The sequence below is a fragment of the Schistocerca serialis genome, chromosome 10 (assembly GCF_023864345.2).
Source record: "Schistocerca serialis cubense isolate TAMUIC-IGC-003099 chromosome 10, iqSchSeri2.2, whole genome shotgun sequence".
NCBI classification, from domain to species: domain Eukaryota; kingdom Metazoa; phylum Arthropoda; class Insecta; order Orthoptera; family Acrididae; genus Schistocerca; species Schistocerca serialis.
Genome location: NC_064647.1, coordinates 173,359,864 through 173,431,952, shown reverse-complemented (window position 1 = coordinate 173,431,952; position 72,089 = coordinate 173,359,864). Strand labels below are relative to the sequence as shown.

The following is a 72,089-nucleotide window of genomic DNA, read 5'->3' as shown; positions in this document are numbered from 1 at the left end:
ATTCTCGTCTGTGGAGAGCAATGTCTCACGATATTGACTCTTATCCGCTTACACCTAGGCTTTGCTGCTGGGAAAAAGATCGATTTCGATTCCTTTATAAATGTTCTGCAAGAACAAAAATTTTCAAAATGGACGCTACTAACGTTGCGGTACCTAAAATAAAATTTCATCAAATTACAAAATTAAAAATATAGAAGAAATTTTTCCCGAGGGCATGCAGCTTTACTGTATGATTACATGATGATGGCGTCCTCTTGGGTAAAATATTCCGGAGGTAAAATAGTCCCCCATTCGGATCTCCGGGCGGGGACTACTCAAGAGGATGTCGTTATCAGGAAAAAGAAAACTGGCGTTCTACGGATCGGAGCGTGGAATGTCAGATCCCTTAATCGGGCAGGTAGGTTAGAAAATTTAAAAAGGGAAATGGATAGGTTGAAGTTAGATATAGTGGGAATTAGTGAAGTTCGGTGGCAGGAGGAACAAGACTTCTGGTCAGGTGACTACAGGGTTATAAACACAAAATCAAATAGGGGTAATGCAGGAGTAGGTTTAATAATGAATAGGAAAATAGGCATGCGGGTAAGCTACTACAAACAGCATAGTGAACGCATTATTGTGGCCAAGATAGATACGAAGCCCACACCTACTACAGTAGTACAAGTTTATATGCCAACTAGCTCTGCAGATGACGAAGAAATTGAAGAAATGTATGATGAAATAAAAGAAATTATTCAGATTGTGAAGGGAGACGAAAATTTAATAGTCATGGGTGACTGGAATTCGAGTGTAGGAAATGGGAGAGAAGGAAACATAGTAGGTGAATATGGATTGGGGGACAGAAATGAAAGAGGAAGCCGCCTGGTCGAATTTTGCACAGAGCACAACATAATCATAACTAACACTTGGTTTAAGAATCATGAAAGAAGGTTGTATACATGGAAGAACCCTGGAGATACTAAAAGGTATCAGATAGATTATATAATGGTAAGACAGAGATTTAGGAACCAGGTTTTAAATTGTAAGACATTTCCAGGGGCAGATGTGGACTCTGACCACAATCTATTGGTTATGACCTGTAGATTAAAACTGAAGAAACTGCAAAAAGGTGGGAATTTAAGGAGATGGGACCTGGATAAACTAAAAGAACCAGAGGTTGTACAGAGATTCAGGGAGAGCATAAGGGAGCAATTGACAGGGATGGGGGAAATAAATTCAGTAGAAGAAGAATGGGTAGCTTTGAGGGATGAAGTAGTGAAGGCAGCAGAGGATCAAGTAGGTAAAAAGACGCGGGCTAGTAGAAATCCTTGGGTAACAGAAGAAATATTGAATTTACTTGATGAAAGGAGAAAATATAAAAATGCAGTAAGTGAAACAGGTAAAAAGGAATACAAACGTCTCAAAAATGAGATCGACAGGAAGTGCAAAATGGCTAAGCAGGGATGGCTAGAGGACAAATGTAAGGATGTAGAGGCCTATCTCACTAGGGGCAAGATAGATACCGCCTATAGGAAAATTAAAGAGACCTTTGGAGATAAGAGAACGACTTGTATGAATATCAAGAGCTCAGATGGAAACCCAGTTCTAAGCAAAGAAGGGAAAGCAGAAAGGTGGAAGGAGTATATAGAGGGTTTATACAAGGGCGATGTACTTGAGGACAATATTATGGAAATGGAAGAGGATGTAGATGAAGACGAAATGGGAGATAAGATACTGCGTGAAGAGTTTGACAGAGCACTGAAAGACCTGAGTCAAAACAAGGCCCCGGGAGTAGACAATATTCCATTGGAACTACTGACGGCCGTGGGAGAGCCAGTCCTGACAAAACTCTACCATCTGGTGAGCAAGATGTATGAAACAGGCGAAATACCCTCAGACTTCAAGAAGAATATAATAATTCCAATCCCAAAGAAAGCAGGTGTTGACAGATGTGAAAATTACCGAACTATCAGTTTAATAAGTCACAGCTGCAAAATACTAACACGAATTCTTTACAGACGAATGGAAAAACGAGTAGAAGCCAACCTCGGGGAAGATCAGTTTGGATTCCGTAGAAACACTGGAACACGTGAGGCAATACTGACCTTACGACTTATCTTAGAAGAAAGATTAAGGAAAGGCAAACCTACGTTTCTAGCATTTGTAGACTTAGAGAAAGCTTTTGACAATGTTGACTGGAATACTCTCTTTCAAATTCTAAAGGTGGCAGGGGTAAAATACAGGGAGCGAAAGGCTATTTACAATTTGTACAGAAACCAGATGGCAGTTATAAGAGTCGAGGGACATGAAAGGGAAGCAGTGGTTGGGAAGGGAGTACGACAGGGTTGTAGCCTCTCCCCGATGTTGTTCAATCTGTATATTGAGCAAGCAGTAAAGGAAACAAAAGAAAAATTCGGAGTAGGTATTAAAATTCATGGAGAAGAAATAAAAACTTTGAGGTTCGCCGATGACATTGTAATTCTGTCAGAGACAGCAAAGGACTTGGAAGAGCAGTTGAATGGAATGGACAGTGTCTTGAAAGGAGGATATAAGATGAACATCAACAAAAGCAAAACAAGGATAATGGAATGTAGTCTAATTAAGTCGGGTGATGCTGAGGGAATTAGATTAGGAAATGAGGCACTTAAAGTAGTAAAGGAGTTTTGCTATTTGGGGAGCAAAATAACTGATGATGGTCGAAGTAGAGAGGATATAAAATGTAGGCTGGCAATGGCAAGGAAAGCGTTTCTGAAGAAGAGAAATTTGTTAACATCCAGTATTGATTTAAGTGTCAGGAAGTCATTTCTGAAAGTATTCGTATGGAGTGTAGCCATGTATGGAAGTGAAACATGGACGATAAATAGTTTGGACAAGAAGAGAATAGAAGCTTTCGAAATGTGGTGCTACAGAAGAATGCTGAAGATTAGATGGGTAGATCACATAACTAATGAGGAAGTATTGAATAGGATTGGGGAGAAGAGAAGTTTGTGGCACAACTTGACCAGAAGAAGGGATCGGTTGGTAGGACATGTTCTGAGGCATCAAGGGATCACCAATTTAGTATTGGAGGGCAGCGTGGAGGGTAAAAATCGTAGAGGGAGACCAAGAGATGAATACACTAAGCAGATTCAGAAGGATGTAGGTTGCAGTAGGTACTGGGAGATGAAAAAGCTTGCACAGGATAGAGTAGCATGGAGAGCTGCATCAAACCAGTCTCAGGACTGAAGATCACAACAACAGAAGAAGTTGTTATATAGTTAAAATCCGCCATTTCGCTGATCTCTTTCTTAACGCACGCCGTTTCAACGCTACTTTTCTTTTTGTGATGTTATGTGCAAAAGGAAAAAAAAAATCATCTCATATGCCTTTGTTCAGGTGTAGTTATTGGTTTCATGTTCCGTGGATTATTTCCACGATAACTGGTAATGATGAGGAGCGAGACATTTTATATTCAAGTTACAAATTAATTTATAAATATGGCTACAAGATGAACATATATAAATTTTTACAATATAAGGACTTGAGCTAGTAATTCCCATCCACTACATTTTACACATCAGAGTAACAGAAATTCATCTAAGGAAAACAAGCAGTTGTCAAAGGCAAACTTATTCACTTTGTTTTCAAATTACATTTTGCTGTCTGTCAGACACTTTCTATCACAGGCTAAGCGATCAAGAATTTTAGTTGTAATACTGTGCACATTTTTTCATGCTAAAGACAACCTTAATGTTTAGCATGAATGTCATTTTTCCTTCTCGTGTTGTAATTATGTACAGCATTGTTCCTTTTGAGCTGCAATGGATCTTTTACAACAGTCTTCATGAGGGAATAAATATAATGCGAAGCAGTAATCAAAATGTCCAACTCGTTAAGCACACACCTGCAAAATGATCGTGGGTGAGCAACATATATTACTCTTACAGTTCGTTCCTGTGGAATGAAGACTTTCTTTGTTAAAGATGTTAGCCCAAAACATTATTCCATAGATTACTGAGTGAAATTATGTCAACTTACTGATATGCCTCTCCCCAAGATTTGCAATGATTCTAAGTACACACGTAGCTCAACCAAGTTGTTTTAGGAGTTCCAAAATGTAGTTTCTGCAGTTTCAGTTCACATCAGTATGGACACCAAAAAGTTTGAAGATTCCGCCATATTTGGTATTTCCTCTACATGTGTTACTCTTATCAATGGTTTAGCACCTCTAAACTGAATTTGTCGTGTCTTTTTAAAATTCAGAGTGAGACTGTTTCGGCGTAAAGTCAAACTCCGGCATCCGTGTCGGGAACGACAGCAAGAGAAGGCTGTGAAAAGAAGTCAGCCAATCGCACGCTGACTGGACCTCCCCCCAGGACGACAAAGCCACAGCAGAGGAGAGGACATAAGCGACGTGGAGAGGACATAAGCGCCGCGATCGACTGGTGACAGCCCAGTTCGAAAGCAGCTTCAAGATTAGCGACTTGGATAGCAGCGTCGGCTCTACATCACTTCGTTTGTACTCCCTATTCAGCACGGACTTGGGATTGTATATACTGAAGAAGATTGATTATTTCGTATGTGGCCCTTTGCTTACGACACATCTCTGTAACTGCAAAAGTTAAGCAATGTAAGCCGATATTTCTTCCGGGTTATATGGCCGTGGTCAATGGAACTCTTCTATCCCTGACGTTTCGTCCAAAGCTACGTTGGACATCTTTTGAGGTGCTCCTGGTTGTGCTGAGTCGAAGAACGGCCGGATTACCGTGGAAAGTGGGCGTGGTCTGGACTTCAAGTGATAGCAGAGAGAAACCTTGTCAAGGATAAAATATAAATATCGATCATCGTACGTCAAAGATAAAAACTTCTCATCGATTCTGTAGTGTCACTGTCCATATATTGCTGAGTTTAATAGCTTCTTCTTTTCTGTTAAAATTCTCTCCATGTTTATGTATTTCGATAGCTTCTCTATATAGCCGTGGATAATAGTTCGTCATAGTATATAAAGCTTCAGTTTCCGAAAATTTCATTACGTGATCACCCGACTGCAGAGCAAGTTCCGACACGGCTGACTTGTCTGTTTTCTCTAGTCGGCATAAGACTTTTGTGTTCCTTCAACTGTGTATTCACACTTCTCTTTGCAGTTCCAATGTAGACCCTACGACATAAACACGGAAACTTGTATACACCACTTGCAGACAGAGGGGGACGTTTATGCTTAATGGAACGAAGTGGTTGGCCTATTTTCTTAGTTGGTCTGAATACTGGTCGAACGTTACGTTTCCTTAAATTCTTTCCGATTTGATCCGTTACTTTTTTGATGGAGGGTAGAGAAACCGTGTTGTTCCGTAGGTGTATCATATCGTTGTCCTTAGCCCTCCTGTTATTCGGTCGCAAAACAATATTTATTTCCTTACTAGAGTACCCATTCTTCACAAAAGCCTACATTAGATGTTTTAGCTCGGCGTCCAGGTATTCATTGTATGATAAGTACTATAACTTTTTCCTATTGTAATAAAACTCTTTCTCTAGCAATCCGAGTATGCAGGATTCCTAGACACTACACAGACCTCTTCTTTGTCTTCTTTTGCTACCACCTTTATCCCGCATTCTGCACAGGGTCGACAGGGTTAAGTACGGATTTGGCATGGTTAATTTTAAGGGATGGCCAGATGCCCTTCAACACCGCCACCCCATACCCCCTGGGACGGAATCACTGTACCCCAGCTGTCTGCATCTAGTGTAAATCGTGAAACAGTGTGAATCTGTGGCAAATGTCTGCGAGTCGTGTAACTGAGGTGGTACGTGGGGACGAGCCCGGCATTCACCTAGTAGGATGTGGAAAACCGCCTAAAAACCACATCCAGGCTGGCTGGCACACCAGCTGTCGTCGTTAATCCGCCGGGCGGATTCGATCTAGGGTCGGCGCGCCTACCGAGTGCAGGAAGCAGCGCGTTAGCGCGCTCGGCTAACCTGGCTGGTCCTAGACACTACACAGACCATTGGTAGAAAACTAGTCAGTGACACTTTTAAGAAAACTGTGTACCATCTCTACTGTTGGTGAGTATATGTTTGGACTGATTAGAATACTAGTGTTATCCGATAAAAGAACTAATTCTGTTTGTTGTGTTGGAAGATCGTTTGCATACGCACATCAAAAAAGTTTTGCATCACCCCAGTTCCGAGAACGTGTATAGAAAATTGGAATAGAGATCTACATAAATATCATTTCCGCCCTTTTTATTGCTCATTAAAACCACACATTGCATGTTGTACCACCATTCAGCAAGACCCTCAAAGGTGGTGGTCCAGACTGCTGTATACACCAGTACCTCTAATATCCAGTAGCACGTCCTCTTGGATTGCTGCATGCCTGTATTCGTCGTGGCATTCTATCCACAAGTTCATCAAGGCATTGTTGGTCCAGATTGTGCCACTCCTCAACAGCGATTCGACATAGATCCCTCAGAGTGGTTGGTGGGTCACGTCGTCCATAAACAGGTTTTTGAAATCTATCCCAGTCATATTCGATCGGGTTCATGTCTGGAGAACATGCTGGCCACTCTAGCCGAGCGATGTCGTTCCCCTGAAGGAAGTCATTCACGAGGTGTGCACGATGGGGCCGCGAATTGTCGTCCATCAAGAATGCCTCGCCTTTATGCTGCCGATATGGCTTTCACGTATTGTTCAGCCGTTACGGCGCCTTCCATGACCACCAGCGGCGTACATCGGTCCCACATAATGCCACCCCAAAACAGCAGGGAACCTCCACCTTGCTGCACTCGCTGGACAGTGTGTATAAGGCGTTCAGCCTGACCGAGTTGCCTCTAAACACGTCTCTGACGATTGTCTGGTTGAAGGTATATGTGACACTCAGTGGTGAAGAGACCATGATGCTGATCCTGAGCAGTCCATTCGGAATGTTGTTGGGTCCATCTGTACCGCGCTGCACGGTGTCGTGGTGCAAAGATGGACCTCGCCATTTACGTCGGGTGTGACGTTGCGCATCATGCTGCCTACTGCACACTGTTTGGGTCGTAACACGACGTCCTGTGGCTGTACGAAACACGGTGGCGTTGCTGTCCAGGTTCCTGCGAGCCAGAATCCTTAAGTAGCGGTCATTCACTGCAGCAATAGTTCTTGGGCGGCCTGAGCGAGACATGTCATCGACAGTTCCTGTCTCTCTGTGTCTCCTCCATGACCAAATAACATCGCTTTGGTTCACTCCGGGTCGCCTGGACACTTTCCTTGTTGAGACCCCTTCCTTGCACAAAGTAACAAAATCGGAGGTGATCGAACCACGGCATGACCGCCTAGGCATGGTTGAACTACAGGCAACACGAGCCGTGTACCTCCTTCCTGGTGGAAAGACTGGAAGTGATCGGCTGTCGGACGCCCTCCGTCTAATAGGCGCTGCTCATGCATGGTTGTTTACATCTTTGGGCCGGTTTAGTGATATCTCTGAACAGTCAAACGGACTGCGTCTGTGATACAATATCCACAGTTAACGTCTGTCTTCAGGAGTTGTGGGAAGCGGGGTAATGCAAAACTTTTTTTGATGTGTTTATACGAGAAATAACGGTGGACATATGAGAAACAATGGCGAACCCTAAATTGAGACTTGGGGAGTCTTACGTATGACTTCTCCCCTGTCACAAGAATCTTTCCTGATTACATTGGTTGAATTACTAAGTACAACTTTCTGCGTTCTTTGATTAGATATAACGTTACATCATCAATTCAAATTTATATAGGAGAATACTGTGAGTAGCACAGTCAAATACCTTAGACAGGTCACAGAAAATACCAACAGTTACGTTTGAAACAGCAAAGGAATCTTATGTCTATGTTTGGGAACACGACAATCTCCAGGAAATGAACTCCCATTTGAGAGCATGAGGGTTCAAATCCCTGTCAGGCAACCAACGTATACGTTTCCCGTGCTTTCGCTAGTCTGGCTAACGTGAATGCCGCCATGGTTCATATGAAAATTACACGGTTGATTTGCGTCCCTAAAGCTAGCTTGTGCTACGACCTGATCATCGACGGGACGCTAAACTGCGTCATTCCGTTTTGGAACGTATACTGTTCATGCCGATTAAGTGAGTGATTACACTTTTTATGTGTGTTCTGACCAGACGAAATTACTTTCGTCCGACCATAACTGTGCGTTCTTTGATTGTTCCATTAGAACTACTGACGGCCTTGGGAGAGCCAGTCCTGACGAAACTCTACCATCTAGTGAGCAAGATGTATGAGACAGGTGAAATACCCTCAGACTTCAAGAAGTATATGATAATTCCAGCCCGCATCTCGTGGTCGTGCGGTAGCGTTCTCGCTTCCCACGCCCGGGTTCCCGGGTTCGATTCCCGGCGGGGTCAGGGATTTTCTCTGCTTCGTGATGGCTGGGTGTTGTGTGCTGTCCTTAGGTTAGTTAGGTTTAAGTAGTTCTAAGTTCTAGGGGACTGATGACCATAGATGTTAAGTCCCATAGTGCTCAGAGCCATTTGAACCCATTTTGATAATTCCAATCCCAAAGAAAGCAGGTGTTGACAGATGTGAAATTTACTGAACAATCAGTTTAGTAAGCCACAGTTGCAAAATACTAACGCGAATTCTTTACAGAAGAATGGAAAAACTACTAGAAGCCGACCTCGGGAAAGATCAGTTTGGATTCCGTAGAAATATTGGAACACGTGAGGCAATACTGATCCTACGACTTACCTTAGAAGAAAGATTAAGGAAAGGCAAACCTAAGTTTCTAGCATTTGTAGACTTAGAGAAAGCTTTTGACAATGGTGAGTGGCAAACTCTCTTTCAAATTCTGACGGTGGCAGGGGTAAAATACAGGGAGCGAAAGGCTATTTACAATTTGTACAGAAACCAGATGGCGGGTATAAGAGTCGAGGGACATGAAAGGGAAGCAGTGGTTGGGAAGGGAGTGAGACAGGGTTGTAGCCTATATCCCCGATGTTATTCAATCCTTATATTGAGCAAGCAGTGAAAGAAACAAAAGACAAATTCGGAGTAGGTATTAAAGTCCACGGAAAAGAAATAAAAACGTTGAGGTTCGCCGATGACATTGTAACTCTGTCAGAGACAGCAAAGGACTTGGAACAGCAGTTGAACGGAATGGCTAGTGTCTTGAAAGGAGGATATAAGATGAACATCAACAGAAGCAAAACGAGGATAATGGAATGTAGTCGAATTAAGTCGGGTGATGCTGAGGGAATTAGATTAGGAATTGAGACACTTAAAGTAGTAAAGGAGTTTTGCTATTTGGGGAGCAAAATAACTGATGATGGTCGAAGTAGAGAGGATATAAAATGTAGACTGGAAATGGCAAGAAAGCGTTTCTGAAGAAGAGAAATTTGTTAACATCGAATATAGATTTAAGTGTCAGGAAGTCATTTCTGAAAGTATTTGTATGGAGTGTGGCCATGTATGGAAGTGAAACTTGGACGATAAATAGTTTGGACAAGAAGAGAATAGAAGCTTTCGAAATGTGGTGCTACAGAAGAATGCTGAAGATTAGATGGGTAGGTAACATAGCTAATGATGAGATATTGAATGGGATTGGGGAGAAGAGAAGTTTGTGGCACAACTTGACTAGAAGAAGGGATCGGTTGGTAGGATATGTTCTGAGGCATCAAGGGATCACCAGTTTAGTATTGGAGGGCAGCGTGGAGGGTAAAAATCGTAGAGGGAGACCAAGAGATGAATACACTAAGCAGATTCAAAAGGATATAGGTTGCAGTAGGTACTGGGAGATGAAGAAGCTTGCAGAGGATAGAGTAGCATGGAGAGCTGCATCAAACCAGTCTCAGGACTGAAGACCACAACAACAACAACAACTGTTCATGCCGATTAGTTAGTGATTACACTTTTTATGTGTGTTGTGACCAGACGAAATTACTTTCGTCTGGCCATAACTGTGGGTTCTTTGTTTGTTCTCGGAATAGGATCATCAAACTAGAACGCATGAAATAATAGTTCACTTTAATACACAAACGAATAAGAGATTTACTTAATTTTGCCACATTTCTTTGCCACAGGATTCCTTATTAAATTACAACCGTCACTGACTATGGAAACATCACTTGAAGCACAGAGTAACAAAGTGTTCTGCTGAGGAGCAATATGCAACTTTTTACAAATTTACATTTCGACAGTAACTGTAACTACTGACACTTTCCTACACGGTGGTGTCCACTGCTGTAGCTCAGGCGACGAACTGTGTTGAACTTCTGCTAGGTCGGCACCATGTTGACCTCAGTGTGAGGGTGCTGCCCAGCGGCCACAAGTCTTTGAGTACCCTAATTGGTGGACGATTGTGTCACCACTTCCAAAAGAGTCGTCCACTTGTGTAGCTAGGTGTTTGATTGGAGATCCTTTGATAGCTCGAAAGAGACTGTTCGCAAGTTCCAACTTTGCAGGAATTGAATTAAATAATGCGTAAATTTAAGTTACACTATGTTACCAAAAGTATACAGACACCCCCAAAAACATACGTTTTTCATATTAGGTGTTCTGTGGTGCCACAGACTGTCAGGTACTACATATCAGCGACGTCAGCAGTCATTCGACATGGTGACAGAGCAGAATGCGGCGCTCCATGGAACTGACGGACTTCGAACGTGGTGAGGTGATTGGGTGTCACTTGTGTTGAACGTCTGTACACCAGATTTCCACACTCCTAAACATCCCTCGGTCCACTGTTTCCGATGTGGTAGTGCAGTGGAAACGTGAAGGGATACGTACAGTACAAAAGCGTACAGGCCGATCTCGTCTGTTGACTGACAGAGACCGCTGACAGTTGAAGAGGGTCGTAATGTGTAATAGGCAGACATCTATTCAGACCATAACCCAGGGATTCCAAACTGCATGAGGGTCCACTGCAGGTACTGTGACAGTTAGGCGAGAGGTGAGAAAACTTGGATTTCGTGGCTGCTCATAAGCCGCACATAATGCCGGTAAATGCCAAACGACGCCTCGCTTGGTGTAAGGACCGTAAACATTGCACGATTGAATAGTGAAAAAACGTTGTGTGGAGTGACGAATCACGGTACACAATGTGGCGCTCCGATGCCAGGACGTGGGTAAGGCGAATATCCCGTTAACGTCGTCTGCCAGCGTGTGTAGTGCCAACAGTAAAATTAGGGGGCGGTGGTGTTATGGTGTGGTCCTGTTTTTCATGTAAGGGGCTTGCGCACCTTGTTGTTTTCCGTGGCACTATCACAGCACAGGCCTACATTGATGTTTTAAGCAGCTTCTTGCTTCCCACTCTTGATGAACAATGGCGATTGCTTCTTTCAACACGATCGAGCACCTGTTCAAAATGCACGGCCTGTGCCGGAGTGGTTACACGACTGTAAGATTCCTGTAATGGACTGGCCTCCACAGAGTCCTGACCTGAATCCTATGGAACACCTTTGGGATGTCTTATAACGCCGACTTCGTGCCAGGCCTCACCGACCGACATCGATACCTCTCCTCAGTGCAGCACTACATGAAGAATGGGCTGGCATTGCCCAAGAAACCTTCCAGCACCGGATTGAACCTGTGCCTGCGAGAGTGGAATCTGTCATCAAGACTAAGAGTAGGCCAACACCATCTTGAATTGCAGCATTACCGATGGAGAGCGCCGCGAACTTGTAAGTCATTCTCAGCCACGCGTCTGGATACTTTAGATCACATAGTGTATCATTGCAGGAGTATTAGATTACAAATTCAGACCAAATGAAACACACATGTTGCAGTAAATGGTGTCCAAACAGTCGCGTTAATACACAGTGTTATCCCCTGGTGACGTGTGTTCTCACATGCAAACGATCATAAAGGTGCCGAATAGCATCTTGCAACAGATTGTCCCAAGCGCCATGGAGATTGTGGTGTAATTCGGCAGTGCTTCTTGCAGGGCCTGGAGAACGAGTAAAGTTCCCGCTTCATCATGTACCGCATGTGTTTGGGAGAAATCTGGTGGTCTTCCTGGCCAGGACAGTTGCTGTACACCATGTGTGAATGTGCACTGTCCTGCTGAAAAAGCACATCACCTTCCTGTCAAAGAAACGATCGTAGCAGAGGGATGGTAGCCTGTGCAAAGTTGCGGACCCTGGCTACATTACCCTGCAGAAATATCAGATGCAACTGCTGGTCCCCCGACTCCATGAAGCTGGGGACGAGTCTGTGTAAGGTGGATGGATGCATTCCAGAACAGCCCGCTCACCAGGCCTATGCCGTACAGGCGTATGTCCATCACTTGCATACAGACAAAACCTATTCCCAACCGAGCGAGGTGGCAAAGTGGTTTACACAGTGGAGTCGCATTTGGGAGGACGACGGTTCAAACCCAAGTCTAGCCATCCTGACTTTGGTTTTCCGTGATTTCCCTAAATCGCTACAGGAAAATGCCGGGATGGTTTCTTTGAAAGGGCACAGCCGACGTCTTTCACCATCCTTCCCTCATCCGATTGGACCGATGACCTCGCTGTTTGGTCCCCTCCCCCAAATCAACCAACCACCCAACCTATTCTCATCACCAAACAGAGCGCCATTCCACCCTCCAGTCAACTCTATCACGACACTAGAATAGTCGTGCTTGGCGGTGTCATTACGTCAGTGGTAGACTAGCCAGAAGCACAAGTGTTCTTAATTCTGCTGCAAGCAGACAGTACACAATGGTGCAACTTCAGGCCGGGTTTATTCCTTGGGTAATGTTCGATTGGCTACTACTGCTGTCACAGTGGGTCGATCTTGACAAGCGTCTGTCCTACGTGTGCATCCAGAAGCTGGTGTGACCAGGTGTGACAATGTTCCAGAGACTACTGCTGGAAGGAGCGACACCCCCGTCATGTGCAGCAGTCTGTCGATACGTCCACCAAGCTTTTCTCAAGTCTGCGTTCAAAAAACAGAATTTCTATCATCATTATTTGCTGGGACCTTTGTCCCACTGCCTTGTTACTATGGATCTGACGATGTTAGTGTCGGTGGGTGGCCGGATACCCTTCCTGTCGCCACCCTGTACCCCCTGGGATGAAATTAGTGTAACCCAACTGTCTGCTTCTAGTGTAAGCCATGAAATAGTGCAAACATTTCCAAATTTCTGCCAGTCGTGTAACTGAGGCGAGACATGGGGACCAGCCCAGTATTCACCTAGTGGGATGTGGAAAACCGCCTAAAAACCACTATCAGGCTGGGCGGCACACCGGCGCTCATCATTAATCCGCCAGGTAGATTCGATCCGGGGCTGGTGCGCCTACCGGAGCCCAGGAAGGAGTGCATTAGTGCTCTAGGTAACCTGGCTGGTCAAATAACCGAATTTTTATAGGAAGCATATGTACACATCGGTGGGGCATTATTGTAGCCTAGAATGAAACTCAGCTCAGCTACTGCCTGCAGAGCAAAACAGGGGGATCAGAAACACGCCTGTTAAGCGCCATCTGATCGCCGATGAGCGCAACAAATAAATCACTGACACAATACCTCAGTGTGCCCGTATTGTACTCTTGAGGTTACTAAATTTTTTTCTGGCAGTGTATTTTAAATACGGTGCATGTGAAAGTGGTACTTTCATGAACAAAGCTTGCTGAAACCCAGTGCGGATGACTGTGATCGAAGGATTGAAAAATGACTTCGCGAGGAAAAGAATTCGTAGAGTGGAATTTCCACTTAGTTCACTTGTTATTCAGGAGGCAGAGAGAAAAGCTCATGAATAATGAATCACGTGGCTGTACAGAACACCACACAGGTAAAGAACGATAGGGACATAGCTACATATTGATAATAATCCCCGTAATAATATTTAATGAGCGGGGAAGTAATGTGATAAACGAGAAGTAATTCTTGGATGGCCCTATGGAAAGTGGATATTGATCCTCGTGTATTCTAAGAAAGGCGCGAATCGAACAAAGGGATAGCATTGTTCGTATGGAACACAAGTGAAAAGCACGTCCCGTAAATAAACCAGAAAAATCACGTAACACATAATTACGCTAGCGCATCGCGAGCAAGTAACCGTCCCATCAATAATCCTGGGCGATGTAGTTTCATTATGCCCACCTCGGTATCACAAGACAGACGTCTGTACCTTATAAGTCGGCAGCTGGCAGAAGAACTCCACAACCCCAGGAAGGAATCAAAGAGTGAGTGTGACAGGCAGACCAAGCTGCCCTACCGAATTCAAGTCACCTCAATATGATTGGCTGGCAATACGACTGGCTGGCTGGAGTCGGCACTAAAAACCCTGAGCAGACATATACTTTGCTGTTCCCGGTCAACGACAAAGCTACTCTAGCAGACGGAAATACTGATTACCGACTCTTTGAGCCACACAAGTGCTTAACAACTCGCTTACGAATACGTGACATGAAAGTCGTTTCCAACAGACGGCTTTCAGATATACTAAAAAGACCGATTTTCCTGCTGTCCGTACCATCCGCAATTTGTAGCAACGATCCGTACCACTCCATATCAATTATTTCACCTCCTGGTGTATCCAGCTTTACTTTATAATGAAACCTGTCAAAACCCAGACTTTAATTGTAGGAGAAACCACCCAAGCTTTCCATTTCTCAGACCTCTACTTCAGAGCACGAAGACGGCCAACTAACTTAACAAAACACTAAACTACCTTGGACCAACACCGGATCGAAGTCTCCACCTACCAACCATCCAAGCTAAAGTCTCACCTTTTTTACTTGTCCACACGATCCATTTCCTTTCCCACGCTAATTTCAATCCTCTTCCCCTCCGAAAATTTGAAACCACATCCGAGATCCATTCATTCTATCAACAATATTACCTTTGATACCTCTTCCTATTCCAAATTAACGCTCCAAATCACCATTCCTATACATAACTGCAATACTGCCTACCTCATTCCATTTACACCATGTCCCTTGAACCTCCCCAATACTCTTCCCACATTCTTTCTCACAACACTTCCTCTTCAATCCCCTATTTGTTTCTCTACACATCATAAAAACCAATGACTGTATATTTTGAGTTCACATTCAAACTTCACTGGTACATGCTTACAGGCAATTACTTACAGGCAATTACACAAACTTAACTGCACCATTTCTAACTAGCCACTCACCCGATTGAACAATAAACAACTCATATTCCCCCAATTTCAGCGAACCTACAAGTATGTAACGAGAATCTGCCCTGTCGTAACTCCTTGATCTCCTATACACGGACTATGTTCCTGAAATATTCCATCCCGTATACCTACTTCCGTATGCTGACAGCACCACTTTCCTGAGCTCCATTCCTTCCAACGCTGCCACAACTTCACTTCAATAAATTCATCTCTTGTGTAACCGGTGATTGCTCTAACAACCCAGTCAATAATTATATGGAACCCATTCAAATTTTCTGCCTCGAGACCCTGCCACACAGCTCGCAACCACTTAGTTCACTTAACACTACAATACTTTGGACTAATAATGAAAAACTTTGAATCTCCACCTACTAAAGGTCTATAAGAAAGCCCATATTAGGCACATTTAGATTAATTTAATATGGGAAGTAGATTCCCTCCGATAACTTAAACCTTCACACCACCATCGTTCGTCCCACTTTCATTTGTGCAAATGCTTCAGCAGTCATCCTAACGAAATCTGTTTGCACCAACACATCGACCTTACATCGGTCTTCAGTATTGTCCCTGAATTCATCCTCTCCTTTCACATCCACAATCACCTTTATAACCCCTTCTTCTTACCACCTTCAAATTTTTTGAACTGATGATCAATTCCAACACCTACTCCGTCTCCTAAACCAATAACACAGCACATTCCGTCCTTCACTCATTCTATATCTAGATATTGAAAAACGACTACATATGAGATTCTGGCCTCCTGTTTAAACTCCTTTAATATGCATTGGTATCTGCCCAATGCCTGGTTTCTAACAGCCTGTCCTACGTGACAATAAACAGCATTCAAGCAATCTACTCCGCTTAAGGACCACTATTTCCTACACGTAGCAAACGTTCCTACACCATCCCCTTCTGAATACCTATCGCAGTATATTGACAAAACCAATTTTGTGGCTCAGATGGATAGAGCGTCTGCCATGTAAGCAGGAGATCCCGGGTTCGAGTCCCGGTCGGAGCACACATTTTCAACATGTCCCCAATGAAGTGTATCAAACGCCTGCTTGCAGCTAGGGTGTCTATTTAATTATCATTTCATTTCTAGCAAAGCTGCATGGTCATCCACGGTAACTGTTCTTTCGGGAACAGATACTACCGTCGTATATAGTTAAAACCAATTTCCATGTTGCCCATATCACCTTCCATTCGTTCCAATGATATCTTCAATTCAATCACAACAATTTCACTTCCTAGCGTACCCAGTACTGTAAAAACACGACAGCACAGCACCCTGTGGCGTCTTTTTACTTGTATTTATTTTTTCAGCTTTCTTCGTGTGTGTTTTTTTTTTTTTTGGTAAATGGTCTCGTTTTTGGAAATTATCCTCAGTTTCGCTAATATGTCTTATTGATGCAGACGTAATAGGTATTGTGAGAGATGGATCAACTAATGTTGCAGCGTATCCTAGAAGTAGTGTATTCACTGGTAAAAATGGAAATGAGCGTTTGGCGTCGTTGGCCGGGAGGCCCCTTACGGGGCAGGTCAGGTCGCCTCGGTGTAGGTCTTATTACATTCGACGCCACATTGGGCGACCTGCGCCCCGGATAGGGACGAAATTATGATGAAGACAACACCCAGTCCCTGAGGGGAGAAAATCCCCGACCCAGCCGGGGAATCGAACCGAGGCCCATACAATGGCAATCCGTCACGCTGACCACTCAGCTATCGGGGCGGACATTCACAGGCAAAACATGTATACATACTGAAAAGAACATTCAGACCAATCAAAATGTATTGAGGTGCTGAAATATTGGCAAAACTGATTGAGAATCGAATTTGCCGCGTTACGGCTCTGATTGTAGTCTCTCAGAGACTGGTACAGCCGATTTCGTACCCTGCATGTACATCCTCAGGTGTGTTTAAGGTCTAATGTACCATGTTAGCTAAACGCCCTAATGCTTGTTCCAAGGTGCAGTGACCAACACTAACTGACGCAACCACCAATGGTAGTAAAACTTAATAAAGTGAACTGTCATTGATTATTAATGTTCGGAGAGCGTCAGACGTCCATATGGTGACGTGAAATCGTTTAGAGCGTAGGACATCTGAATTTAGATGGCATCTGAGCCTACCGCTCCCATTTGAAAACAACCTGTGTATCATCAGTAATGACAGGTGTGACTCAGAAGGTGTTCTGCTGTTACCTGGTCTCCGCATATGCGTCACAGGGGCTAACTCGTCCTCCAATCCAGCCAATTCTGACGATCCTACTACTATGCGGAATGAATGTTCATTCCGCACACACATATGTAGCACCATTTCCTGGAACACATCTGCCCATTTCTGGTGATATATGGGTGTTGTCAAAATGAGAGGAGTAGACACAGGCGTATTGTACGCTGTCGTCTAAAAATTCAGACGTTTAACAGTCCAGACAGTTTCACGCCATCACGTGGACGTCTGACGCTCTCCGATCATAAATCGTTAATCACAGTTGGCTTTATTGAGTGCCGGCGGTGGTTGCGTCAGTTGCACATTGCACATTGAAACCTCCATTAAGGCATTTAGATAATATTGCACATTAGACATTAAATACACTTGAGCATGTATATGCAGGGTACGAAAGAGGTTGTACCAATCTCTGAGCGACTCTAATGAAACTGTCAGCCGGCCGGTGTGGCCGTGCGGTTAAAGGCTCTTCAGTCTGGAACCGCGTGACCGCTACGGTCGCAGGTTCGAATCCTGCCTCGGGCATAGATGTGTGTGATGTCCTTAGGTTAGTTAGGTTTAATTCGTTCTAAGTTGTAGGCGACTGATGACCTCAGAAGTTAAGTCGCATAGTGCTCAGAGCCATTTTTTTGAAACTGTCATTTCAGCAACCCAATGAAATGCCCTGCTTAACCCACAGGACAGAACAGTTAACAGACCAATGAGCAAGATCAGTTGCATTCCACACTTGCACCAAAAATCAAACGATGCTAACAGCGGGGACTGGAACAACAACCAGAACGGATCACAGACAACCCACCAGCGGTGGACAACCCAAATACACGTCGTCTGATCAGACGACCGACCAAACGGCCAAGCAAGGTCGTTTCCACTCAAACGTGTGTGTCTGCAATCGTCGGGCGACTGACAGCTATCCCGTCCTTCCTCGCTACTCCACGTCAACCGAACATCTCAGAGCCAGTACGCCGACAACATTTAAATTAACGACACACAGTTTCACGACCACTTGCACAAAGAACTAGATGACGCTAACGGGAGTGACTGTGCAATAACAAGGACGAACCACGAGTCGGCACACACAGCCAACCCATAAGCGATCGCCGGCCAAATACACGTCGTCCGACAAGACGAGCGACCGACGATCAACCAAAGTCGTCCCCACTCAAATCATGTGCGTCGGCAGTCATTGGGCGAGTGATGGCTATCCACGCCTCCCTGGCGCTGCATGCCCACCTGCTACACATCAGCACGGAGACAGCACTAAAATAACTGGGAAGTCGACATCACCAGCTACACACAATTTCACAATCACTTAGACGAAGAACGCGACCAACGCCAAAAGCAGTGACTGTGCAATCACAAGGACGAACCACGAGTTGAGGCACACATTGCCAACGCATAAGCGATCGGCGAGCAAAGACGACCAACCGATGATCAACCAACACCGTCCCCACTCCAATCATGTGCGTCGGCAACCCTCGGGCGAGTCATGACGGTCTGTACCTCACTGCTGCCACGCCCCGACTGAACTCGTGCCGTGTGCCAACTCAAACACTGACAGGTCCGAACTAACTGCTGGCAAGTTCCAACTGACTGGTCGACACACGACGACCGGGAAGTAATAGCAGTCCAGCAAAGACAACACGGTATGGCTTATATCGATAAGAGCGAAGGAACTTGCCCCCTTCTTGCAGCGGTGTACCGTGGGTCTCTAGAAGAGCGTAGCGTTCCAAAGGATTGGAAAAGGGCACAGGTCATCCCCGTTTTCAAGAAGGGACGTCGAACAGATGTGCAGAACTATAGACCTATATCTCTAACGTCGATCAGTTGTAGAATTTTGGAACACGTATTATGTTCGAGTACAATGACTTTTCTGGAGACCAGAAGTCTACTCTGCAGGAATCAGCATGGGTTTCGAAAAAGACGATCGTGTAAAACCCAGCTTGCGCTATTCGTCCACGAGACTCAGAGGACCATAGACACAGGTTCACAGGTAGATGCCGTGTTTCTTGACTTCCGCAAGGCGTTCGATACAGTTCCCCACAGTCGTTTAATGAACAAAGCAAGAGCATATGGATTATCAGACCAATTGTGTGATTGGATTGAAGAGTTCCTAGATAACAGAACGCAGCATGTCATTCTAAATGGAGAGAAGTCTTCCGAAGTAAGAGTGATTTCAGGTGTGCCGCAGGGGAGTGTCGTAGGACCGTTGCTATTCACAATATACATAAATGACCTGGTGGATGACATCGGAAGTTCACTGAGGCTTTTTGCAGATGATGCTGTGGTGTATCGAGAGGTTGTAACAATGGAAAATTGTACTGAAATGCAGGAGGATCTGCAACGAATTGACGCATGGTGCAGGGAATGGCAATTGAATCTCATTTTAGACAAGTGTAATGTGCTGCGAATACATAGAAAGAAAGATCCTTTATCACTTAGCTACAATATAGCAGGTCAACAACTGGAAGCAGTTAAGTCTGTAGGGAGTACGTATTAGGAGTGATTTAAAATGGAATAATCATATAAAGTTGATCGTCGGTAAAGCAGATGCCTGACTGAGATTCATTGGAAGAATCATAAGGAAATGCAGTCCGATAACAAAGGAAGTAGGTTACAGTACACTTGTTCCCCACTGCTTGAATATTGCTCACCAGTGTGGGATCCGTTCCAGATAGGGTTCACTGAAGAGATAGAGAAGAGCCAACGGAGAGCAGTGCGCTTCGTTACAGCATCATTTAGTAATCACGCAAGCGTTACGGAGATTATAGATAAACTCCAGTGGAAGACTCTGCAGGAGAGACGCTCAGTAGCTCGGTACTAGCTTTTGTTGAAGTTTCGAGAACATACCTCCACCGAGGAGTCAAGCAGTGTACTGCTCTCTCCTACGTATATCTCGCGAAGAGACCATGAGGATAAAATCAGAGAGATTAGAGTCAACACAGAGGCATACCGACAATCTTTCTTTCCACGAACAATACGAGACTGGAATAGAAGGGACAACCGAAAGAGGTACTCAAGGTACCCTCCGCCACACACCGTCAGGTGGCTTGCGGAGTATGGATGTAGATGTAGATGTAGATGCTGCCGCTCACGGGCAGGAAAAGCAGCAACTCAATGACACAAGTAATTGAAACTAACATAACGAGGTGGCAGTACGGTAAAAACAGGATGTTAAATAAGAGATGGCACGAACACGAGCTACGCACGGCTCACCCAGTATATTTTAATTTGCTTTAGTATTCCTTTCAGTACATAAAATGCTGCAAAGCCTGATAGGAGAACACTGTTCATCTTAATTTTAGCGTTTTAGAAACATCTTTTGAAGCCACTGGGGTTTCAATTGAAGCATGTCAGAATACTTCGGTTCTGATAACTAATTTGACTAAAAACAATGTTTAAATTGCTAATAATTAATAAAAACATTGATGAAGATATGTCGGTAATTGTTGTAGTGCTTTTCCTAGACAGATTTCAACTTCCACCCCTGTCATCCCGGTTCAATCCTCATATTATAAATATAGTTTGCACGTGGATAGAACTGGACATTTGTGAGGGACGCGCAGTGTCATTTGGATGCGTTGAGCTATAATCATACTTGCTCGAACAGTCCACGGGTGTACTGCCGGTCCATAGTGTCCAGCGGGCACAATGTTTCGGTGATTAGATATGTCGCCATCGTTAGGTGCGCTGTCGAACTGGGCTCCTGAGGGCGGGCGGTCGTCTTAAATCCCCTCCCCTCGTGAGGCGTTCTCTCTGCGGTCCGCGCCCGCGAGTCAGCGGTCTGTGAGACGCTGGCGTCGGCGTCTGTGGTGGCATCGGTGTAATTGCCTCGTCCACCCTAGTCGCCCGTTCGTTTCCCTTGCTGAGCGACTTTTTCATTAGACTCAGTGCTGTTTCTCAAGCCCTGCTGAGGTTGTAGCCGCAATCTCGTTTAATGGGTTCGTCCCTGGTACGAATTTCGATAGCCTCTCTAACTACGCTGTCCCAGTACTTAGATGTCTGTGCCAGGACCCTGGTATGTTGGCAGTCCATTTCGTGATTTTCGGACAAACAGTGCTCTGCGACCGCCGACTTGTTGAGGTGGCTCTGAGCACTATGGGACTTAACATCTGTGGTCATCAGTCCCCTAGAACTTAGAACTACTTAAACCTAACTAACCTAATGACAACACACACATCCATGCCCGAGGCAGGATTCGAACCTGCGACCGTAGCAGTCGCGCGGTTTCGGACTGCGCGCCTAGAACCGCTAGACCACCGCGGCCGGCCTTGTTGAGGTACCCAAGTCGAGTGTGCCTCTGATGTTCTCGGCAACGATCTTCGATGGCGCACACTGTTTTTCCAATACACGTCTTCCCACATTGACACGGAATCTGGTGTATGTTGGCCTTCCGCAAACCGAGATCGTCTTTAACACTTCCCAATAATGCTCGCGTTTTATTTGGTGGGCAAAAGACAGTTCCTACTCGGTGTTTCCTCAATATTTGCCCGATAGCGGGCCAGTATACGGTATATAGGCTGTGGCTATCTCTTTCTCCGTGACTTATTCCACCTCCACACGCTGTACTTTAGAGGTGGGGCGGAGAGAGCGTCTGATCTACCATTCCGAGTACCCGTTTTTCCGGAATAGAGTCTTGAGGTGATCCAGATTGAGCCAGATCGCTGGTCGATCATCAGCGATCGGCTTGTTATCTTTGGCGCGTCCCCGGGCATGAGCATCTTTGCGTTTTCGGCTGGGGCGCGCGGGACGGCGAGAGGCAGTCTGTTTGGGGCGGCCAGTGAGACTGGCGGAGTTGTGGCTCGGGCGTTAAGCACACGTGTGTGACGTCTGTTACGCTGGGCGTGTTTGCTAATCGTGAAACTCCTGCGGCGGTTACTGGTTGCCTGGAAGGCATTTCGTATAAACTGTGCCAAGCCTCGCAGTGAGAGCGGAGTTGGTGTTGACCTAGATGTTTGTACAAATTGAGGTGCCTGTGTTAGAAGCACGGCGTGAGCCTGTCGGTTGCTTCGTCCTTCTGGCAGCCACCGCAAGCGGATGTTCGGCCGGAATGTCTACAGTTTGTGGTGAGCATAGTGTGAACAAGTTCTCCTAGGATGTGCTCCAGCCTGACTCAGCCTGTGTTATTTGTGGGTGCCGACCGCTTGTCTGTTGCTGCTGCCGGGTGTTCTGTAAGGTTTCACAGCAAAACTGTGTTTTTGTGGTATTCTGTGTTTCTGGCTCAGCCTCCGCCTAGAAAAGAGAAAGATTTATGCCTCAACTGAAAGGGGGGGGGGGGGGGGGTTCGCTTGGACATCTTTCGTAAATCCTTAATGCTTTAATGCTGTAATTTAACATATAAAAAAATTGTTCCTTCAGAATGACCGCCTGTTTCTTTGGACACTGCAGTTCAAACAGGAGTGGCGTAATGTTAATGAGTATTTGTTATTCGTCAAATGAAGCGTATTTAATGTCTTGCAGTTTTCTGGGGCATTTTGAAGTGTTGACTGCTCCCCACTTCAGTGTATTCTTTTGAGTAGTATTGTAAGGCTTTTTGGATATTTGTCAGTGGAGTGTATTGATTCAATTTTGTTTTTCGCTTACTTTTGAATTACGGAGAATTGTTTTGTTTATCTGGTTATTGGCTTAACTCGCGCTTCACGCACTAAATCAGCTGATATTGAAACTTTTTTTTTTTTTATTCCTGTTTAATGTCAGACAGGTTCAAGTGTAACTTCATTTATGTTATTTGAAATAAATGTGTTGGATTGACCTTAATGAATTATGTGCAATCGAAGTAAGGAACCCAGTCCTTCATTAGTGCCTAACAGTGGCGTGTGATTCGGGTTGTGAGCCCCGTCCTCGGACCACAGCTCTTGGGGCAGACTCTCTGCGTCAGAGATGGTGCCCGTTGGACACTATGGACCGGAAGTACACCTGTGGACTGAAGAATCATACTTTGTCATCACTGTAGCTTATGATTACGTCAAACTTATATTCAGCAGTACATAATTATGACAAAGGGCTTGTTTGACGCCATAGGAATGACATCACAAGCCACCAGAATGAAAGCATCGCCCTCCGTCGACGGGGGTTGGTTGTGGTGAGAATATTGGTACGCCGTGGACGGGTGTGGCGAGAAGACGCTTTCACAGCTAGAGACGTGAATATGTTTTCGAGGTGGCGCTACAATCTTGTTGCCTAGTACGAAGGTGACAATACCGATGCAGAATGGTTCAAAATGGTTCAAATGGCTCTGAGCACTATGGGACTCAACTGCTGTGGTCATAAGTCCCCTAGAACTTAGAACTACTTAAACCTAACTAACCTAAGGACATCACACACATCCATGCCCGAGGCAGGATTGGAACCTGCGACCGTCGCGGTCGTGCGGTTCCAGACTGTAGCGCCTTTAACCGCTCGGCCACTCCGGCCGGCTGCAGAATGGTATGTCAGTGGGTTGTATTCGTGTCATTGCTTTGCATGCAACCATAATAAATATTAGTACAGTTTTTGTCTGTTATTAAAACACCTTCAAAAACAAACGAAGCTGTGGGATTGTAATCCAGGCCAACAAGCCGCCACGTCTAGGGACAACAGAAAATTTTCAGTTCGACACCCAACTAAGATGTAGATGTACACACGCCATCTACAGCATGTAGTCGGAACCACATAGCATGGAATGCTGGTCAGCGCAGATGAATATTGAGGCAGTGGAGGAGAGTTGTGGCTGTGCAATGCACAATGCGCCATGGAAGAGACAGCCATTTTCGTGTTCCATACAGAAGGACAATACCATCAATTACAAAACAACGATGAGAGACGAGTTCTGTAACCAGTGCAAAGCATAGGGAATGTGGGATGACAGTTCGAAAGCAGGAAATTATCTGAATAGTTGGTGCAGCTTTACTGGGTGTAAGTGAAGGTATTTCTACTGATGACTGACGATGGCATACTGAACTACATTACATCAGTATTTAATTCATTTGCAGACTAATAGCTATTAGTACTAGTATGTTTTTAGGTTGGTTAGTACCTTCGAGTGCATGTGACAAGGGTGAGCCAATAATGCTTATTTTCTCCTGAGCAGCAGATCAGATATTGAACTGTTCACACGTGGTTAATCTAGACTCGCTGAGGTAGTCCACTTAGCTGTGCAGTTACGGCCATGCAGAAAACATCAGGTTGTAGCGGTGTGACCTGTTTGTGGGAAGACTATTAGACACAGAGAAAAAAGCAAGCAACACACTGATGTGCATATATATTAAGATACCACATACAAAATATCTCCACTCATGCCTGTTACACCCTACATAATGAAGTCCCCAGCGATCTGTCTGTCGCCATTCCATGTCATTGCAAATCCATCGCACGTCTTTGCAGAGGATTGTGAAACAAGATTTGAAGTTTTACAGTTTTAAGCAGTGAGTATAGCTCAACATTCACCAGGGGATAAAGAGAGAAGGTGCAGTTCCAGCACAACATCACTGGACAGAATTGACCAGGATCACGTATTTTTGACAAATCTTGTGATGTCAGATGAGGCAAACTTTCGCCTGAATGCGTTCGTCAGTAAGTAAAACTTCCGATATTACTCGGACACAAACCGGCAGCTCATTGATGGAAAGGTCCTGGTAGCCCGAACGTCGGCGTCTGGTGTGCTATCCACTGGACAGTCCATTGGAATCGTTGGTCCATATTTTTTTGAAAGACAACAATGGCCAACCAGTGACTGTCAATTCTGAGAGGTGCGTGACCATGGTCGACAATTTGCTCATTGCACAGCTGCAGGGACACTGCCGTCTAAGTGCGACATGGTTTCTGCATGATGAGGCTATGGATCATGAGACAGCACTTTCTTCATCGATGACTCGCACGACTGGGTGATATCGCACGTCCAGCGAGACCACATCTCCCAGCCTTTAATTTTTTTCTGCGAGGTCATCTCCAGAACAAAGTTGTTTTTCACGACAACTCCACAATACAGATGAAATGAAAGCCGATATCTGGGACGATACAGCGGCCATACCGTCAAGAAATGATTAAGTACGTAATGGGGAGATTCCGCTAATGTCTTTAACAATGCTGTTGTGACTTGGCAAGACAGCCAAGCCACTATGAGATAGCCGAAAGGCACGAGTTTAAGCTCACGCACGCTGGCGTGAGGTCTGGAACAGTTAAAGGAGTTGAGTCTAGTAAAAAAAGTACGTAGCTTCTGGAATACTTAACTTTAATTCATAATTGGTGAACATCGGTCTGACGGTACATGCATCACAAGATAAATAGCAAATGATAATGGCGCCTTGCTAGGTCGCAGCAAATGACGTAGCTGAAGGCTATGCTAACTATCGTCTCGGCAAATGAGAGCGTAATTTGTCAGTGAACCATCGCTAGCAAAGTCGGCTGTACAACTGGGGCGAGTGCTAGGAAGTGTCTCTAGACCTGCCGTGTGGCGGCGGTCGGTCTGCAATCACTGATAGTGGCGACACGCGGGTCCGACGTATACTACCGGACCGCGGCCGATTTAAAGGCTACCACCTAGCAAGTGTGGTGTCTGGCGGTGACACCACAAATGCATTGCCAATGATGAAAGCCAATTGTCATGTACGAGGGACATTCAGTAAGCAAGACAACACATATATTCTCAGTTAATTTTGATTCAAAAGAGGGGAATTTGTTGTGAGACATCGTGGGATATTCCCATTTGAGCCCCTATGGTTTCATGCCATCAAAATGGGATCTATAATTAAGGTGCGTTGGAGCCTGTGAGCTGTCACAGAGTTTCTTCTGACGGACAGCCAGAGCATTGCAAATACTCGCAGGCACTTTCAGAATGTCTGCGGATTCATGGCAGTCAGTGATTGAGTGAGACGTCTGGTGTGATCTGTTGGTAGTGCTGACAGACTTGTCCACCGGTTGGGGCACTCAAAGTTGTGTACCCATTGGGTTCCCCGCCGCCTAACATAAGACCATGAAGAGCAACGAAGGACCATCTGTGTGGAATTGCTTCTCCGTTTCGAGGCTGATAGCGACAATTTTTTGTCTCGAAACCTGGCAGAAAATCCAAAGAGATTCTGGTCGTATGTGAAGTATGTTAGCGGCAACAAACAATCAATACCTTCACTGTGCGATAGAAATGGATATACTATCAAAGACAGTGTTGCCAAAGCAGAGTTACTAAACACAGCATTACGAAATGCCTTCACAAAAGAAGACGAAGTAAATATTCCAAAATTCGAATCAAGAGCAGCCGCCTACATGAGTAACGTACAAGAAAATATCCTCAGAGTAGTGAAGCAACTTAAATCACTTAACAAAAGCAAGTCTTCCGGTCCAGACTGTATACCTATTAGGTTCCTTTCAGAGTATAGTGATGCATTAGCTCCATACTTGACAATCATATAGAACCGTTCGATCGACGAAAGATCCGTACCCAAAGAGTGGAAAGTTTCACAGGTCATATCAATATTAAAGAAAGGTAGTAGGAGTAATCCACTTAATTACAGGTCCATATCGTTAACGTCGATATGCAGCAGGATTCTGGAACATATATTGTGTTCGAACATTATGAATTACCTCGAAGAAAACGGCCTATTGACACACAGTTAACATGGGTTTAGAAAACATCGTTCTTGTGAAACACACCTAGCTCTTTATTCGCATGAAGTGTTGAGTACTACTGACAAGGAATTTCAGATGGATTCCATATTTCTGGATTTCCGGATTGCGTGCTTCTGGAATATCGTCTCAGTTATGTGACCGGATTTGTGACTTCCTGTCAGAGAGGTCACCGTTTGTAGTAAGTGACGCAAAGTCGTCGAGTGTGAAACAGAAGTGATTTCTGGCGTGCCCCAAGGTAGTGTTATAGGCCCTTTGTTGTTCCTTATCTATATAAATGATTTGGGACAGAATCTGAGCAGCCGTCTTCGGTTGTTTGTTGACGCCGCTGTCGTTTATCGACAAATAAGGTCATCAGAAGATGAAAACAAACTGCAAAACGATTTAGAAAAGATATCTGAATGGTGTTAAAATGGCAGTTGACCCTAAGTAACGAAAAGTGTGAGGTCATCAACATGAATACTAAAAGGAATCCGTTAAACTTCGGTTACACGATAAATCAGTCTAATCTAAAAGCTGTAAATTCAACTAAATACCTAGGAATTACAATTATGAACAACTTTAATTAGAAGGAACGCATAGAAAATGTTGTGAGGAAGGCTAACCAAAGACTGCGTTTTATTGGCACGACACTTAGGAAATGTAACACATTTACTAAGGAGACTGCCTACACTACGCTTGTCCGTCCTCTTTTAGAATACTGCTGCGCGGTGTAGGATCCTCAGCAGGTAGGACTGACGGAGTACATCGGAAAAGTTCGAAGAAAGTCAGCACGTTTTGTATTATCGCGAAATATGGGAAAGAGTGTCACTGAAATGATACAGGATTAGGGCTGGACATCATTAAAAGAAAGGTGTTATACGAGACTGCAATAATAGAGAATTGTGAAGGTGGTTCGATGAACGCTCTGCCAGGCACTTACATGTGATTTGCAGAGTATCCACGTAGATGTAGATGCAGAACATCGTCACAGCCAACGAATCTTGGGTTCATCACTTTGAATCGGAAGCAGAATGGAAAAACATGGAGTGGCGCCACATCACCTCTCCTCCAAAGAGAAAGTTCAAAACCGCGCCATCAGCCGGTGAAGTCGTGACGACGGTCTTCTGAGATTCTGAAGGGGCTGTTCTGTTCTCGTGGCGCAAGGATACAGTCGTAAATGTAGTGTGCTGTCCTTAGGACGCCGAAGAAACGACTTCAGCGTGGTCGTCGCCACAAAAATGCAAATGACCTTCTCCTTCTCTATGACAATGCCATCATACAAGCCTGGGTAGGTCACAAAACTTCACGGAACTGTTCTTTTCATCCATCTTGCACCCCGGATTTCGTGCCTTAGGATATGACATTACACAAAACGTCTCACGTGGACTTCAGATTTATATTCATAGTCTTTGATTACTCCGGCTCCTTACGGAAAACATTGGCATACTTAAATAACAAGTTACAAAGTTATTGTCGTTGGATATCATTTAGTACCTGTGATTCACTTAGTTTCTGCTCTACCATTTCGTATCTAACCTCAGTGTTCGCTTCTTGTTCACTATCAAATTTGTTTGTGAAATACAGAACTGGAAAGCATATTGTATTACGACATTTGACTCTGGTTTGTTTTTCTTACTTTCATCAGGTATTTTGACTAAATCAGTAGAAAAGATTTGATCCTTCACATAAAAGTGACATTTACCGTTACCTGTGTCAATCTGTGTGGAACTGCTTGCGCGTTACGAGGTTGATCGCGACAATTTTTTTGTCGTGAAACCTGGCAGAAAACGTGTCCACGCCACTAAGACAATTAACTATAGACATTTTCAATTTTTTGGTCCTGTCCTCCTCAGTTGCGCGTAATACTACGGTATGTTGATGATTTTCACTTATGGACCGTCTGACAGCAACTGAATGAAACACAATGTTAGTGCCATACGCGTTTCGCCTTTATTTTCTGCAAGGCATCATCAGTGGCCTGTAATATGTACATATGTTAGCTATTTTATTTACATTTTTGTCACTGTGCCTATAGGTTATAAACAGTTCTGGTGGTTGGTATTTCCTATTAAGTAGTAATGTTTTGAACTGTACTTACAGGTTGCGTAGACAGTTTCTTACATATTACGCTCCTGTTGCATTTTTGGTCTTGTTCTTCTTCCTATGAGCGCCAATTTGCTGTTTTTTCTGCATTCCACAGCACTATGCACTGAACGCTTTTTTTAATGCAATGTTTTGGTTTCTGTTGCCGACTGTCAAATGTTTTTGCCAGAGATCGAATATTACTGCCAAACTTATGAGTGTAACTATCGAAGTATCTGTGGTCTGTTCGTTGTTCGTGTATGCATTTGTGTATGTGCTTGTGTGTGTGTGTGTGTGTGTGTGTGTGTGTGTGTGTGTGTGTGTGTGTGTGTCATATTAATTTAATTTAATTTTATTTTTTTGTATTTAATTATTTATTTTTGTTTATGTCCTGTGTATGTGTGTGTGTGTTTTGGTGTGATATATATATATATATATATATATATATATATATATATATATATATATATAATTTTTTTTTTCCTTTGTGCTGTGTATGTGTGTCCGTCTGTATTTTGGTGTTATGCATAATTTATTTTTATTTTTTTTTTTTTTTTTAGGGGTCGGCTGTGTATGTGTGTGTGTGTGTGTGTGTGTGTGTGTGTGTGTGTGTATTTTGGTGTTGTATACTTTTCTTTTATGTTATCATTTCCTTTATTAATTGTAGTAAGGAGCCTGTGCTGATGTGTGTTTGTTCATTTATCACATGTTTGTTTTCTGCTATGGCTTTCTGGATGTGGAAGTTTTCTTGCATTTGTATAAGATGTTTGTCATGGTTGCTTATTCTCATTATTTTCATTTCTTGTTCCATGTTTGTAGGATGATGGTTGTAGTGTTTTAAATGCTCTGCAAATGTGGAATGGTTTGTTTCATACTTCCAACATCTGATATGTTCTTTGTATCTTGTTTCAAAATTCCTGTATGTCATGCCTATGTATACTGCATCACAACTTTGACATTCAAGTTTATATATTCCTGATTGTTGGAATTTGTCCCTCTTGGTAGCTGGCTGGCTTAGGTGTGATTGAAGGGTTTGCCCAGGCTTATATGCTATTTTGAAGCCCTGTCTCTTTAGGATGTTTGCAACTCTGTGTGTTAGTTTATGTGTGTAGGTCATGGTGTACCATCTGGTTCTTTTCTGTGTGGTGTTGTCATTGTGTGTGTTTGTTGAGTGTGTTTGTAAGTTTTCATCTTGTGAGTTCTTTTGTATTGTGGAAATGTTGTGTTTGTTTTTTATTTGTGTTTTTATTTTTTGATTGAGCCTGTGTACCACATGTGTGTCATACCCGTTGTTCCTAGCTATTTGTATGATCGTGTTCATTTCTTGTTCATAGTTTCTCTTACTGAGTGGGATTCTGTTTAATCTATGTAACATGTGTCTTAGTGCTGCAAATTTCTGGCTTTGGGGGTGGTTGGATGTGGAATGTATTATTGTGTCCGTGGCTGTTGGTTTTCTAAAGATGTTAAATGTATGTTTTCCATTTTCTTTTTTAATTGTAATGTCAAGAAAATTTATTTGATTTTCTTTTTCTTTTTCAAGTGTGAATTTTATGTTCTTATGAGCTTTGTTTATTTCTGAATGGAGTTCATCTATTTTTTCACTTGGCTCGTCTATCAAACAAATAATATCATCCACGTATCTGTACCAATATATGATTTTGAAACTTTCATTTGTGGTTATCTTATCAAATATCTGATTTTCAAGGTGACTGATGAAAATGTTTGCTAGTGTTCCTGATATTGGGGATCCCATGGGCAGTCCATCAGTTTGTAGATAATATTCTTCCTCAAACTGAAAGTAGTTTTGTTCAGTTGTCAGTCTGAGCATATCTGTTATTTCTTTTATTGCGTCTGTGGTGAGGTTGCTGTGGGATGAGAGATTTTGTTCTATGATTTCTATTGTTTCTGTGATAGGGATGGAGGTATACATATTTTCTATATCGAATGAAATCAGTGATGCTGTGTGTGGTACCTGTATGTTCTGTATATTTTCTATTAGGTTTCCTGTGTTTATCAGTGTTCTGTTGTTTTCTACTTTATAGTGTTTTGTAACTAACTTTTAGAGGTGTTTGGCTACGCGGTATGTTGGGGCTTTCTTGAAGTTGATAACAGGTCTCATTGGCATTCCGTCTTTATGTACTTTTGGTTGACTGCAGAGTGTTGGTGCTTGAGGATTTTTCTGCGTTAAGAAGTATTTTTGTTTGTCTGTGAGTGTGTGTTCAATGTTTTTCAGTGTTCGTTTCACATTTGCCTGGAATCGTGTAGTAGGATCTGACTTCAGTTTTTGTATTGCGTTGGTGTTTATGTATTCCTTGGTTTTTGTGATGTATTGCTCTTTATCCATGAGTACTGTTACATTTCCCTTGTCTGCTCTTGTTATTAATACGTTGTTGTTTGTTAACTTTTGTTTTAACCTTTTCATAGTAGCTGCTTCTGTTTGGTTGTTCTTATTGTGTGTCTGCTGTGTTTGTTTTATTATGCCTTTTATTTCTTCTTTTACTAGTTCTCTTGTCAGTCCTATGTTTATTTCACAATTATTTTGTTGTTCTTCATGGTTACTACATGAAATTAAGATGCTCTATTCGAAAAAACAGCACCTAAACATGATGCTCTATGAGACTCATCTAGAATTGGCAAAAAACGTAGGAAACGCCGCAGTTTTCATGGCACTAGTAGAAAAAACTGAGCACAACACATACATAGCAATGAAACATTTACAAAACAAACATAAACACAAGATAATGAAACTAACAGTAAAAAAGACGCAAAAATACATTTACATTTTAAATGTGAAACCACATGAACACCAACACTCATTCCATCCACGCTTAGTTAACCTAACAGAGACAGAACTACACGAAAACGAAAAAATGCTCTTGGAAAAAGGTTTGAAACACTGCACCAATAGCAAGGTGAACAATCAATACATAGAAAATCTCATAGTAGAAACCGAACACATCCTTACACGTGAAGAACAACAAAATAATTGTGAAATAAACATAGGACTGACAAGAGAACTAGTAAAAGAAGAAATAAAAGGCATAATAAAACAAACACAGCAGACACACAATAAGAACAACCAAACAGAAGCAGCTACTATGAAAAGGTTAAAACAAAAGTTAACAAACAACAACGTATTAATAACAAGAGCAGACAAGGGAAATGTAACAGTACTCATGGATAAAGAGCAATACATCACAAAAACCAAGGAATACATAAACACCAACGCAATACAAAAACTGAAGTCAGATCCTACTACACGATTCCAGGCAAATGTGAAACGAACACTGAAAAACATTGAACACACACTCACAGACAAACAAAAATACTTCTTAACGCAGAAAAATCCTCAAGCACCAACACTCCGCAGTCAACCAAAAGTACATAAAGACGGAATGCCAATGAGACCTGTTATCAACTTCAAGAAAGCCCCAACATACCGCGTAGCCAAACACCTCCAAAAGTTAGTTACAAAACACTATAAAGTAGAAAACAACAGAACACTGATAAACACAGGAAACCTAATAGAAAATATACAGAACATACAGGTACCACACACAGCATCACTGATTTCATTCGATATAGAAAATATGTATACCTCCATCCCTATCACAGAAACAATAGAAATCATAGAACAAAATCTCTCATCCCACAGCAACCTCACCACAGACGCAATAAAAGAAATAACAGATATGCTCAGACTGACAACTGAACAAAACTACTTTCAGTTTGAGGAAGAATATTATCTACAAACTGATGGACTGCCCATGGGATCCCCAATATCAGGAACACTAGCAAACATTTTCATCAGTCACCTTGAAAATCAGATATTTGATAAGATAACCACAAATGAAACTTTCAAAATCATATATTGGTACAGATACGTGGATGATATTATTTGTTTGATAGACGAGCCAAGTGAAAAAATAGATGAACTCCATTCAGAAATAAACAAAGCTCATAAGAACATAAAATTCACACTTGAAAAAGAAAAAGAAAATCAAATAAATTTTCTTGACATTACAATTAAAAAAGAAAATGGAAAACATACATTTAACATCTTTAGAAAACCAACAGCCACGGACACAATAATACATTCCACATCCAACCACCCCCAAAGCCAGAAATTTGCAGCACTAAGACACATGTTACATAGATTAAACAGAATCCCACTCAGTAAGAGAAACTATGAACAAGAAATGAACACGATCATACAAATAGCTAGGAACAACGGGTATGACACACATGTGGTACACAGGCTCAATCAAAAAATAAAAACACAAATAAAAAACAAACACAACATTTCCACAATACAAAAGATCTCACAAGATGAAAACTTACAAACACACTCAACAAACACACACAATGACAACACCACACAGAAAAGAACCAGATGGTACACCATGACCTACACAAATAAACTAACACACAGAGTTGCAAACATCCTAAAGAGACAGGGCTTCAAAATAGCATATAAGCCTGGGCAAACCCTTCAATCACACCTAAGCCAGCCAGCTACCAAGAGGGACAAATTCCAACAATCAGGAATATATAAACTTGAATGTCAAAGTTGTGATGCAGTATACATAGGCATGACATACAGGAATTTTGAAACAAGATACAAAGAACATATCAGATGTTGGAAGTATGAAACAAACCATTCCACATTTGCAGAGCATTTAAAACACTACAACCATCATCCTACAAACATGGAACAAGAAATGAAAATAATGAGAATAAGCAACCATGACAAACATCTTATACAAATGCAAGAAAACTTCCACATCCAGAAAGCCATAGCAGAAAACAAACATGTGATAAATGAACAAACACACATCAGCACAGGCTCCTTACTACAATTAATAAAGGAAATGATAACATAAAAGAAAAGTATACAACACCAAAATACACACACACACACACACACACACACACACACACAAGCACATACACAAATGCATACACGAACAACGAACAGACCACAGATACTTCGATAGTTACACTCATAAGTTTGGCAGTAATATTCGATCTCTGGCAAAAACATTTGACAGTCGGCAACAGAAACCAAAACATTGCATTAAAAAAAGCGTTCAGTGCATAGTGCTGTGGAATGCAGAAAAAACAGCAAATTGGCGCTCATAGGAAGAAGAACAAGACCAAAAATGCAACAGGAGCGTAATATGTAAGAAACTGTCTACGCAACCTGTAAGTACAGTTCAAAACATTACTACTTAATAGGAAATACCAACCACCAGAACTGTTTATAACCTATAGGCACAGTGACAAAAATGTAAATAAAATAGCTAACATATGTACATATTACAGGCCACTGATGATGCCTTGCAGAAAATAAAGGCGAAACGCGTATGGCACTAACATTGTGTTTCATTCAGTTGCTGTCAGACGGTCCATAAATGAAAATCATCAACATACCGTACAATTAACTATAGGTTTGTCAATTATAAGAAAGCTGCACTTCACTGTAAGATGTTCACTTTATAATGGAATAATTGCCTGACACTTAACCAATTTAGTCTTACTGCCTGTAGCAGTTTGTAACTTGCAATTTCGTACGGAAAATGTTGGCAACTGCCTCTCTTCTTCAATTCACAAAAAAAAAAAAGAAAAAATATTTTCATTAGGTTGGTAGTTGAACCTGTATCTAAAGTTAACTTTGTGTCAATGTTAAATATTTTCACCGTAATGATTGCTTGTACTTGTTCTTCCTTGACTTTATCTATTATATCTAACTCATGCTGATACAAATCATCCTTGACATCACCTCGTTTGTCAAATCTTGCAAAGCATGTTTGTAGTTCTGCCTTGCCCCAACTCCCTGAGAGGTTAATATAGCACTCCGTCTTCAAGCCACAAGTGGCCCATCGGGACCATCCGACCGCCGTGTCATCCTCAGGTGAGGATGCGGATAGGAGGGGCGTGTGGTCAGCACACCGCTCTCCCTGTCGTTATGATGGTTTTCTGTGACCGGAGCCGCTACTGTTCGGTCGAGTATCTCCTCAATTTGCATCACGAGGCTGAGTGCACCCCGAAAAATGGCAACAACGCATGGCGGCCTGGCTGGTCACCCATCCAAACGCCGGCCACGCCCGACAGCCCTTAACTTCGGTGATCTCACGGGAACCGGTGTATCAACTGCGGCAAGGCCGTTGCCCCTAGAGGTCAATAGCCTGGGGCTTAACTACGACCGGTTGGTGTTTTCCGCAGCCGTAGTGTGACTTAGTTAATTACCTGGAGAAATTTCAGTGAGTTGCACTGTGTGTGTACTTCGCCAATTTGTGTCGTTAGCTGCTGTGCAGTTATTTTGCTGCCCAAATGTCGGATGCGGTACAGCGTAAGGCATGGCATTGTTGCCGCGCATCGGGCACCGCTGCGGCTGACTGTTTCTATTCACATTCGGCATAGGGCCTTGTGATGGTGGATTGTATGTAATAAGCTCGTGCGTTGAAATTACCCCTGTTCTTTTGGAAATTTCTTTTAAATCATTTTTTTCCGTTCCCATTACTGTACTCATTACCTCTGGGTATGTAATTTCGCTGTTGTGTGTACCAAACTTGCTGTGTGTATAAATGAAGTTTTGCTGACTGATTTACATAATTATGTTGTTGTTGTGCCTGATTTTCTGTTGCTTTTTGCGGTACCGGTCTTTCCTCATAGATTAAGTCGATAGAATCAATGACTGACACGAAATATTCGGTGATGTACTCAGGCGTTGTGAGTAGTTTTTCTCTAACGTGCGATGGTAAACGACTTTCCAAAATTTTTAACACGTCTTCCTGTGATATTGGGTTCCTCCAGTAGCGTGTCTTGTTCAGATGTTTTTGGTTCAAATGGTTCAAATGGCTCTAAGCGCTATGGGACTTAACATCTGAGGTCATCAGTCCCCTAGACTTAGAACTACTTAAACCTAAATAACCTAGGGACATCACACACATCCATGCCCGAGGTAGGATTCGATCCTGCGACCGTAGCAGCAGCGCGGTTCAGGACTGAAGCGCCTACAACCGCTTGGCCACAGCGGCCGGCCTAGGTATTTTTCAAAGTACCTGAATAGTTCAGAATTGAACCATTCAGTCTTTCTTGCACTGCCTCAGACCAGTATTTGTCGAGGAAAACTCGTTCAAATTGGGTGTAAGTGGCACAACATACGGCCACTTTAGTTGCCCATAAGGGCACATCGCCCTGCATATATCACACGCAAATCTGATTTTCTGTGCTTCCGTCCAGTTGCGTGGAAATACATGATGAAAAGCACTACTAAATACTACGGGATTCATTTTTTTACATTCGATAGTGAAGGTAGGAAACCGTCGATGTCTCAGCAAACCGTCGTCTGCAAAAATAGTTGACAGGCTCGTGGCATTTTCGATCGTATTTATGATGTTGTTGTAGTTACCTGTAATTCCGGCTGGTAATTGTTTAGAAATTATACGCACACTGAGGATATCTGTGGGTGACATTCTTGTTAGTTTCGATGTGACATCGTTATTTACTAACACCCCAGTATCAGATACAATGGAGATCATAAGAGAGAATGTTGCTCCAGATGTTTGTGACTTAATTAAATATGTCTTCGCTCGAGCTATTTTAAGTACAATGGCGAATTCTATAAACAGGCTGATGGCCTTGCTATGGGTTCACCCATTTCGCCAGTTGCAGCTGACGTTTTTATAGAACATTTTGAGCAACAGGCGTTAAGTACTTCATCTCTAAAATCGCACATCGTCATCGTCCTTCTACACTCCTGGAAATGGAAAAAAGAACACATTGACACCGGTGTGTCAGACCCACCATACTTGCTCCGGACACTGCGAGAGGGCTGTACAAGCAATGATCACACGCACGGCACAGCGGACACACCAGGAACCGCGGTGTTGGCCGTCGAATGGCGCTAGCTGCGCAGCATTTGTGCACCGCCGCCGTCAGTGTCAGCCAGTTTGCCGTGGCATACGGAGCTCCATCGCAGTCTTTACCACTGGTAGCATTCCGCTACAGCGTGGACGTGAACCGTGTGTGCAGTTGACGGACTTTGAGCGAGGGCGTATAGTGGGCATGCGGGAGGCCGGGTGGACGTACCGCCGAATTGCTCAACACGTGGGGCGTGAGGTCTCCACAGTACATCGATATTGTCGCCAGTGGTCGGCGGAAGGTGCACGTGCCCGTCGACCTGGGACCGGACCGCAGCGACGCACGGATGCACGCCAAGACCGTAGGATCCTACGCAGTGCCGTAGGGGACCGCACCGCCACTTCCCAGCAAATTAGGGACACTGTTGCTCCTGGGGTATCGGCGAGGACCATTCGCAACCGTCTCCATGAAGCTGGGCTACGGTCCCGCACACCGTTAGGCCGTCTTCCGCTCACGCCACAACATCGTGCAGCCCGCCTCCAGTGGTGTCGCGACAGGCATGAATGGAGGGACGAATGGAGACGTGTCGTCTTCAGCGATGAGAGTCGCTTCTGCCTTGGTGCCAATGATGGTCGTATGCGTGTTTGGCGCCGTGCAGGTGACCGCCACAATCAGGACTGCATACGACCGAGGCACACAGGGCCAACACCCGGCATCATGGTGTGGGGAGCGATCTCCTACACTGGCCGTACACCACTGGTGATCGTCGAGGGGACACTGAATAGTGCACGGTACATCCAAACCGTCATCGAACCCATCGTTCTACCATTCCTAGACCGGCAAGGGAACTTGCTGTTCCAACAGGACAATGCACGTCCGCATGTATCCCGTGCCACCCAACGTGCTCTAGAAGGTGTAAGTCAACTACCCTGGCCAGCGAGATCTCCGGATCTGTCCCCCATTGAGCATGTTTGAGACTGGATGAAGCGTCGTCTCACGCGGTCTGCACGTCCAGCACGAACGCTGTTCCAACTGAGGCGCCAGGTGGAAATGGCATGGCAAGCCGTTCCACAGGACTACGTCCAGCATCTCTACGATCGTCTCCATGGGAGAATAGCAGCCTGCATTGCTGCGAAAGGTGGATATACACTGTACTAGTGCCGACATTGTGCATGTTCTGTTGCCTGTGTCTATGTGCCTGTGGTTCTGTCAGTGTGATCATGTGATGTATCTGACCCCAGGAATGTGTCAATAAAGTTTCCCCTTCCTGGGACAATGAATTCACGGTGTTCTTATTTCAATTTCCAGGAGTGTACATTCGAGAGAGTTAGACTGTGGCTGTCAAAACCATAAAAAACTGCACGACAAATGGAATGAGAAAATGTTTTCGTTTGTCTGCGCCTTACCGCGCATTCATAATTAACGTCTTTGCCAACCCTCTGTATACTCAGTATTTTTTTATATATAAGTCTTAATTTTACGCCACCCTGGGGGCCTTTCATCGTGTACTTATACAGTAGGAACTTCAATCATTGCGGCGTTGTGGTTAGCACATCTGCCTAGTGAGCAAGATACCCGAGTTCGAATCCTCGCCTTGGTACAAATCTTCATTCGTCACTTCAGTGTGCTTATATATATATATATACACTTACGCAGCAAAGAAACTGGTATAGGCACGCTTATTGAAATACACAGATATGTAAACAGGCAGAATACGGCGCTGCGATCGGCAACGCCTATATAAGACAAAGAGTGTCTGGCGCTGTTATTAGATCGGTTACTGCTGCTACAATGGTAGGTTATCAAGATTTAAGTGAATTTGAACGTGGTGATATAGTCGAAGCACGAGCGATGAGACACAGCGTCTCCGAGGTAGGGATTAAATAGAGATTTTCCGGTACGACCATTTCACGAGTGTACCGTGAATATCAGGAATCCGCTAAAACACCAAATCTACGACATCGCTGCAGCCGGAGAAAGATCCTGCAAGAACGGGACCAACGACGACTGAAGACAACCGTTCAGCGTGCCAGAAGTGCAACCCCTCCGCAAATTACTGCAGATTTCAATGCTGGGCTATCAACAAGTGTCAGCGTGCGAACCATTCAACGAAACATCATCGATTTGGGCTTTCGGAGCCGAAGGTCCACTCGTGTACCCTTGATGACTCCGCGACACGAAGCTTTACGTCTCGCTTGGGTCCGTCAACACCAACATTGGACTGTTGCTGTCTGGAAACGTGTTGACTGGTCGGTTGAGTCACGTTTCAAATTGTATCGCACGGATGGACGTGTACGGGTATGGAGAAAACCTCACGAATCCACGGACCCTGCAAGTCAGCAGGGGACTGCTGAAGCTGGTGGAGGCTCTGTAATGGTGTTGCTACAGAGTGGTTCCAGGAATATTCTTCTGAGTGTAAACACTTCCGCTGGCCACCAAACTCCCCAGACATGAGCATTATTGAGCTTATCTGGGATGCTTTGCATCGTGCGGTCCAGATGAGATCTTCACCTCCTCGTACTCTTACAGTTTTATGGACAGCCGTGCAGGATCCATGGTGTCAGTTTCCTCCAGCACTACTTAGCGGTCGAGTCGTGCCAGATCGTATTGCGGCACTGGCGCGTGCTCGTGGGGGCCCTACAAGACATTATTCTGGTGTACCAGCTTCTTTGGCTCTTCATAGAGACATCATAGGTGTTTGAGACTTAAAATGGTCTCTGGAACTATTGATTTCATTACATGTTTTTGGTCAGGCCTGAATGATAATAAACGTACAGCACACGAATGTTTATCAAACGTTTCAAATCACCTCAGACATATGAAGACGAGGATTTGCCAACCTCGACAAAACAGATCAAGGCAAGTGCAGGATGACTGAGAGAAACGGGGAATTTTGGATTTGTGTTGGCAGCTTCGGGCGACTGTTAACGTTGTGTGACGTACAGAACGCGCAACGTGCACTTGGCATCAAATCTTTTTACAAAAACAACAGTGTGGAGGCTACACATGCACAATTTCGCCATCTTTTCTATATCAAACGCCACGATCGCGTTTCAGCAGGACACTTATTCACACATGAATGCTGAATTTTCGAGGAAACCGGTTCAGCAATGGAAAAGAAATTTCCAGGTCATATGCGAACCGTTCGTTCACCGGACAATATAGAAGCTATTTCACGTGCTGTCATAGGAAGCTCACATAGTTCTGTCCAGCATCATGCATTGTCTTCACACTTGCGTAGTTCAAGGGCTTACATTGTTGTCCATACAGTGGTAGAGCGTTCAGAAAATGAAGCCCAACAATCACCTAATGTGACGACAGTTCTGTGAACAAATGCGTGAAAAGACAAACGACGACATTGAGTTTGTTAACAACCTGTAGGTCTCGCACGAACAGCTTTCCGACTACAGTCATAACGGATCGATACGTCGCGAGACTCGAAAGTTATGTTACGCATAAACTAGCAAACATTTCCACAAATTATTGACAGCGGCTGATTACAACAAAACGGTTCAACGCCACACACGCACAGCACGAATATCGATGACTGCTGTACACCAGTTGTTTGGCAACCGTGCAATTTCGAGAAATCGTGACATTACATGATCTCCCAGATCTCCTGGTACGTCAGGGGACGATATCTTCTTGTGGTGCTACCTTAAAAGCAAAATGGATCGCAGTCGACCGGCTGCAGCAGAAGAGTTGAAAGCTAAGATCCGAGAATCAGTTGCCAAAGTTCCTGTTCATATGTTACTTCGGACAATGCACGATTTATCTAAGAGATTGCATAAATTTTTGAGCGAAATTGGAGCTCAAGTGCAAGATAACGTTTTCAAGAGATACACAGTGCTCAAAAGAATTAAGGGAGTATGACTCTGGGCGTCTGCAGTACTACATTGAGCAATAGTTGAGGACTGAAATGATAATTAAATCAAGACCCTAAGCTGTCGACAGGTGCTGATATAGTTCAACAGGGACAGCTGAAAATGTTTGCCCTGACCGGGACTCGAACCCGGGATCTCCTGCTGACATGGCAGACGCTCTATCCATCTGAGCCACCGAGGGCACAGAGGATAGTGTGAGACCCACATTCCCAACCTTATGTCCACACACTACATTCGTAGTGCCCCTGCCCATTACACTCATTACTGGCGGCGCACAATCTTACCGAGTCCCGTAAGAGTATGGGCAATGAGTGTGCATCCAGCACAGAAGAAGAAAGTCAATGGCCGGATAGCGTTAACTATATGAAGATGGTACCTGTTCTTTCAGACATGTCCGAAAGAACAGATACCATCTTCATATAATTGAGGACTGGGTGTGTTACCAACTCATACTAGTATTTCTCTCAAATTAAGAACACGGTAGAACATTATTACATCCACGTTCACTTTCATAACAAGAACTGAGATGTCCGACAGGTGTCGAAAACAAAATGGAAAGAATTATTCACCCCGTTAGCCTGAGTGTTTTCATTGGACTTTGAGAGCTTGAATAACTTGTATGCCCTCAGTAAGTATCTTTGCATAAGTCTAAGGAGGTATACGTTCCCATTCTTCAATGCGAGCCCTTGAGAGTTCTTGAAGAGTCTGTGTTCGAACAGGACGACCGCGAAAACGTCTGTGAAGCATGTCCCGTATGATTTCGATGGGGATTAGGTCGGGATTCACCCCTGGACGTACCATTACTTCAATGTCCTTGCTTCGAAAGACATTCCTGGTGATGTCCACCGCATGGGCGCTGGCATTATTGGGCATGAGAACCGTATACAGTAGCCACCACATGATCTAACAAGTTCTGTTCGATGTACCGCCTGGTGGTAAGGCGACCATGGACAACGACAAGATCCGTACGGCTGTCAACACTGATACCTTCCCGCATCATCACAGAACGTTGACCGAAACTGTCTGTGTCTTGGAGAACATTTGGTACGTACCAAAAAAAAAAATTGTTCAAATGGCTCTGAGCACTATGGGACTTAACGTCTGACGTCATCAGTCCCCTAGAACTTTGAACTACTTAAACCTAACTAACCTAAGGACATCACACACATCCATGCCCGAGGCAGGATTCGTACCTGCGACCGTAGCGTGGTACGTACCGCTCACCATCGCGTTTCCATACACGAAAACGGGCACCGTCATGCATCAAAGTATATCTGGACTCGTCTCTGAGTAACATGTTTCGCCAGTGACGGAGTTGCCACTTGACATAGCAAAGGCAGAATTGGAGACGAGGTGTGACGTGTTGTGGTGTCAAGAGCGGTTCTTTAACAGGACGACTGCTTATTACTGTCCGATTGGTCACAGCGGCTACAGAGCCCATCTGAGATCGTCAAACAGAACTCGCGCGGTATCCGTACGACGCCGCATCGCAGACATGGCCAGCTATCGGTCTTCACTTGGTTTCGCAAAGCGTCGGCGACCTTGTCCACCTCGCAGAGCTATCTGCCTGTAGCGCGTCAACGACCCATGGATGACAAAATGGTTCAAATGACTCTGAGCACTATGGGACTTAGTATCTGAGGTGATCAGTCCCCTAGAACTTAGAACTTCTTAAACCTAACTAACCTAAGGACATCACACACAGCCATGCCCGAGGCAGGATTCGAACCTGCGACCGTAGCAGCCGCGCGGTTCCGGACTGAAGCGCCTAGAACCGCTCGGCCACATCGGCCGGCCCATGGATGACAGATGGGAGACATTAGCCGCAGCAACACGACATAAAGTCTGTCCTTGGATCAAACAGACTGCCCTTGCAACTTGCACTAGATGAAGATGTCGCAATGTGCTAGGTTGAATACAACGTTCACAAATGACAAATGCCATCTTTGTTCCTCAGTAGAAAACACTGGAACACCAGTGGTCACCTCCTAGTGAAGGGGTCATCTGTTACTGTAATGCATGACACAGTCAATAGATGGCGAATGATTTTAATTGTTGCCCACTGAGCTGGTACCGCTCGCTATTTAATTTTTTTGTTTTGTTTTTGAAATCACCCGCCATCTCAGTACTCGCCGCGATGTCAATATCGAGATGGGATTGAAGTCTCTGGTCGCCGCATATCTTTGGTGAGTAGACTTCCCGCTCGCCGCGAGGTAACAGAACGAGGAGAAATGGCATGGAGGTAAGAATAGAGGGAGACGCCGTGACGTCACAGCTGCGAAGCTATGTGAAACCGAGGGTAGCCATCTCAATCCGACCAAAACATTGCTGCTGTAAGCTTGTGTGCATAGGCTTGTCGCTCGCTTTTGGAAGGATTTTGCGCTATTATGGTGACTTGTGTGGTGTTCCGATGTACGAATCGTTCTGCCTGTGATGTGAAATCGAAGGGAATAACATTTCATGTGTAAGTTGTCTCGTTAAGTGTGATTTTACAACTTCATTGTGAACGAACGTGTGCTACGTCGGTACTTGTACTATAGCGTGTTTTTCTCCTGTATGATTTTAGATTTCCTAAAAATGAAAGTCGGAAAGCTCTGTGGGAGAATGCCGTGAGGAGGAAGAATTGGCGTGCGTCTAAATGGAGCACTATATGTTCTCAGCATTTCCGAGAAGAGGACATAGACCGAACTTCCCTTTCAACAGTAAGGCTCCGAGAAAATGCTGTACCATCAGTTTTTCCTACACACCCAAAACATTTGCAAAAGGTATGTTAATTCAAAGAATTAAATTCTTAGTTTTCAAGTTCACGTTTCAGTATAATACGTACGTATCGTCGATAATCGAAGCGTTGAGTAACTCACTTTGTCTTCATCTTGTACCAAATTAAAAGCTAACACTACATTAACTGGCGTAAAGTATAGGCCTAAACAAGACACTGTGTAGATTTGCTATTCTATGTACCGTATTTCAGTAAATATTGGTGGTAATGAACAGTGTTTCCCAGTAGTGTAACGTGACTGAAATGTCCCAGTACGTATTACAAACAAGATATATTTATGGGGCTTTGGAGGGAGGGTATAGCTAACTTAGTTTTCAGTTTCTATTATTTAGTTTGTGATACACGTTTATTACTGAATTAACAAAATTGTATCGTTTACATTGAAGGCTAGCTATTCGTAATATTACATTAAAAACTATTTTTAATCAGAAGAAATGCGGAATTTCGCCTTTACGAGATTTTATTTTAAACAAAAACTTTGAAACAACCAAGCTGATGACGTTACATGCGTATATGGTGCAATTAGCGACTGTAATACACGCAGCGGTATAGCACACTGGCAATGTTTTGGTCAGAGTGTCATGGCAGCTAGCCACGCCCCCATGGCTTCAAAACGTAGTACGGCTGGGATACGTAGCGCCATCTCCCCTTATTCTTACCTCCATGAGAAATGGGGTTGCGGGGAGTTATCTCTGAACGGTGTTTGAGGAGCGACGTCGGTGTCGGAGGGCATGACCGCTTGGTCGGTGGGCCCCGCAGAAGCAGTCGGTTGGGGACGGAACGCCGTGGGCTCGAAGATGCTAGTGTGAAGGGCCTGTGTTGCCCCGATGGCGGTCATCGTGTGGTCATTCAAGGGCTGACAAGTGGTTCTGCACTTGGAATCACGGCAAGTTTGGTGTATGAGGTGAACATAAGAATTCAAAAAAGATGCACGTTGGTGCCGCGTATATCAGACTTGTGAGTGGTGTAAGCTTTGCTTCGTTACTGCAGTCTCCAGTTAGGCCGCTGCTTGGGAGGAGAGCGTTGATGTCGGCATTGCCATCTATTTAGCTGCTTTAAAGGAAATTACTTTTTTGGATCGAAGGTGGACCCAAGCGAGGGACCTAATCATTGCTTGTCTTATTAAGAAACCCTAGTCGGCCACCAGCGTGTTAAACTCTGTTATCTGTAGCTATAACGAGCAATTTGACACTGTGGGAGTGAACTTTGGAGGTCTGTTAAGTGTTTGTAGTAATGGAAAGATTGACTGTGGAACTTTTCATTCGGACACTCATGAATTGTGCTAATTGCAGTTCACTTCTTATGGTATTTTAGGGTTCTACTTGTCGCGGCGAAATAGCATATTACTATTTTCATAATTTAGCTTGGAACGTCATTCTGCGGTGTGGTGCGGCCCTCACAAGAGTCCGAAATATTTTCTTACTGCCTTTGCTGAGGTTACCTTGTAACAGTTGTTGATTTGTCTCTTGACTACCCCACCGTACTGCTGTCTGGTGCAGTGCGGTATAGTGGAAGTGTTCAGTAGTACCGCATCTACTCCGTCGCCCGTTTCAAGATTTGCTGGCCGCATCCATATCGACGTATAATCCCAGTATGTAATTTGTAAGTTGGTTGCGCCCTGTTAACGTTTTGTACATCGTGGAAAATCTTTCCCGTGTTGCATGTGATCCTGAAGGAGAGCACGGTGCACAACAGCGCATGACCACTACGAAATCAAAAAGATACGTATCGTATATTTTTTTAACGGATGTAACCACTGAGCTTAAGAATTGATTTGTGTGTTTTTTTTATTTCTTTTGAAAGGAAAAGATCTACGCACATGGTTAATTATTACATCGATGCTTGATTATTTGTCGTATGTCGTTGGGTGCAGTATGCATCACATGCAGGGAGATTTATGGCGTAAGGTGTTTAAAAGTAAGGAAAGTGTTTTGTGATACGGTGCGAATCGCACAGGCTACGAGGCTTGAGTGTACGTTGATAGTAATCAGATTTTATTGCATTTAAGTTGTTGTTTGATAAAAAAAATTTGTGATCAATATTTTATTGGCTTTAGAGATCTCAGTAAAATTTTGGTATTGCCATGTGGCGTTAGAATCTTTTTTTAACCCTGCATTATGCAGTTTGTATTTTTTTTCTTTGCTTAAAAAGGGATTTGAGTTTAAAGCATTGTAAATTGACTCTGAGAGCTGTTCTCTGAGTTGTTAAAATAATGCTTCAGGAACTTTCGTTAAGAAACTATGTTGAGGATCTTGCTGTTCATGAAAACGTATGTCCACTTACTATTTTAAAATAAAGTTAATAAAGTTGTAAAATTTTAAAGGTAAAGAAAACTTTTATTAGAGAAACGGTGCCTGCCCATACTCCCCACAACTTACATTTATTCAAGATATTGACCTTCTGACGTTGTCTGATGTTTTCCCTGGTATCTATCCCAGTTAACTCCTGCGGGGCCATGTCACCCACAATGAAAGCGAAGATCTCAAGCCAAGCAATAAGACTACAGGTACCGCCTGTATCAAAATAGATTTATCATACCAGACGTTGATACACCTGTTTCCCTAACTATATTGAACAGTGCATTTGCCATTTACATTCTTAAATAGTACGTTATTTACTACTTTCTTTGTAAGTTATTTACAGCTCTTGAAGCCGTTTCTCACAGTCTCGTATCGAAGCCTCTAGATGCAGTCGTAAGGCTTCTTTAGAACATCTTCGTTACATGTCCCCCTCCACTTTTTTGCATTCTGCTTAGGGTCTTCTCGTTTTTGTCTTGTACGCAGGTTACCAACATAGTAATCGTTCATCCCCTAGTCTCACCATATGTTCATACCATTTCAAACCCCGTTTTTTCGCCTCTGCAATACTTTACGTGGGAGTTTTTATATGCTACCTGATTTCTATATACGGGAACGTCTCTCGTCTTGATATCCTTCAACTTCTTTTAAAAAATCGATTTGCTTGCCTACAAGTCTTAATTTGTCCTGTTTAGGCATTTTCCAGATTCAGTTCTACATAAAAGAAGCTGTATTCCACTACTGGCCATTAAAATTGCTATACCAAGAAGAAAAGCAGATGATAAACGGGTATACTAGAACTAATATGTGATTACATTTTCACACAATTTGGCTGCATAGATCCTGAGCAATCAGTACCCAGAACAACCACCTCTGGCCGTAATAACAGCCTTGATACGCCTGGGCATTGAGTCAAACAGAGCTTGGATGGCGTGTACAGGTACAGCTGCCAATGCAGCTTCAACACGATACCACAGTTCATCAAGAGTAGTGACTGGCGTATTGTGACGAGCCAGTTGCTCGGCCACCATTGACCAGACGTTTTCAGTTGGTGAGAGATCTGGAGAATGTGCTGGCCAGGGCCGCAGTCGAACATTTTCTGTATCCAGAAAGACCCGTACAAGACTTGCAACATGCGATCGTGCATTATCCTGCTGAAATGTAGGGTTTAGCAGGGATCGAATGAAGGGTGGAGCCACGGGTCGTAACACATCTGAAGTGTTCCGGCGGAGGTTCGAGTCCTCCCTCGGGCATGGGTGTGTGTGTTTGTCCTTAGGATAATTTAGGTTAAGTAGTGTGTAAGCTTAGGGACTGATGACCTTAGCAGTTAAGTCCCATAAGATTTCACACACATTTGAACACATCTGAAATGTAACGTCCACTTTTCAAAGTGCCGTCAGTGCGAACAAGAGGTGACCGAGACGTGTAACCTATGGCATCTCATACCATCACGCCGGGTGATACGCCAGTATGGCGATGACGAATACACGCTTCCGATGTGCGTTCAACGCGATGTCGCAAAACACGGATGCGACCATCATGATGCTGTAAACAGAACCAGGATTCATCCGAAAAAATGACGTTTTGCCATTCGTGCACCCAGGTTCCTCGATGAGTATACCATCGCAGGCGCTCCTGTCTGTGATGCAGCGTCAAGGGTAACCGCAGTCATGGTCTCCGAGCTCATAATCCATGCTGCTGCAAAAGTCGTCGAACTGCTGGTGCAGATGGTTGTTGTCTTGCAAACGTCCCCATCTGTTGACTCAGGGATCTAGACGTGGCTGCACGATCCGTTACAGCCATGCGGATAAGATGCCTGTCATCTCGACTGCTAGTGATACGAGGCCGCTGGGATCCATCACGGAGTTCCGTATTACCCTCCTGAACCCACCGATTCCATATTCTGCTAACAGTCATTGGATCTCGACCAACGCGAGCAGCAATGTCGCGATACGATAAACCGCAACCGTGATAGGCTACAATGCGAGCTTTATCAAAGTCGGAAACGTGATGGTACGCATTTCTCCTCCTTACACGAGGCACACAACAACGTTTCACCAGGCAACGCCGGTCAGCTGCTGTTTGTGTGTAGCACGTCATCTTTGTGGTGTCGCAGTTTTAATGGTCAGTAGTGTATATAGTATTTTACTTGCCATAAAAATCAGTAACTGAACAAATAACAATATATTCGAAATGCTGTTAATATACTGGATTGAGTCATAAGTTCGTAGTGTTTTTCCGTAAGTTTAATAAACACAGTATAAGAGAATTTATTTATCAATAATACATTACTGGCCATTAAAATTGCTACACAACGAAGATGACGTGCTACAGACACGAAATTTTGCCGCCGAGGGGAAGTTCGGTTGCCGAGGGCAAGTACTTATTGCATACGAGGCCACATTTGGTGACTTGCGCGTCGGGGATGAAATGATGAGGACAACACAACACCCAGTCCCTGTGTGGAGATAATCTTCTGCCCCAGCTGGAAATCGAACCCAGGCCCCTTGGCGTGGCATTCCGCAGCGCTGACCACTCAGCTAAAGGGGGCGGACTCTTTCCACAACTTATCTAAATATCTAGATTCACTGGCTGAAAAGTTCTGTTAACTGGAGGGCAAGGAAGAATGTTTGTTGTAAAGATATGTGACAAGTAAATGACAAAAAATATTGTAGTACAAATAGGAGGTAATTATAGATGTGAAAACATTTTATTTGACAAATGACATCGTAATCAAGCACGGAATATATCAGTTAAGAAGAAGAATGGTCCCTCAGACTGCAGACTAACAATAGGTTTCAAACACCAGTTTTTTTTTTAAATGAAACATTTCCAACATAATATGCTTTATTATGCAATTCATATCTACATAAAAATAGATTTCAAGGACCACAGACTAGTACCTAACGTTCTTGTACGAGATTAGGAACATTTTTAGGTAGGTAATTACCACACTTTGACCCAAACGAACATACGGATGCCATCTACGGAGAAAAGCGTAAAAAGAAACAGAAAAAACGACACGTAGCTAAGTAAGAAACATGTGTAAATACAAATAACTATTTAGACGAAAAACTCGTGTCACAAGAATACATGAAATAGTGAAAGAATATTTGAATTATAATTTTCATTGAGTACTGCAAGGAATAAGGAGTGTTGCAGTGCACGCATTTCTAATTAGTGTTCTTCTGCGTTTGGTAGGCCAAAACTGCACTTTTTTTTCCAGCACAATTCGTCCCTGATTGATTTCACGAAGCAGCATCGACCCTCTAGGATGGATGGTTGTCACGCAGTTTTGTATTATTGCTATTAGACCCGCTGGCAAGTTCTGAGTGGTAAGCCGGCCGTCGACGAAGACTGTTTGCTGTCAGTGACAACCCTAAACTGGCTGTAATGTCAAATCGATGTTGGTTTCTCGCTTCGTCATGTGTTTTGTAAACGAGGTAGCCGTTGCTACTGATGATGGATATTAAATGTTGATAAGTTGCCAGAGGCCATATCGTGGGTTTTCTGTTGGCCAAATACATGCTCCCCTTCACATCCAAAATGCCGACTCAAATTTTCATTCAGATATAAAATGAAATTATCTCCGGTTTGTTATTATTATTGTCGACATATATGTCGAGGTGCATTGATGAAAGGAGAATGACAGCTTTGGACCTTTTGGCACACGGGATGAAAGTGCGAATTATTTGATGAATCCCCAAAAAGATGACTCAGCAGGGCTGATTTTGTTCTCCTGAAATCCAAGAGGAAGTTTTGGCTTGTTTTTCTTTAGCATCTCCACGACTGTCAAGGACAAGTCGCACAAATATTCCGGCAGTTACATACTCATAAACCAGTTATCTACTGTGATGTTTCTATTGGTACAGTTCAAGCGAGTATCGATTCCAGCGCCCGCCGTACGAGGGAAGAAAAGGTTCCGGCGCCTGCGATTTCTGAAGTATTCAGTAGGTTTAATAAAATATTACCAGCAAATTTTCGAAATGGGTGACTTTGCCTGTGTCGACGGGATACTTGTTCCACCCTGGAGAAGATACAAATTCAGGATGTATGTGTCTAACAAGTCAGGTGGTTAATCGATACCAGTGCTACCGTCGGCTTTTGCTGCTTTCTTTCTTCGCCATTCTGTCACTATCTTTCCCCAAATAAATGTTGGCGTTTCAGAGGTAAAAATTTCGAGCCTCAGCCATATTTAACTGATCTGTTAGGGACACACATCCTAAATCTGCATATTCCCCGGAATAAGTGTCTCGTCGACATAGGCAAAGGCTTCGAGCCGGCCAATGTGGTCGAGCGGTTCTAGGCGCTTCAGTCTGGAACCGCGCGACCGCTACGGTCGTAGGTTCTAATCCTGCCTCGGGCATGGATGTGTGTGACGTCCTTAGGTTAGTTAGATTTATGTAGTTCTAAGTCCTAGGGGACTGATGACCTCAGATGTTAAGTCCCTTAGTGCGCAGAGCCATTTGAACCAAAGGCTTCGATTTCGTAAATATGCCGGTGGTATAATTATAAACCTATTGAATACGTCAAAAATCGCAGATGCCGGATTTTTTTCTTCCCTGGGACGGGGGGCACTAGATTCATCAAATCATAATGCCCTTGTAAGGACTTCGCAGGGTTCTATATTGGCCTGCCTGTGAGCCCTGTGGAAAAAAGAGAGGATAATAAGTGTCTAGCCGATTTGTAAATGCAGCTCAAAATCAGCAGCCCTAATAACCCTTTTATTTCATCTAGATCTATCGGGCGATATAAGTTATCACAGAATTTGGTATTCTCTCCTATGGAATTGGATTTCATATTAGTCCATGTGACAATGTCCTCGAGAATATCAGGAGTAAATAGGAATCCTTACACGTCTTCAGGGCTGGAATGAAGTAAATTTCTCGCCGGGCCTTTGAGTGTGAATGTTTCAACTTCTGTAATATTTTTGCTGGAGTGGCTGTTTATGAGTTGGACGAGGTCTTTTTCCCCAATTCCTTCTCCTAAAATCACCTCTTGATGGAATGCCGCTATCTTCTTGGCCCTCCTAGTCGGTAGGTGATCCCACACTGCTCACACTGTAGTTGCGGGTCCGCCTTCATCATACGATAATTCACGGTCAGAGTTCTGTTGTGACATTTCCTCATCATCTACCGTAACAATCTTCTGGGTCCAGGTCGACATCTGGCTCCTCATCCGAACCTGCAGCTCAAGCAAGTGCAAAGGTCTTTTTCTGCTCTGCGCAGAAAATTGGCTGTGTGCTCTACTGGAGTTTGCCAACCTGAAACAAATGATACAGAGTCTATGGATGTCATACAATAATTAAATATAAATATGAATAAAACGAACACCAAAGTCGTTCAAATACTGGCATCATAGCTCCACAATAAAGAGAACACGGGTCTCTCAAACTGCGTGCATAGTACATAGTCATGATTTGCCAGACGGTAAGAAAGTTACCTTCTAGGGAACATCGGTCTAGGAGACCAAGTATGTGTGTGTAACCTACTGCGTATAACAAGGCGAAAATACCCATTAATGTACGAGTACAAAATACATGCGCAGTATTTGGGAGCGGTAACAACCGTCAAGTATCTGGGCGTGACTATTCGAAATGATCTCAAATGGAATGATCAGATTACACAAGTAACGGGCGAGGCGAACTCTAGATTGCGGTTTGTTGGTGGAATCCTGAAGCGACGCAGTCCTTCAACAAAATAAACTGCTTATAATACGTTAGTTCGTCCAGTCTTAGGGTATTGTTCGTCTGTATGGGATCGTTACCAGTTGGATCTGGTTCAAGAGATTGAGAAGGTCCAAAGAAGAGCGGCAAGATTCGTGACTGGTACACTTAGCCATCGCGAGAGCGTTACAAATCTCATAGAAAGTTTGAAGTGGGACACACTTGCAGGTAGACGGCACGCTAAATGGAAGGCGCTGCTCACTAAATTCCGAAATCCGATCTTCGCCGAGGATGTAGAGCATATTACCACGAATTTTGAAATCGCGCAATGATCACCATTCAAAGATAAGGGAAATTAGAGCTCGTACTGAGGCGTTCAGACAGTCGTTTTTCCCTCGCGCGATCCGCGAGTGGAACAGGGGGAGGGGAGGGGGGGAATATGACTTCTTCGCGAATTGTGCCCTCCGCCACACACCGATTGGTGGTTAGCGGAGTATATATGTAGATGTAGAACAGGTGGTTGAAAAGTCCGAATGCTGATAGAGCCAACCTCAGAGGGTGTACTTGGACTCCCTTAGGGGGGGGGGGGGGGGGGTGAGGAAGTTGACGCCCTGTGTGATCTACAGCCCAAATTCCAAACTATAACGGTCCCTAGGGCCGGTGGTTTGTCCAGAGGGTTAAACCAGTAATAGCAGATAAAAAGCAGCTGCGAGGAGACTTCAAAATATAAGTTACGCATTACTGTGGCAGGGCAAGTAAATTTTATTGAATGCTGCTCTCCTCACCAAAGAGACACAGATACATGAGATTATTTTTCAACATAGTCACTAACAAGGTGTGAACAACGTTAAAAAAGTTTTGCCAATCGTTGAGTTCCTCGACGACAGATATTCCCTCCGTGGCCAAGAGGACATCTGAGAACCGACGCGTAAAGTCCTTATCGTTGGGAAGTGTCTCCCGCGCCGAGCTGTTCTTTCAGCTTGCCGAAAAGTTAAAAACCTCATGCTGCAATACCTGGATTTCCGATCACCATCACCCATGTCTGTGGGACCTTGGTCAAATTGTTGGCACCATTTCACTACGGTTGGATGCTACGTTGCGTTCTGTCCACGAATGATCAAGATTTCACGGCAAATTTCTGTGCAATTTAGACATTTTGCCAAAAGGTTTCTTATTGTCTGGCGTACTTCAGCTTTGGAGTTTCCGCGCCATTTCACTCACACACTGCCATGCACCTGTCATCCGTACCTCAGCAGAACTACGTCTGCAGGAAGCCAGGAACTGTTCTTTCTTCTGACAATGAGCCACAATTGTTTTTATATATAGGGTGGTCCATTGATATTGACTGGGCCAAATATCTCACGAAATAAGCATCACACGAAAAAACTACAAAGAACGAAACTTGTCTAGCTTGAAGGCTGAAACCAGATGGTGCTATGGTTGGCCCACTAGATGGCGCTGCCATAGGTCAAACGGATATCAACAGCGTTTTTTAAAATAGGAACCCCCATTTTTATTATATATTCGTGTAGTACGTAAAGAAATATGAGTGTTTTAGTTCGTCCACTTTTTTCGCTTTGTGATAGATGCCGCTGCATTAGTCACAAACGTATAAGTACATGGTACCACGTAACATTCCGCCAGTGCGGACGGTATTTGCTTCGTGATACATTACCCGTGTTAAAATGGAACGTTTACCAATTGCAGAAAAGGTCGATATCGTTGTTGATGTATGGCTATTGTGATCAAAATGCCCAACATTATTAGTTTGGTATAATTTCAGTGACCCTAATTTAAGTTTTTTTTCAGATATTGGTGAAAACGTTATAAATAATGCTTGACAGCATACATCAATTACAAAAAAATATTTATTTTTCCATAACAACATTACGCTCTTAAAGTTCTGAAAACTTTTGTAATTTTCATTCGTGATGCTCACATTGTCAAAACTAAGAGAAATAATCAGTACATTTAAATTTTCCTAACTTGAGTTGTAATATATAGTTTCTTGTTCCAAGTGCTAAATGTAAGCCATGTTAATACAACGTCTACTTCATCATTGAGACACCTTTCATGCAGCAGAGCAACTTGCCCTAAGAAAAAAAAATCTGCGGCATGTATGTCATGGATGCTTAGTTTCCCAGATTCAGATTTAGGACTCATCATGCACCGGATTTATGATGTTTTTCCAGAGGCAGTTTCACTGCAGGATAGAAAATTAAAAAATAATTTGACAAATTAGGGGATAAAAATATAGATGAAAATTCCTTACACCAGAGAAATTTCGTGCGTCACGACCTTTCTGAGACGTAACGATTGAAAATTACTTATTGAGCAATTGAGTTATGGCTAATCAACTCGCAGACTACGTATAACACAATTTATGCTACATGTATTTTGCGAACAGAGAGATTCCATTACTGAGAGGGAGGGGGGGGGGGGGTGTTGATATCTCCACAAACGAGGTTAAACTGACGTTAACTGCATCAACGCCGTCTAAAGAATGTGAAAGTACTATACCGAAGCGTTCAGGCACCAGTTCTGAGCCATGTTGTGACAACGTTGAGAAACACGTCGACTGAGGTGTCTGAAACTCCAACACATTAACGGAGGGTTAATTATTGTTAATATTATTTATTATTAACATTATTATTACCACCATTAATATCGAATTTTAAAACAGTAAAATCAAATCACTGAATTTTAAATACAAAATACGCAAAGATAATTTTAACTTCTCAAGCATTATCTTTGTAAAGATCAGTGCAGCTCTAAACTCTTTGACGGGCATAAATTATAGAGGGGTATGCTGTGATTATTTGTGCGTTTGAATCTAAGAAATACTGATTACAGTTTGGAAGAAGCAAACTAATTTCGTGTGACTTTTCATTGAAAGGATTACAGAAAAAGGCCATATGAATCCAAAAATCTCTTCCACAGAGAAGGAAACATGTCTGCAGACTGAATGTGCCAACTACATGAAGAATCAGTAGCGAACATTGATGAAAAGTGTGAAAACTCATCTATAAAAGTTCAGACTTTATGTAAAGCGGTTAGCGTTCCGTAATTAAACCCATAAAATCAGAACCCTTATAGCACGCTTCGTTGACCATCTATCTGTCTCCCTGGGCAACGGGCCAAGCATAGCGCCATCTTGTTTTCCCCCTTCAAGCTAGACAAGTGTCGTGCTTTGTAGTTTTTTCGTTTGACGCTTATTTCGTGAGATATTTGGCCCGGTCACGATCAATGGACCACCCTGTATATGTATGTGTGTGTGTTTTCCTTGTCCTCCTCAACCACTGGACCGATTTCAACCTGGCATGGTACACATATCTGGGACTGTCAGGCAACAATCGCCGTGGGGGTAAGAAACATTTACCTCTCAAAGTTCAGAAGATATGACGTCATAAACACTGAGATGTGTGAAAAACTGCCGCATCATGCATGACATTCAAATTTATTACTTCTTTACTACTAAATGTATTCGCAACACACTTCGCTGATAGTACACACCTGTGTACAAATAAATCATTGTACGACCGGTAGTTCAAGAGATTCGCCGTCATGAACGCTGAGATGTGTGTAAAAATGTCGCGTACAATTTTGTACGTACTGCGCTGTTTATTTACATGTACATTATTTCCTGCAAGGAATCAAGGAGGACCAGCTTGATTTTGGTTTTGTTTACTTAATTTGTCCATAAGGTGGCTCTGTTATATCGTATTAACATTGTCCCATGAGAGAACGTGATATGAATCAACGACAGACCCATTCATTACCCAGTGTTATTCAGAGACGTACAGTACAATACGATGGAGCTGTACCGACAGTATTTACTGGTCACTGGATTGGAAGGGGAGGCCTTATTCCATGGCCTGCGAGGTCACCTGACCCGAATCCCCTTGATTGTTTCCTATGGGGATATCTAAGGTCACTTGGCCGAAGTGGATACGGTGATAGTTGCCAGAATTCTAACTGCTTGTGGTGTGATTCGAAACAGACCTGTGATACCTGTGAAGGCGCGTTAGAATCTTGTTCGCCGAAGCCATGCTTGCACTGAGGTTGAGGTCGTCAGTTTCAGCACTTTTGTAAGGTACAGTACAAATGGTACGTTCATTCCGTAAATGATGGTATTTGCAGTTAACTATTGTAAATAAAATAGTATACAGTAATATTATTTTATTATCTCAGGTTCGAATCCTGCCTCGGGCATGGACGTGTGTGATGTCCTTAGGTTAGTTAGGTTTAAGTAGTTCTATGTTTTAGGGGACTGATGACCACAGATGTCAAGTCCCTTAGTGCTCAGAGCCATTTGAACCATTTGATTATTTTATTCCTATTATCTTCTTAAGCTGGCTTCTCGGACGACAGGTTCCCTACCTCAGATTGTTCAGTGGAGCTTTTCACGCTTTTAAGGAGACACCCTGTACGTACATCAACTTTCATAATACACACATTAAAAAAAGGTTTTGCATCACCCTGGTTCCCAGAACCCCTGAAAATAGACGTTGACTGCGCATATTGTATCACAGACACAGTCCCTTTGACTGTTCAGAGATGTCACTGTACCCGTCCAAAGCTGTAAACAACCACGCATGTGCAGTTCCTATTAGACGGAGGGGGTCCGACAGGCGATCAGTTCCACTCGTTCCACCAGGAAGGAGGTACACGGCTCGTGTTGTTTGTAGTTCAACCACGCCTAGATAGTCAATACCGCCATTCGATCGTGTCCGCATTGTTACTTTGTGCCAGGAATGGCTCTCAAAAATAGAAGGATCCAGGCGTGTCGGAGTGAACCAAAGCGATGTTGTTCGGATATGGAGGAGACACAAAGAGGCAGGAACTGTTGATGACATGCCTCGTTCAGGCCGCCCAAGGGCTAATACTGCATTGGATGACCGCTACCTATGGATTATGGCTCGAAGGAACCCTGACAGCAAAGCCACCATGTTGAATAATGCTTTTCGTGCAGCGACAGGACGTCGTGTTAAGACTCAAACTGTGCGCAATAGGCCGCATGATGCGCAACTTCACTCCCGATGTCCATGGCGAGGTCCATCTTTGCAACCACGACACCACGCAAGGCGGTATAGATGGGCCCAGCAACATGCATGGTCCGCTCAGATTGGCATCACGTTCTCATTACCAATGAGTGTCTCACATGCCTTCAACTGGACAATGGTCGGAGACGTGTTTGGAGGCAACCTGGTCAGTCTGAAAAGCCTTAGACACACTGTCCACCGAGGAGGTTCCCTGCTGTTTTGGGGTGGCATTATGTGGGGCCGACGTACGCCGCTGGTGGTCATGTAAAGCACCGTAACGGCTGTAAGATACGTGAATGCCATTCTCCGACCGATAGTGCAATCATATCGGCAACATTTTGGCGAGGCGTTCATCTTCGTACAAGACAATTCGCGTCCCCATCGTGCACATCTTTGAGTTTCTTCAGGATAACGACATCGCTCGACTAGAGTGACCAGCATGTTCCCCAGAAACGAACCCTGTCGAACATGTATAGAATAGATCGTAAAGGGCTGTTTACGGACGACGTGAACCACAAACCACTCTGAGGATCTGCGCAGAATCGCGGTTGAGGAGTGGGACGATCTGGATCAACAATGCCTTGATGAACCTGTGGAAAGTATACCACGACGAATTCAGACATGCATCAGTCCAAGAGAATGTGGTACTGGGTATTAGAGGTACCGGTGTGTACAGCAATCTGGACCACCATCTCTGAAGGTCTCGTTGTGTGGTGGTACAACATGCAATGCGTGGTTTTCGTGAGCAATAATAAGGGCGGAAATGATATTTATGTGAATCTCTATTCCAATTTTCGGTACAGATTCCGGATCCCTCGGAACCGAGGCGATGTAAAACTTTTTTTGATGTGTATGTATATGGATACAAAGCAAGTCTCTATGACGTCTTTATGTTAAAGCACACGGTACCTTGAATTGTCCCACAGCCCATATAGCAGTCGTCTGGCGGAGCGCATGGAAACTTGCATGTGAACGTGACATCAGTCAATGCCAGCGCAAAACGCTCTCTGCATATTCCCTCCTCCGTGTTATCAGAGATGATACCCGACTGTTCCAAATTGTACTGGAAATGTAGGACATGTAAGAGGTGCTCTACTACATCAAGGCAGAACATAGATATTCTGATAATGATCATCCTACTACCGTCTTCTAAAGTAGTTCTTATCCCTGCGCAGATGTAGCACTGCAAATCTGTCGTTCCTGACGTGAGGTTATAATAAAACCTCTAGCGAGTTAGCTAAGGCTGACAAAGCTACTGAATGAAGATTCAAAGTCAACTGGGAGGCCAGTGGACTTTTTTTTAACGAACGAGATACGCAGCGGAGAAAGCTATAAAATTCCTAACAAGTGATTTAACAAACATATCTAAAAAGTCACTCCTAATACAGCTCAACAGCGTAACAGTTGTAATGCTGGTGCATTAAGTACTTTGTAGAAATTACATTAAAAAAAAAAAAGGTTCAAATGGCTCTGAGCACCATGGGACTTAACTTCTGTGGTCATCAGTCACCTAGAACTCAGAACTACTTAAACCTAAGGACATCACACACATCCATGCCCGAGGCAGGATTCGAACCTGCGACCGTAGTAGCGGTCGCGCGGTTCCGGACTGTAACGCCTAGAACCGCCCGACCACTCCGACCGGCCCATTCACAAATCATATCTTACTTCCTACAATCAGTCCCACAGGGCGTTCTGATTGTTCGCACAGTCGCAATTCCTTAAGATCCTTAAATAAACGACGAGTATCTTAGATCTTCATCGTGCAGCCATTTGCTTATAAACGTACCGTCTGGCCAATGCTGTCGAACACACCTGGTCGGCCCGAAAAATCGAGAGTCGACGACGCACGAAGCGCTTCGTATGGATATTGTAATTCTAATATCATTGAAAATGGGCATGAAAATGAAATATGAATTGGGTGGAGAATGATTCCCAATTAAATTGAATTACCATCGTAATATTAATAAGTGAATACGAAAATTGAAGTACCGATTTTTAATATTAATTATACAAGTAGGTCAATGAAACACATATAATTCGAAAAATACTCTGCCATAGGTGTGCACAAAGAAAAAATGATTGATATACGCAGCCGGTAAGGATGTTAAAAGGAAGTAGATGCTTTCATATTTTTAACTCTGATAAGACGTTCTTTATCACGCTTTAAAATCTCCGATACGTGAACATCGAAAATTGAAGTGCTACAGACTTCTGCTTCTCTTACAAATCTGGTACTATGGTACAAATGCCACACGAAAGTAACTAAGGGGTCGTGGAATCGCATTCTGTGGACGTTCATGTTTACGTGGTTCATTTGCAGTAACGCACGGGCATCAGACAGCTACGGTGCGGCAACTGGTAGGTTGGTGATCTTTTCAGCAGTGGAAATCAAAGTATCGTAGTAACGAAGTCTGTAGATAACGCTGTACAATGGCGTTGTTATTTCGCTTAGTTTTCTGTAAGAGTAATTTCGAGGTAATTCGCCGTCATTACCAGAAAATATGGGCCAATTTCCTAATTTTTGATTTCTTCATTTTGAAGAACTATAACTTCCGACTTTCCGTATAATAAGATAACTATATTTGTTTTAGGCTATACCTAGAAGGAGAATACTAACAACTGGGAATGATAAAGCTAGATAGACACAATTTGTGCTTAGAAAATAGGAATGTGGACATTCATAATATTAGTACTTGAACATCGAAAGCTGAAGCACAGATTTTTAAAATTAGTTATACAAGGAGGCCAACGAAACTTATATAATTCGAAAGGTACTTTGCTGTAGATGTGTACAAAAAAATCATGTGTATACGTACCCGTTAAGAGATGTAAAAGGAAGTAGACATACACACATGAGAGAAGTTTTCCTCTGTCTCTCACATTGCTGCCAACTTCTACCTCGCGTATCGATCAGGTGCTACGGTAGAAACGACACGCGAAATTAACGTTTCGTGAAATCGCATTCTTGCAATGTTACATGTTTAAATGTTGCAGGTGGTTCATTTGCAGTAACACACGCATACCGGATGGCTACAGTGCCAAAACTGCTACGTTATTAATGTTGTCAGCAGTGGAAAACGAAACGTAGCAACAAAGCCTTCGGGGAAAACAAATGTTGTTTATTAGCGTTGTCTTTTCACTTACTTCTGACTAAGAGTAAATGATTCTCATTTGAGTTCGCTTGTCGCTGTCACCACAATATTTGAAGTGCTCCTAATTTTCAGTTACTTCATTTTCAATAGCTACGACTTCCATTATCGTACGGAAACCATATTCGTTATAGGCTATCCCTCAGATAAGAAAACTAACGGGTTGGACTCACAATTTTTGCGTAGAAAAAGTAACAACAGTAATGTGGGTATTGATAATAATAATTATATGGTTCTTTTGAAAGATAGATTTAAATGTGCACTGAATGAAATTCCATACAATTTTGAATGTCTGATTTAATTACAGAGCAGATTTTTAATGCAAATCATTTTACGTCTGCAACGGCATTCAAATTGTGTTGTCGTTTGGGAAAAGTTAATTTGATGACGTTAACAAAAAATTATTTTTCAGTGCACCGTATCAAGGACTCCTTAAAATAGTCGGAAAATTCAGGAGAGGATAAGGAATTATTTCAAGAATACACGTAGCTACAATGCAGCATTTACTATGGTTCAGTTCTGAGGCTAAAATTTAAGACTCAGTTTTACGTGGAGTATATCACATTTAGATACATGATTTTTTTTATCACATGCCATGTCCACTGACTCAACTAGTCGAGCGGAATAATTGCTCGCATAACGACAAGACGTGGATCAACGCGTTATCGACTTTCCCAATTTGTGAAACTCTTTCTCTTGAAAAATCATCCAGTTTTTCTGAAATCGTAATAGTTTGTTTGCCGTTGATAAAAATATAGATATATCGATAGTTTCTACAAAATCAACAGTGTATATCGGCTATATTTATTTCAACGATATATCGATATCGGAATGAGCGCCGATATTTTTACCTTTTATTTTGACCGTGTGAAACAAGTATAGGTGGCACAAAGAAAAAGGCAGATTGCACTGCGCGGCGGATGGCGGGGTTGGCGGTGTGAATGGAATAGCAGGATATCCGATGTGAAGATACAATTTTTAACGCAACTGGTGTGCTATTTCTTCACGTCGGTATTCTTCAAGAACATTTGCTCAAACTGGTGAACATACATCTAAATGAGAAGATTGGTCTTTGCGATGAGCGAAGACGTGTTAGGGGAAATGCTGACGTAATCGGCGTTCAGTGCTACCAACAGAAACTGCAACGTTTAAGTTTACCACGCATTTTCGACACTACAACTGCCAGGTTTCTGGCGTTCGTAGAAATGAAAAAAAAAAAAAAAAACTGCGAATTTGACATGACCGATTTTTGATGAAACCGAACGACGGACCCGTCAGACATTTCTATTGTGTCACTTACGTGCAGTTACCATTGTTAGCAAAGTGGTTATCGCCAAGTCTGAACGTGCATCGTTTTCCTTTCAGTTCTTGCTCTAATGGGGATAAGCATAGGGTGACCATATTTTCTTCGGACAAAAGTGGGACTTTCATACATTTTCTTGGCCAAAAAGTGGGACAATTTTTATTTCTCGTTAAATATCACTTTCAATGCTAACATTTCTTCGTCCTCTGCAAATATAGCCTTCACTGATATTTGTGTGTGTGTGTGTGTGTGTGTGTGTGTGTGTGTGTGTGTGTGTGTGTGTGTACAAAACCAAAGGAAGAATGGAAAAACTGGAAAGAAGTACATTTCAAGTTTTCAGAAATTTACTTATTAAGAAATAACATTTATAACACAGAATGTAGAAAGACATACAGTAACAATCACTACAAAAAAAGTTCTTAGTGAACACAAGGAATTTATGGTTTTGTGGATTCCACACTGGAATCATATTTCTGCGAAGATGAAATTTCATTCAGTAACTCAGGTTTGCCTAATAGGTATGAATAGAAGTCAGTGCAACTGTATTTACTGAAGTTTAAAGAGAGTCAGTAAAATACACTTAACGCTCCTCACCGTAAATCTGTTCCTCTCATCTGTCCACTTTGGCGATTGTAAGCTGAAAACTCTTTCAACATTTGCATTGTGGGCAGGGAGTGAAAAGAAGTACTGCGCTGTATTAAGCGATTCTCTGAACTGTTCATTACACTGGCAGGATCTGAAAAACCTACACCATTTTTCATGTGCCATCAACTGATTCCATTGTTCACTGTTTCCACTTGTTGTTTTACAAATGACTGTACATGAACTATTTCATCAAATAAGAGGCTGTCATTTACTAGAATGCCCTTTTCATTTAGCCACATTAAAGTATTTTCAACTACTGACCATTCTGGTGGTTCTGTGAGCATCATCCATGAGAATACAGAAAACTCAGCTATTCCCTGTAACCACGAGGATAAATAGTCTACTGAAGCATCATAAAACGTTGATACTGCTATGTCAAATTTCTTAACAGACTGGTCAGCACAATCATTCAGCAGTTTTTTCACTTAGTGGTACAAAATGTTCATGTTTCCTTGAATTTAGACTTGTCAAAGCTTTATTTAAGACTGCTAATACTTCAAATATGGAATTACTCTGTTTCTCAATGCTCAGAATGGATTGTTGGAAAACATTCATTTGCGAATGTACAAAAAGTAATTAACATTCATTTATAGGATCACTGAAAAAACTCCTTAAGATTGCAGGGCACTTTGAGTTAGACTGTGACAAAAAGTAAGATTTCACAAGTTCACACATTTTCAAGATCCTTTCTATGGCTGGCAACAATGAAAGCCACCTTGTTTTGGAAAAGGAAAGTAAATTTTTGTAAGTGACACCAACAAATTCACAGAATTCAGTGAGTTCTGCAACACGAATAGAAAATATGAAAATGGTTGTACAACTTCATGACAATGCAGTCAATGTCAACAGGTAAAACATCTCAAGCACTTTGAAGTGTCTTATGAACAACATGTGCTGGACAACCTATGCCAACAATGTTAGAGTTTTTTAATTTTTCTTTCTTCATTAACCCCCTAAAATTACAGTTAGTATCGTCTGCACCAAATGCAACACACTTTGAGATGATACTGAATGACTGTATAACATGAGAAGATAATTGGAAATTGTTTCGGACTTTTCGTTCTGCAATTCATCAAGATCAAGCAATTTCGTCTGCAGTTCATCCTCACTTACAGAAAAATACTGAACTATCATAGGAAAAATTTTCTGATGCCCATGGTTGCTAGCATCAGTAGATATTGAAAAGTATTTTGCCCTGTTTACAGCAGCTATTACCTGTTTCTGGGAATGCGGAGCAATAACATTGTTGATAATTGCTTCACACTTTGTTCTTCCACACGAAACATTTTCTGCAATCTTTTTTTTTTTTTTTTTTTCGCTTAGTTGAACACTGCAGTCGTTAGAACGACAGCTTTGGTGGTGTTTAACAACATGGAATGACAGGGTTCCTTCTGCTGCAGCTACGTTTTTCTTTTCCTGTGTGTTTGAAGTTACATAATATGTCATTTTTTGCGAGGAACCTGCCGATCGAAGATTCTTCCTGTGTTTCTCTGATTCCACATGATGCTTGAGATCTACAGCACCACATGAGAGACGGATACAGCACAGTTACATACGTTACATTTTAATGAACAGTCATTGTCTGTAGCAGTGAAGCAAGGAAATTTCCTCTGAAGCTCTTCCGAATACTTTGATTTTCGTTTCGGCATCGCCACGACGTGCTAGCACTTCACGAAACTGATACTTAGTGCTGACAACAATTGCAAGGAAAAGCAAAGAAAATAAGAGTACGCAACAATTATAGTGCTTAAGCTGTACATTATCAGGTGGTACCAACGTACGGAATGTCAGTTGCAATTGATAGTTTATAAAATCGACACTCAGAAAATATTTTAACCACTTTGTAAATGTCTGAAAATAATCCTTGAAAATCGGGACAAATTGCTTGTTTTTTTGAAAAAAAAGTCGAGACAAATTTTTGAGCCTCAAAAAACGGGACAATCCCGATTAATCGGGACGTATGGTCACCCTAGATAAGCAGGATGTTAGCTTCTTGACGTACAGAATATCTAATATAAAATCAATACTCAAACAAACAGCCCTAAAACTAACAGCATACACTCCTGGAAATTGAAATAACAACACCGTGAATTCATTGTCCCAGGAAGGGGAAACTTTATTGACACATTCCTGGGGTCAGATACATCACATGATCACACTGACAGAACCACAGGCACATAGACACAGGCAACAGAGCATGCACAATGTCGGCACTAGTACAGTGTATATCCACCTTTCGCAGCAATGCAGGCTGCTGTTCTCCCATGGAGACGATCGTAGAGATGCTGGATGTAGTCCTGTGGAACGGCTTGCCATGCCATTTCCACCCGGCGCCTCAGTTGGACCAGCGTTCGTGCTGGACGTGCAGACCGCGTGAGACGACGCTTCATCCAGTCCCAAACATGCTCAATGGGGGACAGACCCGGAGATCTTGCTGGCCAGGGTAGTTGACTTACACCTTCTAGAGCACATTGGGTGGCACGGGATACATGCGGACGTGCATTGTCCTGTTGGAACAGCAAGTTCCCTTGCCGGCCTAGGAATGGTAGAACGATGAGTTCGATGACGGTTTGGATGTACCGTGCACTATTCAGTGTCCCCTCGACGATCACCAGTGGTGTACGGCCAGTGTAGGAGATCGCTCCCCACACCATGATGCCGGGTGTTGGCCCTGTGTGGCTCGGTCGTATGCAGTCCTGATTGTGGCGCTCACCTGCACGGCGCCAAACACGCATACGACCAACATTGGCACCAAGGCAGAAGCGACTCTCATCGCTGACGACGACACGTCTCCATTCGTCCCTCCATTCACGCCTGTCGCGACACCACTGGAGGCGGGCTGCACGATGTTGGGGCGTGAGCGGAAGACGGCCTAACGGTGTGCGGGACCGTAGCCGAGCTTCATGGAGACGGTTGCGAATGGTCCTCGCCGATACCCCAGGAGCAACAGTGTCCCTAATTTGCTGGGAAGTGGCGGTGCGGTCCCCTACGGCACTGCGTAGGATCCTACGGTCTTGGCGTGCATCCGTGCGTCGCTGCGGTCCGGTCCCAGGTCGACGGGCACGTGCACCTTCCGCCGACCACTGGCGACAACATCGATGTACTGTGGAGACCTCACGCCCCACGTGTTGAGCAATTCGGCAGTACGTCCACCCGGCCTCCCGCATGCCCACTATACGCCCTCGCTCAAAGTCCGTCAACTGCACATCCGGTTCACGTCCACGCTGTCGCGGCATGCTACCAGTGTTAAAGACTGCGATGAAGCTCCGTATGCCACGGCAAACTGGCTGACACTGACGGCGGCGGTGCACAAATGCTGCGCAGCTAGCGCCATTCGACGGCCAACATCGCGGTTCCTGGTGTGTCCGCTGTGCCGTGCGTGTGATCATTGCTTGTACAGCCCTCTCGCAGTGTCCGGAGCAAGTATGGTGGGTCTGACACACCGGTGTCAAGTGCAGCCGATACCGTTTTTTTGGCCGTACATCAATATTTCTTCCGCATATATATCGATATTTTCTCCCATTTTCGAGGGCCGATAATGATATTTCTTTAAATACCGATATACTGGATTCCCGATATTTTTAAAAGTATCAAGAGTCCTGCTGTACGCGTACGACAAATATACCGATTTCCGTCCCATTCGGATAATTCCTTTTGCCTTCTAATGTTAAAGAGTTATGACGTTTACGTTTGAAATGTTAATCAGCTTACTTACTTTATTTCCATCCGTGTTGCTTTCCTTTGACTGCCCAATAAATAAATCGAGGCTGCTGTGAGCCTACTGTGCGTATCGATCTTTAAGACGGTAGCAACGAACGATTGTTCAGTGGGGAGACGCTTGCGAATTCGTGGTGTGCTTACGTCCCAGATATGTCCCCGACCCTCCCCCAGGAGCCCGGTGCGCAAATTTGCATTTAAGGCGTCAGATGAAATTTCCGTGCTTAATACGACAGGTTCCATCCCTAAGGAGCGAGCGGTTTTGTCCGACGCCTCAAAACACCTCTAAACGGCGTAATGCTATTAACGCTAGTATTTCTTTAACCGCAGCTGTTTCCACCCTCATCGCCGTGCAAAATTTCGTCACCGTGCCGCCTCCAGGGCATCACCTCCGCTGAAAGCCGCGGTTGGGCTCGCGGGTGCGCGTACAATACCAGATTTTGATTGCTACGTTACCTGGTTTGTTATTATCACACAGCGTTAAATTACTCCTCATTAAGTGCGCACTGTCAACGAAGCGCGCAGTTTGGGGCGGAAGGAAGTCGAATGGGCCAGTAAAGTGGGGTGGGCAGAGGGCGAAAGGGGTTAGCTGGGCGCGCTGGCGAATTGAGCCCGCTAGGGGCGCCGGTGGACGAAACACAATTACGGGGTGACGCCAGTGGCTGAATTGGGAATTAACGAAAATGTTTACACAGGGAAGCCGCGGGCGCCAGCTCTGGATGCGTTCGGACCACCGGGTGGAGAGACTGTGTGAGTTGGGGGGGGGGTTGAAGGGTAGAGGGCAGGGTTACGATTTCTATAACAGGGTGGCGGTGCTTGTACAGGGGTGTCTATGCAGAATGTCACTTCGTTGCGAACCCTTTTATCTGCTGGAGCGGATAAACGACATTCATCACACAACTTTTTTTATTATTATTGCGGTCTGTCTATGTTTGTCTGTCCTCTTTTCCCCTTTTTTTTATATCGTGAATCGTGTGCGAGAGCTGAGGGTAAAAAAGCCACGCATGCATATACATGCACCCGGTCTGCGGACGCAAAATTAAAAAAAAAAAAAAAGCGAAGAGAGAGAAGTACAGGTATAGAAATTAATATTAACACCGTGAGTTAAATGCAATGGGCCACCAGTAATGGACAGGGGGCCCCGGTGGTTGTAAGAGCGGTGTCTGCCCGTGGGGTTTGGGGCAGAAAAGAGAGTGTTTTCCGCGGCGAAAAGAGGAAAATTTTATATAGAAGCGGTCCCGGCTAACCCCTTCCGCAACGGGCGGACCCGCGCGGAATAATGAAATTTTTTATTTGCATTTTGATTCTGTGAGAATCCTCCGGCGCTCTCCTCACGCCAGACTCGCCTCTATTTGAACTCTCTCCGTTTTTTTTTCTTCTTCTTCTTGCCTCCCTCCCTCATTCCTATTTCCCACTTAGATCTCCCACCGCACGCCTCCCCTACTTCTCCCTCTCCCGTATTCTTTTTAAATATAGCTCCATCTCGCGGCGACAGGCATTTGTCACCTGAGCTAACGAGTCTGCGGTTGTCATGGAAACGGGGCACTAAGTCGCCCAAGCGCACGCGCGCTGGGCGGCCATCTTGCTGACGTCACTCTGCCGGCTTCATCGAGACTACACATTACCTTCTTTCTCTCTCTCTCTCTCTCTCTCTCTCTCTCTCTCTCTCAGCCGCCCACTCACTCCTTTCCCCTCTCGAATGCTTTTTCTTTTTGCTCTTGTTTTTCTTGTTTCCAGCGGTCAGCGCTACGGTTTTCTTTTTTAAATCTCTCGACTGTTTTTCACCTTCTCGCCTAGCGCGCGATTTTTAAAAACTAGTCGTTTACTTCATCCATTAAAATGGTCAGAAAAATAATAAAACAGAATTATTCGGCTTTCCATCACCCATACGAGACTGTTAAATAAAATACAGAAATTACTGTAGTAACGTGGGGTTCAAGCAAAAAATAAATAATAATAATAATAATAATAATAATAATAATAATAATAATGGGACAAACCTAGAGAAAAAAGACGGTATATTCATAAATGCCTTGATTTTGAGTCAGTATTAATCATTTACCTTATCTAAACAAATCATTTCTGTGATACACCTATCGACGAGGAACATCAGGAGATGTTAAATGATCTTCGTAAAATATAAGATACAGTAGAGCGTCGATTATCCGAAGTAATTGGGGGACATGGGTGTTCGGAAAAGTGGTTTGTTCAGATAATCGAACTGTACATGTTTATTTGCCAAAAAGAAGTACTGTACAGTAAATTTATTCATAAAAACAGGCATCTCTTTTAGTATTACAAAGTAACATACAAAGGCAACTTCAGTTGGAATATATAGTATGTGGCACAGTTTATTAAACAAAAATATACACATATTACATACGGATTTTGCATGAACAATACACACAGTATACAAAATTAACGTTTAAAAAAATCCTTTATTTTGGTCTGTCTAAGCAAGCCTACACGCTTACGAGCAACTAAGTCACGTCCTTTTTTCATCTTGGGCTTCAAACCATCGTAAGGCAGTATCTAAACAAGTGAACGCCTCAGAAGCTGTTGGTATACTTTCTTCGCTTTCTGGAGCACTGATTGATGAGATGCTGGCGGCGTCATCTTTATCAGTGACGACGTTTACAATCTCGCTGTCCTGCATGATTTGGTGTCCTGGATCTGCATCATCGACATTCATCCATTCATGAACGTCTTCTTCATCACATTCGTGGCAATCTATTTCTTTTAGCATACCGAGAATTTCGCGCATATTATTCTGTTCGTCATTTTCAATCATACCTTGTGAATTTTCTTCTGTGTCCAAAATTTTATTCCAGGCTTTCTTCAAATTCTCTTTCTTTACGCTATTCCATGCTGCGCTGATCATTTAGGACGCGTCTTTCAAGTCAATATTCTTATGATTTCTTAAGAGAATTTCTTCTCCATCCTCTTCTCTTTCTAACAATATCTTACGCAACAATTCTTCCCTGTAAAACCTTTTGAAAGTCTTAATAACGCCTTGTGAAAGCCCCATTAGAAGCAATGTTCCGCCAGCGGTGGCCCAGAGTGGCGACTACTGTGGAAACTTGGTTTGGGAGTGAGGGGGATGATGGAGGTAGGGTGGGAGAGTAACGGGTGCGATCGAATACACAGTTCGGTTACGCGGTCGTTCGGTTGACCGAAGTTCGGATAATCGACGCTCTACTGTATTTATATCTGGCGACATACTGGCATTTTTTTCCCATTCAAACGCTATTCCTTTTTTTCGGACAGTTTTCGGTTTCTTTGAGCCGTCGGCATTTTTCTCACCTTCCTTCACAGCATTGAATTTTTAAAAATTAATCGTTCAGTTCGTCCGTTGAAAAACTAGGTATAATGGTACGACCGTATTCTTTCGTTTATCATCGCCAGTAACTATGAAATATAGAGCTGTTGTTACGGTACTAGAATAGAGGATAAGGTAAGAAGTACTAGGTCAGGTGGTCAGTTTCTCTAAATGTTTACATCTTCTGTCAGTTTTGAAGATGAAGGTTTACTGTAGTTAACCAAACGAATTTAACGATAAACTTTATTGTGTGGAATGCATCAGTAGAAAAAAGTTGCTTGCATTTGTAAAAAAAAAAAAAATCATTTTACAAGGTACTATTTGCAGGATTATGTTTGCTGCTTGTTTATATTCCTGAATTTCTTTCTGGTATGAGGAGTTGCTGAGGGGAGCAAACTTTGCTTCCCATTTGGAGATATTGTCAGTCGTTTTATGTCACGGTCTACGACTGATGTAATTCTGTACCTTTCCGTGCCCAAATTAGATTTTCTAGAAAATATGTCAGGTTACATTATCTATCTGGTATTGATGCTTGTGGCCATTTACCATATTTTTCGTTCCAACTCACGAGGATTATACAAAGAAGATTTGGAACAGCCGGCCGCGGTGGCCGAGCGGTTCTAGGCGCTACGGTCTGGAACGGCGCGACCGATACGGTCGCAGGTTCGAATCCTGCCTCGGGCATGGATGTGGGTGATGTCCTTAGGTTAGTTAGGTTTAAGTAGTTCTAAATTCTAGGGGCATGATGACCTCAGAAGTTAAGTCACATAGTGCTCAGAGCCATTTGAACCATCTGATTTGGAATTAGCGGTTGGAATATCTTGACATGGCACACCCTGAGGATTTGGTTACACTTCTCACGCTAATACATCGGTAAGAAATATTTTAATAATAATACACCATCTTTAGTCGCCATATTACATTCTACTACTGAGATAGAATGCATTTCGAAACCACTTCATCATCTGCGAGCACTACAGTCATCTATTAAGCGTTATATGTTTTCCAATTTTTTATCAGGCTGCTGTTAATTTTACGCGTATAGCCCTGCAAATGTCGTGTGAATAATTCGTTTAAAATTAGCAGCTATGTTGGTCCTTTCCAGTGACATGAATTTGCTGTTGGCCTATTTCAAGTCTGCAACTGCAGTGAATGGACTGTCATTAATTTAACCTCGATAAGAAGAGGTAGCGAAACACTATAAAAAAGAGAACTTTCTTGTTGTCCCACCGTGTTTGACACCTATAGGTATTTTCACGGTTAGTGACCCTGCAGGTGAACAAATAGATAGCAAGCACAGATGTTGCTTGTGCAATGGCGTATGACTCGAAGTTGGTTAACCGCAAATAGAAACGGCATTTGTGATCGTGGGCGGAATCCAGCCGTCATTTGGAAAATTTTATACGACTGTCGTACCAGACAGAAGAAAAGTAATTAAGTGGCAACCCTTGGAAGAAAGGCGACGTAGTTTCTAACGTTTTAACGTTGAAGTTAAAACAATGTTTGGCAAACCACACATCAACAATGAACAAGTTCGCGGGAAAGTTTTTCAATACTTTGACAAAAAAGTAATTCCAGGTAAGTGCGAGTGGTACTTACGAGCCGAAGGATCCGTGAAAATATAATAAAGTATACAGATAGTTCAACATCACGGGAATCGACGAGAATTTCGACAATTTTTGCCTGTTATCGATATTGATACTGGCAAGGTATCAAAATATGTGACGTAAATAGCCGTATGTTTTGATTGCATTTACTTAGAAGCTTGCATGTGCTAAGCCACCAAGGGAATATAGAGCTCAATCTGTGCCATAAATTCCAATTTATTACGTCTAATCTATGCTGATAAAAAGTAGTCTTAACAAATGGACGGACAGACAAGCAGCCGGATAACAAATGTAAAAAATTTTTTCCCTGTGAGATGATTACAAATTTGCAGTTTTCGGATTTCCTCCACAATATGTACTGTGCTACCTTAATTCTTGCCAAATTTTATGATTCTAGGCCAAAGGGATGCACCACATAGGATTCCTTAAATAACGTAACTATCCGGCGAACGGTCCGGACACTTGGATGATGTCGTCCAGGATACCGACCAGCATACATAGCATACGCTCACTGGGCATTTTGATCACAATAGCCCTACATCAACACGATATCGACCTTTTCCGCAATTGGTAAACGGTCCATTTTAATACGGGTAATGTATCACGAAGCAAATACCGTCCGCACTGGCGGAATGTTACGTGATACCACGTACTTATATGTTTGTGACTATTACAGCGCCATCTATCACAAAGCGAAAAAAGTGGTCCAACTGAAACATTCATATGTCTTTACGTACTACACGAATATGTACTAAAAATGGGGGTTCCTATTTTTTTAAAAAAACGCAGTTGTTATCCGTTTGACCTATGGCAGCGCCATCTAGCGGGCCAACCAAAGCGCCATCTGGTTTCCCCCTTCAAGCTAGACAAGTTTCGTTCTTTGTAGTTTTTTCGTTTGACGCTTATTTCGTGAGATATTTGTCGCGGTCACGATCAACGGACCATCCTGTATATAATATAGGTTTTCATGAATGACTATTAAACTATCCCTCATAAATGGCCGTATCGTTTGATTGCCTTCAGTTTAACAGCTTCAATGTTCGGCATCGCTGTTTCACAGAGGAAGACTGCACTGTAGTTCCTTCTGTAGATTGCCGCACACATGAAAAAATGGTAGATGTCGAAATAGATGACAGAGGCATAGAAAAACAATTAAAATCGCTCAAAAGAGGAAAGGCCGCTGGACCTGAAGGGATGCCAGTTCGATTTTACACAGAATACGCGAAGGAACTTGCCCCCCTTCTTGCAACGGTGTATCGTAGGTCTCTAGAAGAGCGTAGCGTTCCAAAAGATTGGAAAAGGGCACAAGCCATCCCCGTTTTCAAGAAGGGACGTCGAACAGATGTGCAGAACTGTAGACCTATATCTCTAACGTCGATCAGTTGCAGAATTTTGGAACACGTATTATGTTCGAGTATAATGACTTTTCTGGAGACTAGAAATCTACTCTGTAGGAATCAGCATGGGTTTCGAAAAAGATGGTCGTGTGAACCCCAGCTCGCGTTATTCGTCCACGAGACTCAGAGGACCATAGACACGGGTTCCCAGGTAGATGCCGTGTTTCTTGACTTCCGCAAGGCTTTTGACACAGTTCCCCACAGTCGTTTCATGAGCGAAGTAAGAGCATATGGATTATCAGACCAATTGTGTGATTGGATTGAAGAGTTCCTAAATAACAGAACGCAGCATGTCATTCTAAATGGAGAGAAGTCTTCCGAAGTAAGAGTGATTTCGGGTGTGCCGCAGGGGAGTGTCTTAGGACTGTTACTATTCACAATACAAATAAATGACCTTGTGGATAACATCGGAAGTTCACTGAGGCTTTTTGCGGATGATGCTGTAGTATATCGAGAGGTTGTAACAATGGA

The 72,089-nt window shown here is 43.3% G+C and overlaps 1 non-coding gene across 1 annotated transcript; it reads right to left on the bottom strand.

Moving 5' to 3' along the window:
- Positions 1–40,802: 40,802 nt before the first annotated feature.
- Trnat-ugu (transfer RNA threonine (anticodon UGU)) lies at positions 40,803–40,877 on the bottom strand. The gene has a single exon. It is a non-coding gene; the product is annotated as a tRNA-Thr (tRNA).
- Positions 40,878–72,089: the final 31,212 nt, after the last annotated feature.